This window comes from Emys orbicularis, chromosome 1 (genome assembly GCF_028017835.1).
Source record: "Emys orbicularis isolate rEmyOrb1 chromosome 1, rEmyOrb1.hap1, whole genome shotgun sequence".
Classification (NCBI taxonomy): Eukaryota; Metazoa; Chordata; order Testudines; family Emydidae; genus Emys; species Emys orbicularis.
In genome coordinates, this window is record NC_088683.1 from 92,112,027 (window position 1) to 92,175,206 (window position 63,180).

General features: G+C 43.5%; 9 protein-coding genes and 2 pseudogenes across 10 annotated transcripts; 4 read left to right on the forward strand and 7 right to left on the reverse strand.

Annotated features, from left to right (window-relative positions):
* Positions 1 to 11,242: 11,242 nt before the first annotated feature.
* On the reverse strand, positions 11,243 to 11,709 carry LOC135895636 (histone H2A.J). The gene has a single exon (XM_065423776.1). The coding sequence runs from the start codon at positions 11,630 to 11,632 to the stop codon at positions 11,243 to 11,245; it is 390 nt and encodes a 129-aa protein (XP_065279848.1). The 5' UTR covers positions 11,633 to 11,709.
* Positions 11,710 to 13,591: 1,882 nt separating this feature from the next.
* On the reverse strand, positions 13,592 to 16,556 carry LOC135874391 (histone H4). Of its 2 annotated transcripts, XM_065399235.1 has the most exons (2): positions 16,538 to 16,556; positions 13,592 to 13,905 (listed from the first exon to the last, which is right to left on the reverse strand). In XM_065399235.1, the coding sequence occupies exons 1-2, from the start codon at positions 16,554 to 16,556 to the stop codon at positions 13,592 to 13,594; spliced, it is 333 nt and encodes a 110-aa protein (XP_065255307.1). The 2 variants fall into 2 exon arrangements, with proteins under 2 accessions (XP_065255307.1, XP_065255387.1); XM_065399315.1 differs by lacking the exon at positions 16,538 to 16,556 and having other exon boundaries at positions 13,592 to 13,909.
* A 2,228-nt stretch (positions 16,557 to 18,784) lies between these two features.
* LOC135884426 (histone H1-like) lies at positions 18,785 to 20,182 on the forward strand. Its single transcript, XM_065411795.1, has one exon. It carries the CDS (start codon positions 18,816 to 18,818, stop codon positions 19,449 to 19,451), a length of 636 nt encoding a protein of 211 aa, XP_065267867.1. The 5' UTR covers positions 18,785 to 18,815; the 3' UTR covers positions 19,452 to 20,182.
* A 71-nt stretch (positions 20,183 to 20,253) lies between these two features.
* LOC135878885 (histone H2AX-like) lies at positions 20,254 to 20,493 on the reverse strand (annotated as a pseudogene).
* A 2,962-nt stretch (positions 20,494 to 23,455) lies between these two features.
* On the reverse strand, positions 23,456 to 23,948 carry LOC135883582 (histone H4). The gene has a single exon (XM_065410787.1). The coding sequence runs from the start codon at positions 23,925 to 23,927 to the stop codon at positions 23,616 to 23,618; it is 312 nt and encodes a 103-aa protein (XP_065266859.1). The 5' UTR covers positions 23,928 to 23,948; the 3' UTR covers positions 23,456 to 23,615.
* Positions 23,949 to 33,059: 9,111 nt separating this feature from the next.
* LOC135883467 (histone H3) lies at positions 33,060 to 33,470 on the reverse strand. The gene has a single exon (XM_065410595.1). It carries the CDS (start codon positions 33,468 to 33,470, stop codon positions 33,060 to 33,062), a length of 411 nt encoding a protein of 136 aa, XP_065266667.1.
* Positions 33,471 to 36,318: 2,848 nt separating this feature from the next.
* On the forward strand, positions 36,319 to 36,972 carry LOC135883442 (histone H1-like). Its single transcript, XM_065410558.1, has one exon. The coding sequence runs from the start codon at positions 36,319 to 36,321 to the stop codon at positions 36,970 to 36,972; it is 654 nt and encodes a 217-aa protein (XP_065266630.1).
* A 1,227-nt stretch (positions 36,973 to 38,199) lies between these two features.
* LOC135883521 (histone H2A type 2-C) lies at positions 38,200 to 38,627 on the reverse strand. The gene has a single exon (XM_065410702.1). It carries the CDS (start codon positions 38,587 to 38,589, stop codon positions 38,200 to 38,202), a length of 390 nt encoding a protein of 129 aa, XP_065266774.1. The 5' UTR covers positions 38,590 to 38,627.
* A 301-nt stretch (positions 38,628 to 38,928) lies between these two features.
* Positions 38,929 to 39,312, forward strand: LOC135883554 (histone H2B 8). The gene has a single exon (XM_065410750.1). It carries the CDS (start codon positions 38,929 to 38,931, stop codon positions 39,307 to 39,309), a length of 381 nt encoding a protein of 126 aa, XP_065266822.1. The 3' UTR covers positions 39,310 to 39,312.
* A 12,125-nt stretch (positions 39,313 to 51,437) lies between these two features.
* LOC135883529 (histone H2A.J) lies at positions 51,438 to 51,827 on the reverse strand. Its single transcript, XM_065410714.1, has one exon. The coding sequence runs from the start codon at positions 51,825 to 51,827 to the stop codon at positions 51,438 to 51,440; it is 390 nt and encodes a 129-aa protein (XP_065266786.1).
* Positions 51,828 to 52,218: 391 nt separating this feature from the next.
* On the forward strand, positions 52,219 to 52,736 carry LOC135878967 (histone H2B type 1-N-like; annotated as a pseudogene).
* The last annotated feature ends 10,444 nt before the right edge of the window (positions 52,737 to 63,180 follow it).

Here is a 63,180-nt window from a genome sequence, read left to right on the forward strand (position 1 = left end):
CCGCCATAAATGTCTCCCCCATACTCTCACAGATATTGTGGAGCACACAGCAAGCAGCAATAACAATGGGGATATTCTTTTCGCTAAGGTCTGAGCGAGTTAGTAAGCTGCATCAGCGCGCTTTTAAACGTCCAAATGCACATTCCACCACCATTCGGCACTTGCTCAGCCTGTAGTTGAACAGGTCCTGACTCCTGTCCAGGCTGCCTGTGTACGGCTTCATGAGCCATGGCATTAAGGGGTAGGCTGGGTCCCCAAGGATCATGATAGGCATTTCAACATCCCCAACGGTTATTTTCTGGTCCGGGAAGAAAGTCCCTTCCTCCAGCTTTCGAAACAGACCAGAGTGCCTGAAGACGCGAGCATCATGTACCTTTCCCGGCCATCCCACGTTGATGTTGGTGAAACGTCCCTTGTGATCCACCAGGGCTTGCAGCAGCATTGAAAAGTACCCCTTGCGGTTTATGTACTCGGTGGCTTGGTGCTCCGGTGACAAGATAGGGATATGGGTTCCGTCTATCGCCCCACCACAGTTTGGGAATCCCATTGCAGCAAAGCCATCCACTATGGCCTGCACGTTTCCCAGAGTCACTACCCTTGATATCACCAGGTCTTTCATTGCCCTGGCAACTTGGATCACAGCAGCCCCCGAGTAGATTTGCCCACTCCAAATTGATTCCCGACTGACCGGGAGCTGTCTGGCGTTGCAAGCTTCCACAGGGCTATCGCCACTCGCTTCTCAACTGTGAGGGCTGCTCTCATCCTGGTATTCTGGCGCTTCAGGGCAGGGGAAAGCAAGTCACAAAGTTCCCTGAAAGTGCCCTTACGCATGCGAAAGTTTCGCAGCCACTGGGAATCGTCCCACATCTGCAGCACGATGCGGTCCCACCAGTCTGTGCTTGTTTCCCGGGCCCAGAATCGGCGTTCCACGGCATGAACCTGCCCCAGTAACACCATGATTTCCACATTGCTGGGGCCTGTGCCTTGTGAGAGGTCTATGTCCATGTCAATTTCCTCATCACTCTCGTCGCCGCGCTGCAATCGCCTCCTCGGCTGGTCCTGGTTTTGCTTTGGCATGTTCTGGCTCTGCATATACTCCAGGACAATGCATGTGCTGTTCATAGTGCTCATAATTGCCGCGGTGATCTGAGCGGGCTCCATGATCCCAGTGCTAGCTATGGCGTCTGATCTGAAAAAAGGCGCGAAACTAGTATCTGACGGACCAGGGGAGGGAGGGAGGGAGGGGCGAGTGACGACATGGCGTACAGGTACAGGGAATTAAAATCAACAAAGGTGGCTGTGCATCAGGGAGAAACACAAACAACTGTCACACAGAATGCCCCCCTCCAAAGATTGAACTCAAAAGCCTGGGTTTAGCAGGCCGTTGATTTGACGGAGGAAGGGGGAAGCAAATGAATACAGAACAAATCTATTTTTTACATCTTAAGACGACGGTGCAGCATGACTGATAGCCCTCGGCATCTTCTGGGTGCTTGGCAGCAAATACTGGGCGCTTGGCAGTTAGTGTACTAAGACTGATAGCCATTTTTTCCTGTATGATGATGATGGCCTTCAGGCCTATTGCACAATCTGCTGCTCAGGGAAGACTCTGCTAATGTGCGATGATCCAACTTGTAATAGGAAAAGACTACGGTTACCAGTCGTAATACACCATCTACTGACAAAAGGCTGGTGCAATGCAGCCCTACGGCTGCCAGCCCCATGGCTGCCAGAACCCAGATCACCGATGAAGGCTACCAGTCATGCTGCACCATCTACCGCCAAAAGGCAGTTAGCTGCTGCTGCTGTGTAGCAATGCAGTCCCACGTCTGCCGGCACCCAGATGACATATGGTGACGGTGAGCTGAGCTGAGCGGGCTCCATGCTTGCCATGGTATGTTGTCAGCACAGGTAACCCAGGTAAAAAGGCGCGAATCTATTGTCTGCCGTTGCTCTGACGGAGGGGGAGGGGCCTGACGACATGTACCCAGAACCCCCCGCGACACTGTTTTGCATCATTCGGGCATTGGGATCTCAACCCAGAATTCCAATGGGCGGCGGAGACTGCGGGAACTGTGGGATAACTACCCATAGTGCAATGCTCCGGAAGTCGACGCTAGCCTCGGTACTGTGGACGCGGTCCGCCTACTAGAGCACTTAGAGCATTTTATGTGGGGACACACACAATCGGCTGTATACAACCGATTTCTATAAAACCGGCTTCTATTAATTCGACCTAATTTCGTAGTGTAGACATACCCTCTGTCAAAGAAAGTAACAAAAAACTTCTTCAGTGGAGTTTAGCTCTTCAGGACTTTGATTTTGAAATACAACACATTTCAGGAGCCTCTAACAAAATGGCTGATGCACTCTCCCGGGAAGGTTTCCCAGAATCAGATGGGTAAAAATCTCCCTGTATTCTAAGTTGTAGTAGTCCTTAAAATGTGGAAAATACTGTTTAGTTCTTCATGTAATTAGTAGTAAAATTAGAGGTGCATGTATCTTATTAACTCTGTTTCCTAAACCTCCAGGAAGAAATCCCAGGCGGTGTGGACCCGACCTAAACCAGGCCGGCCAGCACCGTCTGTGATTTGGGGGGCGTGTGATAAATGAAAGTGGGGGTAACTCCCTTTTATGGACATCCAGCCAGCCAGTTAACTATAAAATCCCTGTTAGTAGTTGTTCTCTACTTGCTTTTCCTGTAAAGGGTTAAAAAGTCTCCCTGCATAGATAAAAGGAAGGGAGTGAGTACGTGACCAAAAGAGCCAATGGGAAGGCAAGAACTTTTTAAAATTGGAAAACAACTTCCCCTTGGTCTGTTTGTTGTTGTTCTCGGGGAGAAGCAGAGACAGGGCTGGAACTATGCTGTAAGAAGCTTGGGACCAGTTATGAAAAATCATCTAAATCAGGGGTGGGCAAACTACAGCCCGGGGGCCACATCCGGCCCTCCAGATGTTTTAATCCAGTCCTCAAGGTCCAGCTGGGAGCAAGGTCCAGGGCTTGCCCCGCTCTGGTGCTCCAGCCGGGGAGCAGGGTTAGGGGCTTGCCTCGCTGCATGCGGCTCCCGGAAGCAGTGGCATGTCCCCCCTCCGGGTCCTACGCGTAGGGGCAGCCAAGGGGCTCTGCATGCTACCCCTGCCCCAAGCGCCACCCCTGCAGCTCCCATTGGCCGGGAACCATGAACAATGGGAGCTGCAGGGGTGGTGCCTGCAGACAGGGCAGTGCGCAGAGCCTCCTGGCTGCGCCACCACATAAGAGCCGGAGGGGGGACATGCCGCTGCGTCTGGGATCTGCTTGAGGTAAGTGCCACCCAGAGCCTGCACCCCTGACCCCCTCCTGCATCCCAACCCCCTGCCCCAGCCCTGATCCCCCTCCGGCCATTCGAACCCCTCGGTCACAGCCTGAAGCACCCTCCTGCACCCCCCAACCTCTCATCCCCAGCCCCACCCCAGAGCCCGCACCCGCAGCCAGAGCCCTCAAACCCCCCCTGCACCCCAACCCCTTGCCTCAGCCCGAAGCCCCCTCCTGCACCCTGGACTCCTCATTTCTGGTCCCACCCCAGAGCCCGCACCCCCAGCCAGAGCCTGCACCCCCTCCCACACTCCAACCCCCAATTTTGTGAGCATTCGTGGCCCGCCATGCAATTTCCATACCCAGATGTGGCCCTTGGGCCAAAAAGCTGTAACCCTGGGAATTTAATACACGCCTGGAATGGCCAGTGTTAATTTTTAGAATCCTTGTGGGTCCCCACCTTCTGCACACGAAGTGCCAGAGTGGAGAATCAGCCTTGACAGCTGGCTTCAAGACTGAGCTTGATAAGTTTGTGGAGGGTATGTTATGATGAGACTGCCTATAATGGCATGTAGCCGATCTGTAACTGGCAGCAGCAAATCTCCAGTGGCCAGTGATGGGACACTAGATGGGAATGGCTCTGAGTTTCTACAGAGAATTCTTTCCCAGGTATTTGCCTGGCGGGTCTTGCGCACCTGCTAAGGATGGGATCTAACTGATCACCAGATTTGGGTTGGGGAAGGAATTTTCCTGTAGACCAGATTGGCAGAAACCATGGGGATGTTTTGCCTTCCTTTGCAGCATGGGTATCTTGCCAGGTTAATCTAGTATAAATGGTGGATTCTCTGTAACCTGAAGTGTTTAAATCATGATCTGAGGCATGGGTGGTGAGTGGAGCCCCCCTTCCACCTGCTCCCCTCCCCCACCTGGAGGAAGCCCTGAGCTGCCCCCCTCCCCCCACACCTGCCTGGAGGTGTCCCAAGCCCCCATCTGCTCGGAGGAGCCCCAAGCCAGCCACGCCACACCTCCCTTCCCCAGACCCCAAACTGCTGCAGGGAAAAGCGTCTTGGACTCTTGTCTCCTCAGGAAGAAGTTTTTGCTATGCCCCATGCAGGTTCCGGGGCGGCTGAGGAGGTGGTATTTGCTACTTATCTTCCTGGGTTCATCATTAATCACTCTGGACTCCAAGATTACTGATGAACCTGGGAAGCTGAATATCACATACAATCTCCTCAGCCGCCCGAAACATGCATGGGGCATAATAAAACAAAAACTTCCCCCCGCTAAACCCCACAGCCGAGGGTCCAGCGGCTGCACCAGGGGAGGCTGAGCCTTCCCTGGCCTATTATACCCACCGCCCATGATCTGAGGACGTCAGTAACTCAGCCAGAGGTCAGGGGGTCTATTACAGGAGTGGGTGAGTCAGGTTCTGTGGCCTGCAGTGTTCATGAGGTCAGATAGTCCCTTCTGATGTTAATGTCTATGAGATCCTACACCAAAGACAACACTTGTAGCTGTGACTGTGACCGTATAGATCATTATTCATCTGAACTGTGACCGTATAGATCATTGTTGCAACCAAGGTCCTATAGAGGCACCGAATCTTGTACAAATGGGGTCACGTAAGGGGTCCATGAAAAGGTTATGATTTACTGGTTATGATTATGCTATCTGTATGCATGTATCATTTTTTAATTTAAAGTTATAAGTATTGACTCTATATTGTCTGTATTTCAAACTTGTGCTATGCTTCTGGGTGACACCCCAGACAATTTGGCATCAGCACTAGCCTGCTTGATGGCCCATTAGGGACCATCAGCTATACACCTTGTGACTCAGCAAAGCATGCAGGGACATGCCTATGGACAGAACTCTAAGGTTTTTCCATGCCATGTGCTGGGTAGCACATGGGTAGCTTGTGTTTGGAACAACGGAAGCACAAGCCACATGGCGAAAGGACTATAAAGAAAGCTGCAGCATCTCCATTTTGTCTTCAATCCTGCTTCTTAACTCTGGAGGAACTTTGCTACAAATTGAAACTCTGAACAAAGACTGAATAACCCATCCACGCTGTGGATGTACTCCAGAGATTTGATTTGAACCTGCAGTTTATTCCATCACCGCTACAAGCCAGAACCAAGAACTTTGCCATTATTGTATATAATTGATTCCATTTAACCAATTTTAACTCTCATCTATGTTTCTTTCTTTTTATGAATAAACCTTTAGATTTTAGATTCTAAAGAATTGGCAACAGTGTGATTTGTGGGTAAGATCTGATTTGTATATTGACCTGGGTCTGGGGCTTGGTTCTTTGGGATCAGGAGAACCTTTTTTTTTACTGTGGTATTGGTTTTCACAATCATTCATCCCCATAAGGCGCGGTGTTGGTGGTGATACTGGGAAACTGGAGTGTCTAAAGGAATTGCTTGTATGACTTCTGGTTAGCCAGTGGGGCAAAACTGATGTCCTCTCTGTTTGGCTGGTTTGATGTGCAAAGAACTCACAGCCTTGGGCTGTGACTGCCCTGCTCTAAGCAATTTGTCCTGAATTGATACTCTCAGTAGTGTCCCACCACCAAAGGCAGCATTGTTACAGTAGCCAATCCTACAATGAACTATCCAAAAATGTATTAACTAAGAAAGAAAAATAAGAGAGTGATTTATGGGGAAGGGGATGTGGGAAAGCACTGCTGCCCCTACACCCACCCCATCCTCATCACTCTCAATGACAGGGATTGAGGGTTAATTTTCCACCCCGCCTGATCCATCACTCCCATAAAAAAGGGCTGCGGTCCCCACCACCTGAATCCAGATCGCTCTGCTCTCAGCCCGGATAGGGGCACCTGCCCTGCTGGAATCCCCTGGGGGGGAAGAACACCCCATCCCCCTCGTGCAAGGGGGTACAGGATCGGGCTCAGCTCTGACCTCCTCCTATTGCAGGTCTCCTGCTGGGGGTGGACCAGGAAGTGCCTCCTGCTAAGCCTGGCTGCCGCTAGAGGCTGTGGCTGTCAAGATCAGGGGCACTATAGTGTCAGCCCCCCCCGGACATAGTGCAGAGCTGCCTCCCTGCCAGGTGCATCTTGCATACACTGCTCTGTCTGCTGCATGCGCCTGCTCCACCTTCCCTGTAAGGGCCCTGCCTGTGGCACCAGGGCCACTTCCCAGAGCCTCCCTCTTGCCCCAGTACCCAGTACCCTCTGCCCCGAACTGCCTCCTGGCTGCATGGTCACCTCCCCTCTCCCTTACACCTCACCTCTCTCCTTGCTGCCAGCACTGTGGGAGCCCCCCAGGAAGCCAAGGGGATGCTGGTGCAAGCGCTGCCAGGGGGTGACATCCCCAAAGGACTTTCAGCCCAGGATACAGGTGCTCAGCTTGCACCAAAGCACCTCCTCCACCCTGCCCTGGACTATCACGCAGGGCGTGGCTGTATATTTGGGGTGGTGTTTGTGATGGGGTGTAGGTTGGGGAGTGCATGGGGGAATAGGCAGGGCTGGGCAGGATGGGGGTGCATGGGGGATAGGTGGGGCTCAGGGTGCATATGCTATGTGTGGGATGGGGGGATAAATGGGGGAATAGGCAAGGTTGGGTCACTTGAGTGTATGGGGTATACAGTATAGGGTATGCATCAGTGCTTAATTTGTGCCGGGGCTTGCCAGAGCTCAGCCCCAGCACCTCTTTCATTAGAAATTAAGCACTTCTGGTCTGCCTTTTCACCTCGTTCGGGACCACAGAACAAATGTATATTTTCTTGGTGTGCGATGAAGCACATTCTCTTTCTTTTCCTAGCCTGTCCTTCCTGAACAAACTATACCCCTCTACCCAGAGCCATCCCTAGGGGACAGCGAATCAGGGCGACAGCTCCGGGCCCCGCGCTTTGGGTGGCCCCACAGGCTGGTGCAATTGGCCAGCGCCGCATGGGCAGTGGGTGAACCGCTGGCTGGGGTAGGCTACCCCCAAACCCGCCCCTTCCACCTGAGGGAGAGCGCGCCAGGAGGGAGAGCGCGCAGTGGTGCCATTGCGGCCTTCCCAGTCCCAAAGTGCTGGGAGGGAGAGCGTATGGTGCCGCTGTAGCCTCCCCAGCCTCAGGAAGGCGGGCGGTGTGGCCCCAGCCCCCTGGAGCCCAGCAGCGCCACTGAAGCAGGTCCCTGGGGGGGTGGAGTGTGGATGGGGACACGCCTGGCTGTTTGGGGAGGCACCGGCTCCCCATGCCTCCCTACCTGCTCCCAGTACGGTCGGGCCCAGAAGTGACGTCACTTCCGCCCCAGGCCCTGCACCCCCTTTGGGATGGCCCTGCCTCTACAAATATTCTAGTAATGAGATATATCCCACGCAGTCTCTGGGATGCCAGTGAAGTCAGAAATTTTCTTTGTGTACTAAGACTTCCAGTTCTTCCTGTTTATTCCCTATACTCCTAGCATTTGTACACAGACACCTAAGATGTAGAGCAGATTCCCCAACCATTTTTTTCTTTTGTTACTCTTATGATCCTATTGTAATTCTCCATTTTCCAGTCCTCTGGCAAGGTCACCTTTTTTTATACTTGTGAGCTTCTGTCACCTGCCCCCATTTGAACCTAATGTAAAGCCCACCTCACCAGGTAGGAGATTTTTGTATTCCAAGATGTCCTTCCCCTTCTTTGCCAGGTGGACCCCATCTCTTCCCAGCAATCCTTCTTCCTGGCACAACATCCCATGGTTGAGGAAGCCAAAGTCCTCCTGTCAACGCCATCTTCACAGCCATACATTCATACCAGGGATATTTTTTTCCCTTCCTGGGCACCTTCCCTCAACCACAGGCTGGACAAGAACACCACTTGAATCCCTGACTCCTTCACTTTAGCTCCCAGAGCCCTGTAAGCACTACTTATCTTCTCAGGGTCATACCTGGCAATACCATTAGTCCCCAGGTAAAGAAGCAGAATGGAGTAGGGGTCAGAGGGCTGGATGAGACTCAGCAACCTTTCCATAACACCTCAGTTGTGGGCTTCAGGCAAGCAGTACACCTCCCATGACATCACATCAGGCCACCAGATGGATAGCTTTTCCCTCTCAGAAGGGAGTCCTCAACCACCACCACCACTTGTCTCCTCCTCTTGGATATGGAAGCAGTGAGCATCCCAGGCTTGGGGGCAGTTGGCTTCTCCTCCTCAGATATTGGGGTCTGCTCCTCTCCTCCTGTTGCCAGTACAGCATAACAGTTCTTGACCTTGATGGACGGAGGACCAGAGTGGGGATGGAGCACATCCCACTGCCTGAAGAGCCAGCTGCCAGTCTCCTCCCTCCAGAGCAGCCCAAAACAATATCTAATCTTTCATTTGAAGACATCAAGACTCAGAGGATCCACCAGACTCCTTGGTATTTTGCTGAATGGTTAATCATCATCACTGTTAAAAATGTGTGCCTTATTTCTAATTATAATTTGACTAGTTTCAGTTTCCTACCATTGACGTTGGGCCCAGCTTGTCAGGATGTTCCCTGTAAAACTTTTTTTACTAGGTCGGGAACAAGGAAATGGGCAGCAGGTTCCCAGGAGCATTCGTCAGGGCCATAGCCCTCCCAGTGTATGAGGTAGTACATTTGGCCTTGCTGCAATTTGTAATCAAGAATAGCATGCACTATGTATTCCTCATGACCCTGTCTCTTGACTGGTGGCAGCAGCTGTTAGGCCTGGTCGAGGAACTGTTCCTATGTATAGGGCTTCAAAATGATACGTGGAACACTGACTATATTTTGAGGGGCTTGGAGAGTTGAAGTTTGAAGGCAACAGCGTTCATCTGCTGACATATCCAGAAGTAGATGAAGAATTGGTTGTCTAGCTTGTGGGAAGGTCTATTTGTATGGAAGTGTTTCACGGCAATTCAGTTGAATAACAAATAGTAGCAGTAGCAGGTTGTCCTCCTATATGAGGACCAGTCCCCTATAGACACACCACAGGTCGTCCTCATTTTGCTCATTAGTCAAATTTTCACTGGTTTGAAGATTGAGAGGCATGGAGAAGATGGCCTTGAAAATTCAAACTGATGTCTTGAGACACTGCAGTGATCTAGGACAGGAGGGTGCCTAGCTAGAAAGTAGCACTTGGGCTGAAACTTGTAACTTTTCATAAAGGTTATTTATAGCTGTCTCACAGTTCCCCCCCCCGCCCCCCTTTCTCTCTGTGTATCAGTGAATGTGGCAGTGTGTAGGAAATCAGCATATGAGAAAAGAGATAAGTGAGGAAGTCCACAAGAATGAACCCGTTAGAGCCAGAAATCATAATGGTATGAATATTTATCTTATGTTTCACATTTGAAATTTCTTGGGTGGAGAAGTGAAGGTTAATTAACACTGAAAGGGTGCACACTTATTAAAAATAAAATACAATTGTTTTTGTTTACTCCTCCCCTCTCCCCCACTTGTCAGGCTCCAAATTGTGTCAGGCTATATTTTAAACATGTTTACAATCTGACCTGTCACTTGCTATCCGTTTGTTCAGTACCTAGCATTATAGGGCCTTCGCCTTATTAAGGTATCTAGGGGTCACCTCAAGGTAAAAGGGGGGAAATTATATGAATAACTAATAATTCTGGCAAATATTTATAAAAGTTTCCCAATAATTAGACCTCAGATATAGCAAATGTACCGTGTATAACTGAGTTTCTACTGACAAGTTCCAGTCTACTGACAAGTTCTCCATGGGGAAAATCAAGTAGTATTCCAATATAAATTAAAATAAGCCTATTGTGAAACTGACAGAGGTGAACAACAGGGGATGTTTAAGTATTTATGATTAAATAGATATTTATTGTTCCTGCTGTTTGGTTGTATGATGGTCTTTATTTCTTGGCTGTTGTTAGTAAATATTGAACGGTAAAACAGGTTTTTATATCGTTTACAAGTTCTGCAACTTAAAAAAGAATGTCCATCAGATGGCAGTAAAGGATAAGAAATGAGAAAGTGAAATACATTTCACAGCTTAGCAGAACCCCTTCTAATTATTTTGATCTATAGTTTTCAAAAATCTGCAAATTCTTAAATAATTTGTAGTGTAGCCTTTGAGTTGACACCTGCACGTATAGTACTGTCTTCTAAATACTGCACCCTGTTTTTATATAAGCAATTCAGAAGCCCCTTCTCAACATTAAGTAAATAAAATCTTCCTATCGGTTTAGATGAATGAGTCTCTTTCCCTGGAATGGGAAAGGGGTCAGATTTTCTGAGCGATTAGCGATTTTCTCTGCAGGCTTTCAAACCAAGTTACACAACTTCCTGTATGTACTGCAAAAGGCATAGTAGTAATTAAATTATTTCCTGTGTTTGAAAAACCCGCGCAAGGATTGTCCAGTAACAACCCTCTTTTTTACCTCTTCAATGAGCTATATGGACGCAACCCTTTGCTCGGTCGGAGGAATGCGGGGTGGTTTTGACTACTCGTTCCGTACAAAACTACGTGCCCGGGATTTTCCAATAGACTGTCAGATTCGTTACCCACTTGGAGCCCTCTATTCTCGTACATCTGACAACAAATAACCTGTAAAGGAGAAGGTTGGATGTGAGGCTTGAGAGCTGTAAATACTGACTTCCTGTTGCAAGTTATGCAGTGGGAAAATGATCATTACGCATTAAATTTCAAATTTCCCATGTCATCTTCAGACAAAGTTATCCTCCCCCCCCGCAGTAAGGCACTTTTAGGTGCGTGTGTGAACGGAATGTAATTTACACATTTTGCCCAATTTAATCCACCGCTAGAAAAAAATGAGGGCGAAATCCTGTCCCCGCTGTCAGTTATTTTTGTTTGTTTGATTTTTTGTTACGTTGATTTTTGTAAGAGGGGGATTTCACTGTTTGGCGTACACACGATTCCTACCGGAACTTTTGGAGATAATCAAACCCTTTTTTGACTTTGTGGGTGGCTCTGAAAAGAGCCGTTAGGTTAGTTTTACATTCGAAGTGTTTATTTCTCAGTCAGCTTTACTTGCTCTTGGCCTTGTGGCTCTCAGTTTTCTTGGGCAGCAGCACGGCCTGGATGTTGGGCAGGACACCACCTTGAGCGATCGTGACTTTCCCCAGGAGCTTATTGAGTTCTTCGTCGTTACGGATGGCGAGCTGCAGGTGACGGGGGATGATCCTGGTTTTCTTGTTGTCCCGAGCAGCGTTGCCGGCTAATTCGAGAATCTCAGCGGTCAGATACTCTAGCACCGCGGCCATATAGACCGGAGCTCCAGCTCCTACCCGCTCAGCATAATTACCTTTGCGGAGCAGGCGGTGCACTCGACCCACCGGGAACTGCAGCCCAGCCCGCGAGGAGCGAGACTTCGCCTTAGCCCGCACCTTACCGCCCTGCTTTCCCCGGCCTGACATTTGCAATTCACGTTCTACCTAACACGGTTTGCTCGGGAAAAGAAATGCAAAGTAAGCCAAGGGACACCCAGCAGCCGCCCTTATATTTCTTCCGTTTTCAGACTCAAACTATTTGTGATAGGCTGAAGACTTGCATTCTCTGAACAGCCAATGGGGAAGCAGATCTAACTGACCATTGGTAAAGTGTAATATGCCGGTTGGGAATGTGGTGGGTTTTGCGTCTCCCCAAAAAAGACGCAATAAAATAGAATTAAAAAAAAGAAAAAAAGGGGGTCGGTACCATTTTTTCCCACACTGTTATTGCGGAGCTGCAAAGAATACGAGAGACTACCCTGATTTCAAGCTCATTGAATATCAAGGGAGTTTTCTTTGTGTTTACAGTTTAGAAATGTCTGCAACGGGTCCTCAGTGACATGGAACACTCATTGAAGGTGCTCTTGCTCCTAATTGACTTTATTTGAGGTAAATTTATCAATTAAATTAATTTAAACAAAACCCTAGTCCCCTATCTTCGAGACTATCTTGCGGAGGTAATTAAACCAGGACATTGATAAATGGACCAACTATTGATTTATTTAACAGTAAGGATAGATGTAGTCAAAAAGACTGGCTAAAGTGAGTATTCCATAGCAGCAGTGCATTCAGTTTACAGAAACACACAAGAGCATTTATGTAAATATCTAGTGGGTAGGAAATAATTTTGTCTGAAGACGACATGGGGGAATTGAGATGTAATGCATAACGATCATTCGCCCACAGGGTAACTTTTTACAGGAACAGTCAGTATTTATATATGCATGTCACGTCCCACACGCAACTTTCTTTTCCAGATAGTTATCAGATTTAGGAGAACAAAGGTTTCCAAATGACTAGTGCACCTGTTTGAAAGTCAAATAGAAAATGATTTTCTGAAAATCCCCGGGACCTAGTTTTGTACCGAACTAGTATTCAAAACCACCCCCTACTCCTCCGACCGAGCACAGGTGTGCGTTTAGGTAGCTCCTTGAAGGGGTTAAAAGGACGGTTTGTCATTGTGCAATCCTTGCAGAGCGCGGGCTTTTCAAACACACAAGTTTGTAATTGACTAATCCTTGCACAGCGCGGGCTTTTCAAACTCACGCAAAACTGGTAATTGACTAATCCTTGCACAGCGCGGGCTTTTCAAACGCAGGAACTTGTTTTTAATCCGCGCCAAGCAACCAGATAGAGAACGGATTTTTGCTTCTAAAACTGCCATTTTCTCCCGCTTCCCTCCATCACTCTCCTCGCCGACCTGGGCCAATGCGTGTTTACACGGTAATCTTATGGCTATTCTAGATCAGTCCCCTAACGGCAGCATTTATACGAAGGGAATGATTGGCTCCCTCACTAATCCCCTTTAACTACACTACAAAATGCATCTCCCAAATTGATTTAATACACTATCTAAAAATATTAGCATTATATTAATACCCCCGTAACGCTGCTTTCTAGAAAATGCGCTCGACATTCTTCCCTATAAACCCAACTTCCTGTGCCTCTGCGACTGATGGGGGAACTGGCCAGAGACTGCATCTAAGGACACCATCTACAGCAAAATGGTATTTTCCTGCAAGTGTTTGCTGCTAATCAAATAGCTTCAATACTTTACAACTATTACTTCGATATTCTAAACAAAATATGAACACAAACGGTAGGAGCCCAGTTAGAGTTTGCTGCGTGTTCCCTTGAGCAGTTTTACTTGCGGTTTTCAGACGTTCATGATTCAACCCCGCACCTCTACATAAATGAGCGCTGAAATAGAGATGCATCTGTAGTCTTTCTAATAGTGACAAACTTGTTGCTTAGATCAGAAGTTGTACAAAGTATTTTCCCTCGCCCAACGTCTTCCTTCCCGTGCTCATTATGATACAGCTCTTACTGTGAAAACGTGGGTGGCTCTGAGAAGAGCCGTTGTTAGATATGGAGAGACGAAAGACTTTAACCACCAAATCCGTACAGAGTTCGGCCCTGGCGTTTCAGAGCATACACCACATCCATGGCTGTAACCGTCTTACGCTTAGCATGCTCAGTGTAAGTAACAGCATCGCGGATCACGTTCTCCAAAAACACCTTCAACACGCCACGGGTCTCTTCATAAATCAACCCAGAAATACGCTTGACACCGCCACGACGAGCCAAACGACGAATAGCCGGCTTCGTAATACCTTGGATGTTATCCCGAAGCACCTTCCGATGGCGTTTAGCGCCTCCCTTTCCAAGTCCCTTACCACCTTTACCACGGCCAGACATGACTAACTGAATATTGCCCAAGTCAGAACTATAAACTTTTCTGTCTACGAACCATGTCACTGATTGTGAGCTCGTCTCCCTATATACAATTTGAACCGACCTAATTGAAAACCTTAAAGAGGCGGGTCTATTCTAGTTGTCTTCCCCTTCCTTCGCCCACTGGCCTCTGTACAATGCTCATTCAGAAGAAAAGGGCGGGAGAGCAATCCCCTCCCCCCGCTCACCATTGGCAGTAGACTGCTCCTTTTAAAATTCGGAAATCTTTTGATTACAGATATATACATTTAGTTCTGTAGTATTTCCTGAGATTTTGTATTTATATACATTACTAAATCCTAACTAATTATTGGAATCCCAGATTTTCCAGCAATACTGGTCACTTTAAACTCCTCAAAATAAGAGCCACATTCGAAGTGTGCTTTTTATTTGTCATTGTTGTATTTTCACTTCGGGAGGATCTTCCAGAAAAGTGCTTCACATCATGGCCTATTTCTTTTGAAAACGCTCCTTAGATTTTGGGAGCAGATTGGATTTTAGCTGGGGACTAAAATGGTGGATTTGGCTAACCTTTTCTCACAGGTCAATGAGAACTCACACACTGTATATAGTTAAGGGGGTCATTCTTTAAGTTGGAGGGAGCATGTGACAGACACTGAGGTTCTGGAACTGTGCATATTAGAGAGGCAGTGGACTTGATCTGTGTGGTTATTGACAGTCTTGGACAACAAAACACAGCTGTCCCTAAAGGGCTGTACAGCTGGAGTACAGCTTTGCAGATACCACTTCAAAATGTGTAAAGCTGGAAAATGAATATAAAAGACACAGATAAGCATAAAGCTTCCAAATGCATTGGCCAAAAAATCTGTTCCACACTGGGCAAAAAGGTGAAAAGTTTACAATCCCAGAATTTAGAAGCTAGTAAGGCATTTGGAAATGTCCTATTCCACAATGAAAAACTGAAGCTGAGTGATTTAAGGAAGGGGATGTGAAGTTAAAAGGAGTTTTGTACTGATTAAGAACACTGCAGAGAGAAGAAGTTAGACAGTCGGGAGGAGTGCAAGTATTACATTGTTAAAAATGTAAGTGTTAAAGGGAATGTTGATGACTTTTTTTAAAAAGGCATGTGGAGAGAAGAAATATCTACTAAGATCAATAGAAAAAAGAAAAAGTAACATAGCCGCTAATATTGCTGTCAGAAAAAGAACAGTTTAAGTGTAGCAGCAGCGGTACCTATATTGAAGCTGTCTGAAAAGAATAAGGAAATCAAAGCGGTATCAACATGGACTATTTCTAAAATACAGCAATTAACAGAGCCCCCAGCCCCAAAGTTATCTCACCTGTGAAAAATGTATTCAAAGTTGATATATAAAAATAAAAGTTATAAGTAAGTTTGTTTAACAAAGGAAGGTTAAAGCTGTATTGGCCTGTACTGGAGGTGACTGTGATGAGATCATCCTGATGAGCTTCCCACTTCTAAGAAACTGATCACCACTTGCTGAGTGTTTTGCCTTAAAGATTTGTTAGACCCATCTGCTGAGTAAGTGAACCTCAGTCCAACATACAGCTGTTCAAGTTTAGGTGCATTTGACATTTAGAGATGATAGGAGGCACTGCCAATCAACATAAACTCTGTATTAACCAAGATTTTGGGTAGTGAGTTTTCCTTGATTTTTGAGGAAGTGGTGGTAGAGAGGGGGAAATGACAGAGACAACTATGGGAGGGCATGAAGGATCTTTGTGGGTATACTTTAGCCTCCCCCTGCACCAGCTCTGGGCTCCTCTGCATCTTGCCCCCTGCCCCCAGTAAAAGTGCGGAGGCCAAGGCGAAGAGGGAAGCTGGTAACTGAAGGGTTATGAGGAACAAATCAAGCAGCTGAAGACAAGGTAAACCCCAGATTCTTTATTCCTCTTTGGAGGCTGGTGAAGGGGAGAAGGACTCTGCACAGCCCTGTGAACAATCCATGGAAATAAATGTATTCTGATACATCAGCTCTGAAAAGGGTGAACTGCTCTGTTCTTCTCCAGCCTTGTTTTCATCCACCCCTCAACGTAATCCATACCCCCACCGCTTTTGTGGAATACCAAATTTCAAGACAAATGTCATATGTACATGGATATTAGAACACTATGAATATTGAAATCAGGTCCATATTGGAGGAATAGAATAAAAGAATGCCTTACACAAATTATCCCACAATTATGAAACAAACCTGCCATAGCCCCTGATGCATCAAACTTATTTCCAAGACAATTCTCCATGTCTCTGGATTTTAGAGGAATTTGAATATTAAAATCACCTTCTTAGTGGAAGGGCTGTATATGAGGAACTTTTTGAATCAATGACCCCCAACATTTGTATAACAGAGTGCACCTCTACTCCTCTTTTGATATACCTATATTCAAGATAATATTACTATGCATGTGGACTTTGAACATTTTTAACATCAAAAGTTAATTGGGGGGGTATATTATCACCCACTGATCAAATAACCCCAACTTTGCCACACAATTTTTACCTGCATCTGTAACTTTCACACTATGCATCCGAAGAAGTGAGGTTTTTACCCATGAAAGCTTATGCCCAAATAAATCTGTTAGTCTTTAAGGTGCCACCAGACTCCTTGTAATTTTTACCTGAGGATTGTTGCATCATACCAATTTCTAAGGCAATTTACCTATACATTTGGATTTTATAGAATTTTGAAATATGCAAACAAATCATTGGGATATGTTATATCTCAGGAATCCCTTGACTAACTGAATCTGAATTTGCTTTATATATGTTACCCAAATCCTGCTGCATGCCTGTGCACAACCCTTCATCATTCAGCTACCAGGTCTCCCGGCCTCCTGGCCACTCCATGCATACACCTGGGTCTACTGCATACTGATGGGGCTTTGCACCCCAATAGGTAACATGGGAGCCTGTACAGCAGTCACAGGTGAAAGAACACCTGATGAGAATGAATGAAAACTGAAACAATAGCTCTGATGTGTGAATTTCTCCATTAATCACCGTGAATGTTCTTATATCTCTTCCCTTGTCCCAGTGCCTGGGTGTTTGTGTCATATACTGCATCATATACAGTATTTGAGAGAGAGAGTCATTTTAAGGGACAGACTAAAATAAACTTGGGGATTCATTAGGATACAGCTATTGTTATTTCCAACAAGTCTCTTTGAGCCTTGCTCACATCATAATGTGTGTGGGGTGGAAAACAAAACACAAAGAAACAAACAAATAAAAAAAACCTCTGACATTATTACCAGAATCTTCCCTGGATATTTAAGTAGACACTTGCTTATTACCTGTTAAAGGCTAATCAAATAGTATATGCTGCCTTAATTTTATCTTTCACATTATATTATCTTCTGTCACAGAATCAGCTTCTTTAGGGAATGATTTGTGGACTAGTTTTCACCAGCTTAAACCCCAGATCATCACAAGAAGTGAGAACTGTTACTGTGGAATACAAAGAGAACATAAAGTTTCATTACTTTGGTTAACAAATTTATTAGAGCATAAGCTTTCGTGGGCTACAACCCACTTCTTCGGATGCATCCGAAGAAGTGGGTTGTAGCCCACGAAAGCTTATGCTCTAATAAATTTGTTAGTCTCTAAGGTGCCACAAGTACTCCTGTTATTTTTGCGGATACAGACTAACACGGCTGCTACTCTGAAACCTGTCATTACTTTGGTTGTGAGTGCAAAGTAGGTTATAGATAATTCAGTCCTTTTCTGAAGTGATTGGCTCTGAGAAAAGAAAGAGAGAGACACTCTCTCTCTCAACAATCCCTTTAGCTGTTAAAAAGGCGTCAAAATGAGTCATATTATATTAGTGCTACAGAACATATACAACAGTCTCCTGCAATTCAGATGACTAAATAAAGTGTTATCATTAATTATACCCTTTAAAGAAGCCAGCTTTACATAAGATTAAATTAAGTAGAAGAAAATAATTTATTAACAGAATTTTCCCCTCTAGATAATGTTATCCCTATAGTTTGTTTATACTACAAAATTGTACCTTAATTGTTGTTTTAATCAATAATGCTGTTACCCTCTCCTGTAAAAAGAGAATAAAATACAAAATACTAATTAGCAAATTATTTGCCTGAAACTTTTTTAAAAGGTACTTTTAAAGGGAAAATACAAATAACATTAAAATTACTTTGAAACTGTAAAATGGGCTAGTGTGCTTACCTTCAGATATTTCAGAATAACTGGAAAGGCAAAATATAACAATTATTCGCATAAATGTTCAGAGCATAAACATCCTTTTATAAGTATTTTAAAAGCCCTGCATGATTTTGTATGCGGCACTATTTCAGGAGAATTAAATGATTTTAGGAGGTAAAAGACATTGTTAAGGGAGCCAATTCTTATTCTGTTTTCAAAACTCAGGGACAAGTTTGTGTTACTTCCTTCTCTTCAAAATTAATTTACACTGAGGAAATCCATTCATATAACTAGTTTTATACTCTGACTTGGAGAAAACGCCCTAAAGAATAATATTTCATGGTGAATGTAATTCTATTGACAACTGTACCATTTTCATTTGTAAGTTTAAACAAGTTACCCTGTCCGGAGCTGTCTAGCGCTTCAGGATCCAGAGTTTATGGGCTCTTCTTTAACTCATCTTTATATTCTACAACTGAAAACTCTGTAGGCTTAAAATACCTTGTTTCCCCTTTACCCAGCTAAGAAACTGAGCGATTTGGTAGCAGATATTACGTAAAAATTTAACTTTTTGATTACAAAGAAACACAGTGAACTGCGAGGCCTTTTGCAATGAAATTGGGCGGGCTCTTTACCTCACCAATCAGACCTCAGTTCGTCTCTAAAAATACCAGGCATCTGATCTGCTGCAGTTGTTTCTTTCTGTCCCAGACCGTCAGATACTCTGCCAGTATGTTGGAAACGGCACCTATTGCCTCTCCCCCTGTCACTGCTCCTGGGGAGAAATCCCTCGCCAAAAAACCGAAGAAGGCAGAAGGAGGCTCCAAAGCTCACAAACCCTCGGGTCCCAGCGTGACCGAGCTGATCACCAAGGCGGTGTCCGCTTCCAAGGAGCGCAAAGGGGTCTCGCTGGCAGCTGTTAAGAAGGCTCTGGCTGCCGGAGGGTACGATGTGGAGAAAAGCAACAGCCGCATCAAGCTGGGGCTCAAGAGCCTGGTGAGCAAGGGCACCTTGGTGCAGACCAAAGGCACCGGCGCCTCGGGCTCTTTTAAACTCAATAAGAAGCCTGGCGAGGCCAAGGAGAAGGCGCCGAAGAAAAAGCCAGCGGCAAAGCCTAAGAAATCAGCTGCTAAGAAACCCGCCAGCGCCGCCAAGAAACCCAAAAAGGCTGCGGCCGTGAAAAAGAGCCCGAAAAAAGCCAAGAAAGCAGCAGCTGCCACAGCCAAGAAAGCGGCCAAGAGTCCCCAAAAGCTTACAGCCGTTAAACCCACGAAAGTACCTAAGAGCCCGGGTAAAGCCAAAGCAGTGAAGGCCAAGTCTGTGAAGCCAACTAAACTTAAAGCAGCAAAGGCGGCGCCCAAGAAGTGAAACTGATTAAAGAGGAAAGGAATCTTCTCAGCCAAACAAACCCAATGGCTCTTTTAAGAGCCACCCATCCCTTCCCCAAAGGAGCTGAAACACTGGGATCACTTACTTAATAACCTAACCGTGTCTCCCTTGAAGGGCAGAAACTCCCTTCTCACTTGGTAACAGAAGAGGACAGATACACGGCTCTGGGAAAGGGTATTTCTTAGTACGTTTCTTATCCTACCTCCTCCATATCAGCTTTAGTCCCGCGCTCTCGGAGAAAAACAGTGTGAAATGCTAAAATGTTAGTGATCTATAGACAAAGGTCCCTTTTCTGACCTGGAAGGAGCGGGAATAGGGATCAGAGCCGTAGTTAGTTTGAAAAAACCGCACTTTGCCGGGATTGGCCAGTGAGAACTCACACTGCCCCCCCTTTATAAACGAGATTAAGCGTCTCGCCCAGGCTTCTCTATCTATTTTGGCAAGAACATTTGAGAAGATCAGTGGCTACAAATTATTCCCCCCAGGAAATTTATTTGTTTTCCAATCAGATTTGTGGGCTATTTGGAACTCTACGTTCTTTTCAATCGGTATCCAAGCAGTGGAGAGGGGAACGCTGGTCATTGTTATTACCCTTTGGCTATAATTTACTTTTCATATAGATTCTAATCCATTTCCCACTCTTATGATACTTCTAAATTAATGTTTCCAAAGATGAATCGGGAATAAATAAAAATTCTTTTGTAGTTGTTTCACTCGTCTCAAAAAGTCAGATAATTTCAGCTCTTGCTTGTTAAACTCCTCGTCATTACGGTATGGCAAGCTACAAATGGCGAGGAATGAGTCTGGCTCTCTTGTCTCGAGCAGCATTCCCAGCCAACTGGAGAATCTCAGGGGTCAGATACTCCAGCACCGCAGCCATATAGACCCGGGCTCCGGCATCTACTCGCTCAGCATAATGACATTTCCGAAGCAGACAGTATACACGGCCAACTGGAAACTGCAGCCCAAGAGCGAGACTTTTAGCCCGCCCTTTACCTGACTACTTTCCTCGGCCCGACATTATGACGCAAAAACTATTAAATGCGCCTCACTCAAAAAAAAGGGGGGGGGAGGAATGACACTTTCACACATTGCTTTTATATCTCTTCTCTTTTTACAATAAAACGGTTTATGATAGGCTAAAAAGGTCACAGATCTGTCAACATCCCGTGGGGATGAGGATCTAACTTTAACCAATGATGAGGTACGATGTGAAAGCTTATACGTCTAACAGCCAATAGTTAACCAAAAAAAGCAGGCCGCTAATTTGCATTAATAGTGGGGCGGGCGCCAGTATTCTCTTGTTTTTGCGGTTCAACTAGAAAGAGAGGGTACTTTTAGGACACTCCGTCTCTAACGCAGGAACATAACTCATTTTAAACGTTCCATTTAAAGTGGGAGACACTCATAAAATTTCAAAGCACCCTGCCTAAAAGACATTTTGATATGAATAATTACCTTATATAAAATATCGAAACTATGTTGATTGCGTGCTTAACCACCGGTATTTAACGTTTGCCTCAGCAAGTTTCTCACGGGAAGATTGATTAAAGGTGTTCTTCCTCCTTTATTTGGTTTATGAACTATGCTTATAAACAAAAGCGCGCACACCCAAATGGATGGCGAATCTGTTTGTAAATCAAACAGGAAACCCTAGGGAATAGTTTGGTACCGAATGCGTATTCAAAACCACTCCCCGCGACAGACTGCAGGGGCGTTTAGATATAGCTCCTTTAACTGGTAAAATAGGACAGGTTGGGATTGGGCAATCTTTGCACAGCGCGATGTTTTCAAACGTACAAAAGGGTTTATCACCGCCCAATCCTTGCAGAGCGCGGGCTTTTCAAATTTACGAAAGGGTTTAGTTTAATCACCTCCCAGATGCAGAAGGAGGTGTTGCTTATAACTCACCAACAATTTTGCTTCTCTGACTGTCCTGGCTTTTGTCACTTGGAGACTGAAGCCGATGTGCCACGGCCACAGACATCTTCCATCCATTACACTACTAAACTGTGCCTTTTCCCACGTACTCCCCTAAATGTGGATTATATAAAGAGACTATGCTTGGCTCCCGCACTAATCCCAGTTACCTAATTTGGAAAATGCAACTTCCAAATTAATTTCTGTAATTCAGTCTCAAAAGAATATTAGCCACTGTTATGAGGATTAAAGGTACCTCGACAATACGAATTTGTAGCTAGAGCAGCAAAGCCCTCAGTTACGATTATCTTTTTTCGGGGAGTGGATGGCTGGTGCTGGGGTCGGGGAAACTGGCTAAAGAGACTGTGTCTGATGCTCCCAGTCTGCCTCCAACTAAATGCTTTCTTACTCCAGAAAGTGTTTTGAGTCGCCCAACTCAGTAACAAAGATGTAATCCATTAAAATTTATCTGAACACGTTTCAAATTAAGAATTAAATACCATAACAAACGAGCCAAATTAGGTTTTTGTGTATTTTAAATTTCAGCATTTCAGGTTTTCCCAAGTGTGTAAAGGGAGCTGGTGAACACAACCACAGCTGCTTTTAGATATATTTATAGTAGGCAGATTAATAGGAGCTTTTTGCTTCAAATATAGACTACAGCACCAGCAAACAAATGTAGTTTTCTTTTGAGAATGTAAAATAATTTAGGGTCTGGAGTAAAAGGTTTTTCCTTATGTTTAAGGAATTTTTAGAGCAACTCAATTTATACTGAAAGCCTAACTGAGGGATACTGGCTCCTACCATGAGAATGCCGAAAGAAAGTGGGTGGCAGCCATTAACGCAGTTATGAGCTGAAACGTCAGGGCTGCACTCTTCACAGTTTTGGAGGCCAAACATGATGTAAGATATTGTATTGTGACTTTCAAATCTATAAAAGACATAGTAGCTTGCGTTCTCAGTCACTAACGGAACAGGACAATGGAAATGACCAATGATCGGTGATTTAATGTAACAGCTTGCCTCTGCTCATGCCAGGTACCTGTTTTAGATCAAGCTGAAGATAAATCTAAAGGGTTTGATGAAGATTATATATAGTTTCAGGCTAAGTGGACAGAGCATTTTGATATGAAGGACAGACTGGTTTTGAGCCAGTGAAATGGCTTGATGTAAGAAATACTTTTATCCAACTCAACTCACCGACATAGATTCAGAAGTCAGTAATACAGACAGGGGAAAGGGGAGACATTAGGAGCACCAGGACTACGATTTTTTTAAAATTAAACTGAAAAAAGAGTGAAGATTTTTCAATAGACTGATTTTTTGACGTTTTCATCATTTGACCAGATCCTTGCTACTTTGAAATGTTTATTTCTCAGATTGTATTTTGGAGTATCCTGAAAGGGCATTAGAGAAGGACCACCCTCTCCCTTCCAGATTTTGTTGTCTCGTTAGTCTAGGGGAAAAGGAGGGAGAGGGAATTCCTAATATACACGAGTAAATGTCACTCAGAGGCATCGGCAAGGACATATTCTACACTTCTAAATGCCTTCATCCCTCAGCCCCGATAGGAAAAGGAATTTTATTTTGTCTTTAAATCGCCTACAATTTCTACGCGTCCCTCCCTCTGTTCTCCCTTTGTCCCCTTGGACACGAAGCCACCATCGGGGTGGGGGTGGGGTGGGGTGGGTGGGAGGGAAATGGACCAAAACATCCCGTTTACACGTTATAGCTATTCTCCCTTGGTGCCCCTAACGGGAGAATTCATAATGCTTACCTCCTACAATAACTTATATCTTAAAATATTAGCCGCTGTTTTGAGTTTTAAGAATCTAAATAATAGATTTCTAGACAGGTTGGAAGAGGATTCAGCTATCCTCTACCGAGAAACCCATGATGTTCTGCTTGTTAGTCAGAAAGTTGGCTATCAGACTTATGCCTAAGGAAACAAAGGTTGTCTAGCTAACAAATGGTCTCTTAATACAAGTGCTTAATCACCAACGCGGCAGTGAAATTATTCACATGATTTTCTATTTCATTTCCAATACATGCTTTAGCGAGCAGGAACACTAAGACAAATAGTGTACCTAGCTAAAATATAAAGACATACTTTCAGAAAACTCTATTTAGCAACACAACTCTTATTATGAAAATATGGGTGGCTCTTAAAAGAGCCTTTGTGTTTCTTGTCATTTGGTTCTAAAGGTAAGTCAGAAGAAAGGCTTAGCCCCCGAATCCGTACAGAGTACGACCCTGGCGTTTTAGAGCATAAACCACGTCCATGGCTGTTACAGTCTTGCGCTTCGCATGTTCAGTGTAAGTAACAGCATCGCGGATCACATTTTCAAGAAAAACTTTGAGCACGCCACGGGTTTCTTCATAAATCAACCCAGAAATACGCTTGACACCGCCACGACGAGCTAACCGACGAATAGCTGGTTTGGTGATACCTTGAATGTTATCGCGAAGTACCTTCCGATGGCGCTTAGCGCCCCCCTTTCCGAGTCCTTTGCCGCCTTTGCCCCGACCAGACATGTTGCTACCAGTCACAAAACACACTGCGCTTAGGGAACCTGCACTCTCTTTATATGGTCGGTTGACCGACCTGACTGAAAACTGGTACTGAAAAGGGGCGAGGTCTAGTGTTTCTTGTCCTTTTTCCTTCCTTCCTCCGCTCGCCGCTCTCTTGATGCTGGTCGATTGAGAGACAGGTTATTGACCCTCTTTTCTTTCTTTTTCCTCTTTTCCCGCACTCGCCATTTTCTGTATACTGCTCCGTTTAGACTCCACACATTTTCGATTTATATTTCAATTATATTTTATACCGAGACACCTTATAATTCCTACCTCTACTGAATCCCACATTTGTGGCAATGTCGGTCGCTCTCTGAATTGCTTGAAAGCAGAGTCTATTTCAAACTGCATTTTTCTTTTATCTTCTGTTATTGTCGTTTTTTCTATCTGGAGGGTATTCAGATAATAGTGCTTCATATTTGTGGCTATTTTCTTTAGAAAATACTCCTCTGATTTTGAGTGATTTGAAATCTGCGGCAAAATCTGACCAATCAGGATTTCTGACAAATCATCTTTCGCGGCCATTTTCCAAAGAGTACACTGAATTAATATGCTAAGTAGAGCCATGCCCTCATACGCTATATCCGTATTTCGGGTTTTGTTGTTTTTGCGTTTTGTTTTTAATTTCATTTGGAGGTATTTTTATTGTTGATATTCTTTTTGCAGTACATGCAAAAGGATGACTTCATTTGAATGACTGCAGAAATAATCACTCAGAAAACCAGACTCCTTTCCCGTTCCAGAGAAAGGACTCACTCCTCTTCTTCATAGGCATAAATAATTGTTTTATGCTGGGAAGAGTTGAGTTTCTGAAGTGCAAATCTAAAAACTGAGAAAAATACTTTGAAATTGCTACTGTCTATACACATGACAACACACATTGAATAAAATACAATTTAGCTATGAGTCTGCAGCTCTTCAGAAAGCATGGAAATGATCAGAAGGGGTTCTCAAAAACAGAAATATGTCACCTTTCCCCCTTTCTTATCCTCTATTGCCCTCTGATGGGAATTCTTTTTCAATCTGCACAAGTAGCAAAAGATATAAAAAAAATGGGTTTGTTGTTCAGTGCTTACTACTAATAAACAAACATCTATCATACAAGAAAATAATGGTAATAATTAATAATAATAAATACCAGAGAGACAAGGTGGATGATGTAATATCTTTTCTTTGACCAGCTTCTGTTGGTGAAAGAGACAAGCTTTCTCTGTGTAAGCTTGAAAGGTTGGCTCTTTCACCAATATAAGCTGGTACAATAAAAGACATTAAATCTTTTGTCTCTCTAGTATTTATTATTATTAAGTGAGGCGGCAAGGGAGGAATAATAGAATGCAAAGAGCCTCTGGGAGATATAGGGGAGATATGCTATGAGAGAATGTCAAGGGGGAAATGGGGCAAACAGAACCCCTGGTGATAGAGGAGATTGGGGTCCTGGTAGGGGATAGGGGCAAAGGGGAACACATAGAGCCCCTAGCATGAGGGAATGGTGGGGAAGAGTAAATGGGAAGGAGGTAATAATTGTTCACATCATGGCCCCTCCCACGTGTGGAAAATGGGGGAGGGGAAATGATAGGCACAGAAAACTCTTTCAGTGGAGTGGAAGGGACTGGGGGACCTTGGTATGAATGGAGTGGGAAACAGGGAAATAAGGACACACACACAGAGCTTCTGCCATCGGGGTGGGGATGGGAGACCCTGGAATGGGGTGGAAATGGGGTTGGGAGAAGGGGCACACAGAATCTGTGGCAGGAGGGAGATTGGGGAAACCTGTTATGAGGAAAGGAGAGTGTGTGTGTGTGTGGGGAGGAAATGGGGGTGCACACAGAGTACCTTCCATTGTGGGGAAGAAATGGGAAATCCTGGAGTGGAGGGAGGAGGAAATGGGGGGAGGACACACAGAACCCCTGGTTAGGGAGAGATTGAGGGAACCTGTAGTTGCAGGGCTCCCTTAAAAAGAGGGGGATAGGAGGGAAGTGATGAAATGTGTGACCCTCTAGTTCACTTCTGTCAGTCTCATTGTAGGATTACCTGTATTTGGAATATTAGTTTATTTCTACCACCACCTGACAGAAAGGAATATATATTGCCAGTAGAATCTCAGTTACACAAGATATGTTTGCTATATATGAGGTCTAACTATTGGGAAACCTTTTTATTATCCATCATTTTGTTAGTTATTGTCATCTCCCCTCCCCCCCTTCTCAATATATTGAGCTAACATGTAGGGACCTTAATGAAATAAAGGCCTCATAATGCTAGGCACCGTTAAAACAGATGGCAAGTGACAGACTAGGTTGTAAACATGTCTAAAATATAACCTGATACAACTTGGAGACTGAACAAGGAAAAAACAAAACAAAACAAAAGGAACATAAATTCAGTGCAACCATTCAGTGTAATTAAACTTAATTTTTCCACTCAGGAAGTTACAAGTGTGAAACATGAGATAAATGTTTATACTGTATGAGCAGGGTGAAACCTTGTAATGGGTTCAATTAAGATCCCATTGAGATTGGTAGATGTGAACTCATCCTTCAATTAACATAATTGTAAACATAAAATACCAAATGAACAAAGAGAGGAAGACCTGTGGTGTGTCTGTATGTGGCTCATCCACATACAGGATGAGAACCTACTTCTACTGTTTCTCATTACTCAATTCAGAGGTTTGTACTGTAGATCTAAAGTTCCCAACCCAGCTAATAACCCACACTAACTTGTTAGTCTGAGGCTACATCTACACTACAGGGGGAGGTCGATTTAAGATACGCAAATTCAGCTACGCGAATAGCGTAGCTGAATTCGGCGTATCGCAGCCGACTTACCCCGCTGTGAGGACGGCGGCAAAATCGACCTCCGCGGCTTCCCGTCGACGGCTCTTACTACCACCTTCGCTGGTGGAGTAAGAGCGTCGATTTGGGGATCGATTGTCGCGTCCTGACGGGACGCGATAAATCGATCCCCGAGAGGTCGATTTCTACCCGCCGATTCCGGCGGGTAGTGTAGACCAGGCCTTAAAGGTGCCACAGGACCCTCTGTTGCTTTTTACAGATTCAGAATAACACGGCTACCCCTCTGATACAGTGGTCATAGTTCCACATGATGAATTTCTGTCTGCCTTTTTAAAACCATAAGGCTAGATAGATAGATAGATAGATAGATAGATAGATAGATAGATAGATAGATAGATAGATAGATCAGATTAAAATTAAAAGAGTGTTAAGGCTGCATTTTAGTTAGGTTTTTAACCCTGGTGTGCTAATATATCTGTTTCTGTCTGTAGCTAGAGCGGATAGATTGCTAATACTAATTAAGAATCAAAACAGGAATGCCATCTCCAAAGCCAGCTATATTTGCATGGTTACATTCAACTCCGATACTGCCTCTACTAGATTATATCCTTAAGGAAACATAGGTCTCCATGAAGGCCTTGGATCCCAGTCATTAAAAGAACAGAATGTATCTGATCATTACTTTGGAAGAATGTATAATACCATCTGGAGGAATACAAGCACGTATATATTTGTATATATTTATTATATAGCTATATTATATACAATGGCATGCATATATACATCATATATTAATTGCACATTACACAGGAGGGAAAAATCTATGTTAAAGGAAGTTAAGGTTACAAAGTCAAGCACTCAAAATTAGTAAATGACAGTATTGTTTGCCCATGAAACCCTAATTTGTTCCTTTTGTGTGTATAATTTACGATACTGTGATGCTCTAGGATTGAAATATGACCATGTATATCATTGTTGCTACCAGTTAGACAATTGCAACAAAACTTGCATAAATTATATCATGTAAGGTGTCAATGGAAAGTTATGGTTAGCTAAATAAGATTATCATGTTTAAATCCATGTATCATCACTGCATCTGAAGTTATGAATATTGACTATGTATCTATATCTTAAATGTGTTGTTCCTGGGGTAACACCCACAAGGTCGTTTACATCCAGCCTAGCCAGCACACTGTGAATGGACTATTCAAGTTTACATCCAGCCCCAGCCAGAATATGGGTAATTGCTGCCCTGTGAGTCAGCAAGCCATGTAAAGGCATGTTACTTGCTTATGTGACCCTGGACTCCATCTTGTGCCTATATCTTCCCACAAACTGAGACTGTGAGCTCTTTTTGAAAGAAAAAATCTCCAGGTGCATGGCAAAGGATATAAAAGACCCTGGAAACACCTCCATCTTGCCTCTTTCCTGCTCTGGTTCTCTGGACTATGGATTTACAACTAAAAGAGACATTCTAATCTATGGACGTTCTTTTGTAGTTACCAGAGTCTGTAACGTCACTGCTACAAACCTGATATAAGAATATTGAAATTATTGTATGTATATTATCTATTAACCATTTAAAGTTTAAACCTTTGGTCTGACCCGGTACGGCCTTTCTTATGTTCTTATGTTCTTAAAGTCTCTTCTTCTTTTATTTATAAATAAACCTTTAGATTTTAATTACTAAATGATTGGCAACAATGTGATTATTGGGTAAGATCTGAGTTATATACTGACCTGATTATGTGTCTGATCTCTTGAGATCAGAAGAACCCTTTGTTTGATGAAGTTGGTTTTTAACAACCACTCATCATAAAGTCTAGTGTCTTCATGGTGAAATAAAGTCTGGAATGCCTAAGGAGACTGCATTTTTGACTTCTTGGTACCCAATGTGGAGAGACAGAAGATTACTTTTGTTACTGGCTTGGTAAATCTAATGATAGAATAAGTACAAATTTGGGGTGAATCTGCCCTATTTCTCAGCAGTTTGTCCTGAAACTAGTACTCTCAGCTGTGACCCACTGAGGCACAGTGACAGATACAGTATTCAATTCCCATCCACCTCCCCACTCCCCCACTACATACAGGACCCCAACATCTTTCAGTGCACTTATGGTTGGTGTTCATGAATTAGAAGCTATTTCCCCTCTTCTTATTGTTAATTGTATGGCCTTAGCCCTTATATACTACACCCTATTCAAGGCTTGCTCTGAATAGAAAATTATTAATTTCCTCATAGGCTTTTCTATGGAGCTCATCAGTATATTATTTGATTGCTTCACCAAAAAAATAATGAATTTATTTTAACAACACCCTTCTAACATGAGGAATGGTATCATACGTATTTAATAGATGCGGGAAAAGTCACAAAGAAATTAAGATCAAACATGTCCGCTAATTTTGGGTACACAATTTGAGACTCCTGATTTTTCAGATTGTTTAGCATTCTATATCACTTTATCTGTTCAAAGCACAGCTCTCAGGGACTTCAGTTGAAGCTGTGAGCTCTGCACTTCTGCAAATCACAACCCTGGTGTGACAAGTTGGACAATTAGAATATAAGGAGCATATAATAAATGTGGGGAGAAAAAAACAAAAATTCTTTAAGTGATGTGCTAAGCATCCCATAGAAACTCTGTGGCAGAATCAGGCATATAAGCTAGTTCTTCTGGGCAGCCTTCAACTGCATTATGGGCCTGCAGGAAGTCAGTGAAGCCTACCTGATGGTACTCTTTGAAGTCACCAAACTCTGTGCTATTAGCGCCAAGAGTGTTACCATATTCACAAGGACAGCCAATTAACCTGACTCCATCACCATATTCTGGTAACTAGAAAACTACTCCAAATGACACAATGGCTCATTTAAAAGCCAGTGCATTCACATTGAAAGGAGCTGTAGGAAGACCATAACTTGTGCTCCTCTAATCACAAGATTTGTGTATGAGGTTTATTTAAAATTGAAAATTCTTTTGACAAAACAATAGCATCTAGAAAGTATTGTTTCTGAAAGCAGAGTGCTGAGTAGGCACATATTTTTGTGTTCTCATCTAATATTCACCATTTCTTGTCTTATGATGGATGAAGCAATCTGAATACTCCTCACTTGTGGTGAAAACAACGCCAACGAGTCCTTGTGGCACCTTAGAGACTAACAAATTTATTTGATCTTAAGCTTTTGTGGTCTAGAACCCACTTTATCAGATGCATGGAGTGAAAAATACAGGAGCAGGTATAAATACATGAAAGGATGGGGGTTGCTTTGCCAAGTGTGAGGTCAGTCTAATGAGATTAAATCAATAAACAGCAGGATACCAAGGGAGGAAAAAACAACTTTTTAAGTGGTAAGAGAGTGGTCCATTACAGACAGTTGACAAGAAGGTGTGAGTAACAGTAGGGAGAAAATAGTATTGGGGAAATTAAGTTTAGGTTTTGTAATGACCCAATCACTCCCAGTCTTTATTCAGGCCTAGTCTGATTGTATCCAGTTTGCAAATTAATTCCAGTTCTTCAGCTTCATGTTGGAGTCTGTTTTTGAAGTTTTTTTGTTGAAGAATTGCCACTTTGAGGTCTGTTATTGAGTGATCAGAGAGATTGAAGTGTTCTCCTACTGGTTTTTGAATGTTATGATTCCTGATGTCAGATTTGTGTCCATTTGTGTAGATACTGTCCTGTTTGGCCAATGTACATGGCAGAGGGGCATTGCTGGCACATGATGGCATATATCACATTGGTAGGTGAACGAGCCCCAGATGGTGTGGCTGATGTGGTGAGGTCCTATGATGGTGTCCCTTGAATAGATATGTGGACAGAGTTGGTACCGGGGTTTGTAGCAGGGTTTGGTTCCTGGGTTGGTATTTTTGTTGTATGGTGTGGTGTTGCTGGTGAGTATTTGTTTCAGGTTGGGGGGCTGTCTGTAGGCGAGGACTGGCCTGTCTCCCAAGGTCTGTGAGAGTGAGGGATCGTCCTTCAGGAGAGGTTTTAGTTGGGGGCTGTAGGTGCCGGCTAGTGGCGTTCTGTTACTTTCTTTGTTGGGCCTGTCTTATAGTAGCTGACTTCTCGGTACCCTTCTGGCTCTGTCAATCTGTTTCTTCACTTCATCAGGTGGGTATTGCAGTTTTAAGAACACTTGATAGAGCTTCTGTAAGTATTTGTCTCTGTCTGAGGGATTGGAGCAAATGCGGTTGTATGTTAGAGCTTGGCTGTAGACAGTGGATCATGTGATGTGGTCTGGATGAAAGCTGGAGGCAAGTAGGTTACCTGAAGCAAATAACAGACCTAAATGTGGCATTTTGTAAAGCAACCCCCATCCTTTCATGTATTTATACCTGCTCCTGTATTTTTCACTTCATGCATCTGATGAAGTGGGTTCTAGCCCACGAAAACTTAAGCCCAAATAAATTTGTTAGTCTCTAAGGTGCCACAAGGACTCCTCGTTGTTTTTGCTGATACAGACTAACATGGCTACCACTCTGAAACCTTACTTGTTGTGCTGTATCTGAGGAGCACCCTGTGCAAAACTCTCTAAAATTTCACTACAAAGTCTACCTCATGCCTTTTACAATTCATTACTTTTAAAAGCATTTTTGTATGCACGTGCATTTCAGAATACTTTGAAAATAATAATCAGCTCATTTTGGGGGAAGAAGTATTTTAAGAACCCCTTGAACAAATATCCCTGAATTTGTATCACAAATACTACATAAATCTCTGTTTTACATCTGGGCACATCTCTTCATTACTCAGCTACCTGGTCCCACCTTATCTTAGTTCATCCAAGCCCATGGTAAGCTTGGAGGTACCACAAGAAGAAGGGAAGGCAGTGGGTCTGTGAAGAGACAATGAGACAATTGGACGCAGGAGAGTAGATATGCAGAGTCCGTTCATCTCTAACTAACATTATTACACTGGTAAAAGTTTCTAGTGTAGACCTGGCCAGTGTCTAGAAACATCTCTCTTCTTCTGTGTTCTAGAGTCTATTGGATTTTGCTTTCTCTTTGATTGGTCCTTACTTTGTACTCTCTCTCTCTCTCTCTGTCTTTTCCCCCCTTACCTTGTTCCGAAGGCCAGTACTACAGCTCATCTAATATATTTATATTTTTTCAGCTTGTGATTTCTATCCATAGAGATTCATCTATATAGTCTTCTCCACTCAGAAAATTCATCTTGATGAATTCTTTGGTATGCTTTACTGAGCTTCTCCACAACCTCTTTGGCCTAATCTCTTTCTTGTATAGTTTTTAACTAGTAATTACAGTATCTCATTGTTTTTAGCCATTCCACCCAGTTTATGTAATGCATATTTTATCAAGGTCCTTGAACTTTTCAAGGCGTGATAGTTCACATTTTTATTTGTAAACTTCTAGCATTAGTATATATAAATGTACAATTTTAATGGTTAATTATGAATTATTTATTATTATTTATTATTGGCCAGGAGCCTATTTTTAACCCCTCCATTAGACAGTCTGAAAATTTTACCTCTGGGTTTTATCCTAGACTTCTTCACAGTTCATCTGTAATTTGCATTATAAATTGTATTGGATACAAAGACACTGTTGTATTACTAGTGTCTTTAAACAGATGCCTGTCTAATTTGTGTGTTCCTCAGCTTCCCAGATAAGTGTGCTCCTCCCAGGCCATCCTTACCATTTTTACCCCCACATGCCCTTTCCTGTATAATATTCTGATTTCAAGAGGAACACCGCTAGATAATCCACTAAGTGAAATACACACTTAAATTCGAGCTCTGAATATCATCCTTCTTTATTTGCTTATTTACAATTTGAGTATTATCTACAAGACATACCAGTGATTTTACCTAATTGATTAAACCAATTTTTAAAGCTAAATGCTGAATAGGGAATAGGGCAATATTTATTTGGCTATATAAAATATACTTTTACATGAAATACAGACTTCTGCAAATGTGAAACGTATTGCATCTTGAAAGGGGATATTAATAAACACAGAGAGATAAAAGACAAAAGCACTGCCTTTGTCATCACACAAAAGTACCCATTAATTTGGCTAGAAAAAATTAAGAATTTAATTAAGGCAGCCTAATTGGAAGTTGTGTGCTACCTCAAGCACATACTTTGAAAATCTAGAGTCATCCTAGATGGTTTCTTACTGTCAGAATTTTAAATTTAGGTAAGCAGCAACAGTGACGTTTTGTGATTAAAGGATACACGTTATGGGCGTGTTACAGCTCTTTTCAATGCTCATGTAGTGGCTCTTAAAAGAGCCTTGAAGTATTTTGGAGTATTCAAGTAGTCAGAATGCAGCGGTGCAGCCTTTAAGCCCGCTCACCCCGGATACGCCGGGCTAACTGGATGTCTTTAGGCATGATAGTGACTCTTTTAGCGTGAATAGCACACAGGTTGGTGTCCTCAAAAAGCCCCACCAAGTAGGCTTCGCTCGCCTCCTGTAGAGCCATAACAGCCGAGCTCTGGAAGCGCAAATCAGTTTTGAAGTCCTGGGCGATTTCACGCACCAGGCGCTGGAAGGGCAGCTTACGAATGAGCAGCTCAGTAGATTTTTGGTAGCGGCGGATCTCCCGCAGGGCAACAGTGCCGGGCCGATAACGATGAGGCTTTTTCACTCCCCCGGTGGCAGGCGCGCTCTTCCGAGCAGCTTTGGTAGCCAGCTGCTTACGGGGGGCTTTGCCACCAGTAGATTTACGGGCGGTCTGCTTGGTCCTGGCCATTTCAGAAAATGCACTCTCTCTCAACTTCAAATAAAAGATTGTTGTGCTCTAGAGGTATTTATAGAAAAAAATCTTCTCTCTGATTGGCTTATGAGAAGAAGCCAAGCTCCATTGGCTAATTTGAAAATTTGTAAATCCCGCGCTTCGCTATGCAAAGAAATGCGATACTGCTAGTCTACTCTTACTGTTTCCCGGATCTATTCTCGCCACCACTATCCCATTCCCTGAAATTTACGATTCTTGGACCACACCAGCGTCCCGTTTTCCTGCGGTTTCCTTTCTTGCTGAAACCCCTTCGCCATACAGAATCCTTCCCTTCCCTGCCTCCCACGTTTATCTGTTTTTTATTTATATATTTTATTTTTAAATTGAACAATTTGTTAATCTGTATACCATTCCCTCATCCTCCTCTTAACGTTGAACAATCGTCACCAGCACCAATCTCAGGAGACAGGGGAGTTAAACCACATGGGCAGCAAATCTCTCTGTGCCTGTTCTAGTTAGTGTTTTAATTAGCAGGCTTTCAGAAGATGAAAGCGCTACCCCACACTTCTTCCCTCTCATACTGAAGGGCACCCCCTTTTTTATGAAGAATCTCTTTACTGTCCTTCCACACTGCCTTAAACCTCAAACAGATTACAGACCAGGGGCAGTCTTAAATAGTAATCCCTTGCAATATTTAAGTAGTAAAAGGATAACTTTTCTTTATCTGCATTTTCATCCTGACCTATCTTGTTTTACAAGAAACCACCTGGTTTAGCAGATGGCCTTCAGGAGCAGAAAAATAATGCACAGCTCGGTAGACATAAATCTCTTTCCTTCTCTCCCCTTTCTTCGCTCCTAAAACAAAGAAAAAATCACACCTTTGCTCACTTTTCAATTAGATCAGACATCATTACATAAAAACTGTTCAAGCCACCTGCTTATCTTTTACATACCTCACCCCAAACTACACACAATAATTGCTCTCTTTTAAATGTTATTTTTCTTCAGATTCATGGGAATAAAGGTCTTTAAAAGACTGCAGAAGGTTTTCTTTTGTTTTGGAAAGTCAGAGAGAACATTCTGAATGAGTACTTAAGGCATCCTCCAACTGCTATAGATTATTTCTGCTTAAAAGAGAATATTAGAATGATATAAACACAGAGGATTTTCACTGACTAATCATTGTAGAAGAATTTTCAAATTCACCCATGGGTTTCATCCCATTCCCAGTAGCCAGATAGAAATCACAAAGAATCTGAACCCTTTCCCTCACTCAGTTCAAAGAATGGCCAAAAACATCCAACCCCATTATACAATTACATTGTGGCTATTTTCCTATAGGGCAGAGTTTGCAGAAATAGAATGGCTGGATCCCACACTCAGACTCTTAACTTGTTGGAAGCTGTATCTTCCAAACCTATTTCTTAAAAAATTATTACAACCAAAAATTCTTTTTAATATTTCAATAATGCTGCTTTCTAGCTGGAGCGGGAATCTAGTTGATGAGTGTCTGCTGTCACTCAGCTTGCCAAAGAATGTTTTGGAAGGCCCTACAAAACCATCCCCAGTCATAGGATCATTTACTGCAGAAAGTATTTAGAACAATCTTCTTCTCCTCAATAAAAGCTTTAATATTTTAAATCCACCACATGAATGTATTTTATGAGTTTCAACTCTTCAAGGATCCACCCTTTTTCCGCATATGTGATATAGAGCTGGAGAAAAAAAATACAACTGCTATGAAACAACCTATTTTTAATAGGCCCACGGAGGATAATTTCTTGCTTAGAATACAGGTAGAAATATTAAATGTAGTTTTACTGAAAGTTATGTATTTAGTAGTTTAGCATTTCCCCCCCCCCCCCTGGAGTTAAAGAAGAAGCTACTAAAATATCAGTTCTTATTGTGAAAGCTTGAAAGATCTGATTTGTTTTTAATGGGGTGGAGGGATGGACAGCCACCAATTCTGTAGAGAGTGTGGCCCTCGCCTTTCTCAGCATAGACCACATACATAATGACCATCTTTCCGTCTATCATGTTCATCAGATGATAGTATTGTGGACTATAATCCCCAAGAAAATTTTCAACACATTCCAAGTCTATTTGTAAATCAGCTCCCAAGGATAAGCTAAGAATGATAATTTATCTTATATGGGAACACTTAGAAAGATGCAACTTAAAAATTATTCCCATAAAGATTTCCAGTGCATAAACATATCTCTATAAGCCTCTAATTAGTTATTGGTGTTGTGGAAATAGGAAATATTTAAAAAGATTTAATGGAAGTGAAAGATTTAGTTCAGGGAGCTAGATATCAATCTATGTTCAAAGCCTGGAAGAAGTTTGTCTTACTTTCTTCACTTTGAAATCATTTTACAGAGGAAATTGATTCAAATCAAGGGTTTTCTACCCTGATATATAGAAAACGCCTTAAAGAATAATATTTAATTGTAACTGTGGTTTTATGAACAACTATTACCTTTTATTTCACAAGGAAAAACTAACAGGAGTACTTGTGGCACCTTAAATCTCTACAATTCCAAGATTTAATGTTTATTGACTCTTCTTTAAACCCACCTTTATTCAACTTGAAATTCTGCTGAACAAAATACCCAGTTTCCTCTTCACTCAGATAAGAAATTGGGTTATTGTGAGGCATATATTGGACAAAAAAATACACTTTTTTTTTAAACCGTGAAAAACACAAATCGAGCGGGAAGAAGACTCCGATCTGCCTTGCTGGGCGGGTTCCTTAACGCACCAATCACAGGACTGCTCCTGTATATAAATACCAGGCAACTGAACTAGTCCACCCCAAGTGGTTTTGTTTTGTTTTGCTAGTGTGTAAGAAATAATAGTCACTATGTCCGAAACGGCGCCTGTTGCAGCTCCTGCTGTCTCTACTCCTGAGGCAAAAGCCGCCGCTAAAAAACCGAAGAAGACGACAGGCGGCTCTAAAGCCCGCAAGCCTCCAGGTCCCAGCGTTACCGAGCTGATCACCAAGGCGGTGTCCGCTTCCAAGGAGCGTAAAGGGGTCTCGCTGGCAGCTGTTAAGAAGGCTCTGGCCGCCGGAGGGTACGATGTGGAGAAAAGCAACAGCCGCATCAAAGTAGGACTCAAGAGCCTGGTGAGCAAAGGTACGTTGGTGCAGACCAAAGGCACCGGCGCCTCGGGCTCTTTTAAACTCAGCAAGAAACCGGCTGAGACCAAGGAAAAGGCGCCGAAGAAAAAGCCAGCGGCAAAGCCTAAGAAACCAGCTGCCAAGAAGCCCGCCAGCGCCGCCAAGAAACCCAAAAAGGCTGCGGTCGCTAAAAAAAGCCCGAAAAAAGTCAAGAAGCCAGCAGCTGCTGCTCCCAAGAAAGCGGCCAAGAGCCCGAAAAAGGTTAAAGCGGCTAAGCCCAAGAAGGCAGCTAAGAGCCCGGCTAAGGCCAAAGCGGTGAAACCCAAGGCGGCCAAGCCCAAGCCAACCAAACCTAAAGTAGCAAAGGCTAAGAAGGCAGCGCCCAAGAAGAAGTAAAGAGTCACTTTCTTTTTAGATGAACCCAACGGCTCTTTTAAGAGCCACCCATCCCTTTCAAAAACAGAGCTGGTTCACTTACTGTAACGTCATGCTGCTTTCTAGGACCAGTTCCCTTCCTCCCTTACCATTATACACACAGTGAGGGGTAAAGGAGAACTCCGGGTTAAAGAGAAGCGACTCCGGTCAAAAGTATGTACAGTGTGTGCAATTTACTGTATTAGCTCATTCTCCCCGAGTAAAGAGATTATAGTAACTTCGGCTTTAATTTCCTCCCTTCGCCCCCCGCATTCATGGTTATTTTAGTTTTTCTTTTGAGGCGGATATATTAAAAAAAACTACCTACAGCGTGCAGCTTTCAAGCAGTTGGAGGAAACAGGCATCACCATACATTCTCAAAGGGATGAGTCAGAATATATGTGCCCTGTCCTTTGTTCACAGGGGCGAGTTACAGGGCTCGATGATTGTATATGGACAAAATCCTTTTCTGGTTTGCTGGTGGGAGGGAATGAAGCAGTTGGTAAATTTGAAAAGCCCCGCTCTGTGCAAGGATTGGCCAGACAACCCGGAACGTTATTCCCGTCCAGAGGAAATCCGTCTACTTTCATTGACGCTCTAACTGTTGAAGAGGAGAGTCTTGATAAATGTTTTAGTTCAAATTTATTCCTCGCCCTTCCCGCCAAAGTCAATTCATAGGCCTTTTGGAAAACTTTGAGATCTAGAACAAATAACCGATAAAGGGTACCGTATTTCCCATTTTATTTTATTGCATTGTCTCTGGAAACCACATCTAGTAATAAGTTACCGTCATATTAGGAATTCCCGCCTTTTCACACCGACCAGCCAAACTGGCCAAACAATTACACGAAAAGGAAATGGTGCCAATTTAATCCGGCTTTCAACAGTGAACTCACTGTCCGGGAGGTTTCTGTCTTCTACAAACATTCTACAAAACTAACGAATACGTATTTCAAACTAGGGGAGTTTCAGTGTCTTGTTTGTAGGAAAACAGACTTCTGCAGAATTGTTAAAAGTTTTCTTTCAGATACCGATATTCCAGCTACTGTAACTCCAATTCAATCATTTATTCCCAGGAAGGAAAAAGTTACTGTTTTAAAAGTGTGATGGTTACAGATAATTAAGCCCTTTTTTGATTTCGTGGGTGGCTCTGAAAAGAGCCTTTGGGTTGGTTTTGGACTGAAGATTTTTGCTGCTTTCTGATCAGCTTCACTTGCTCTTGGCCTTGTGGCTCTCAGTTTTCTTGGGGAGTAGTACAGCCTGGATGTTGGGCAGGACACCCCCCTGAGCGATCGTCACTTTCCCAAGCAGTTTGTTGAGCTCTTCGTCGTTACGGATAGCGAGCTGCAGGTGACGGGGGATGATCCTGGTTTTCTTGTTGTCCCGAGCAGCGTTGCCAGCTAACTCGAGAATCTCAGCGGTCAGATACTCGAGCACCGCAGCCATATAGACCGGGGCTCCGGCCCCCACCCGCTCAGCATAGTTACCTTTGCGGAGCAAGCGGTGCACTCGACCCACTGGGAACTGCAGTCCAGCCCGTGAGGAGCGAGACTTCGCCTTAGCCCTCGCTTTGCCTCCCTGCTTTCCTCTGCCTGACATTGTAAGTCACGAAACAAAAACTGCTATGATAGTTGGCAAAAGTCAGAAAAAATGAGTTTTGCGCTGCCTTTATATATTTTCTATTTGGCGTTGTAAAACATTGTGATAGGCTGAAAAGTACTAATTGTCTGACCAGCCAATGGCGATGGAGATGTAACTCTGACCAATGAGAAGGTTAATGGAAGATTCGGAACGCGTCTATTGTCTCAGAACCAATAGAAAATCAGTAAAGTGAGACTTTAGTGTGCATAAGTTCTCTATAAATAGAGCTACCGTCAGCTTCTTTCGCCATTGCAATTTTTTTTATTTAAATAGTGTGTGAGAGAACACAGAACAAAAATGCCGGAGCCAGCAAAATCTGCTCCCGCTCCCAAGAAGGGCTCTAAAAAAGCTGTGACTAAGACTCAGAAGAAGGGCGATAAGAAGCGCAGAAAGACTAGGAAGGAGAGTTATTCCATCTACGTGTACAAAGTGCTGAAACAAGTTCACCCGGACACCGGTATCTCCTCTAAGGCCATGGGGATCATGAACTCCTTTGTGAACGACATTTTCGAGCGCATTGCAGGGGAAGCGTCTCGCCTGGCTCATTACAACAAGCGTTCAACCATCACTTCTCGGGAGATCCAGACCGCTGTGCGCCTGCTTCTGCCGGGGGAGCTGGCCAAACATGCTGTGTCTGAGGGCACCAAGGCCGTCACCAAGTACACCAGCTCCAAGTAAATAGTTTGCTATAAGACTATAAACACCTATAACCCAAAGGCTCTTTTAAGAGCCATCCACTTTCTCATCCAAAGAGCTCTGCTATCACTAACTGCTGGTGCTTGTGTTCTTCAAACTACAACAAAATGTATTTTTTGAAACAATCTGTATTTGTGCGTTAGTTTCAGGCGACTTGTTAAAGCATTTTTAAAAATTGCATATGCCTCCTATATCGAGGGGGGACTGATTTCGCTTTAGTAAATGGCATTGTCAGTTTGAACTATATCGGGTTTCAAATTTTAAGGAAAAATGTAGGTGTCCCTCGTCCTTCTCGTTTCTCCCCCTTCCAACCAATACTTCGGTGAGGTGTCCCGCCCCCCACCCCCCAAGAAATATAAAATATGGCTAAACGGTTTGTCCAGTAAATAAAGTATTTGAAATTTTACCAGATGACACGGTTCAGTACTCTATTTTACTGAAGAATAATCCTAGAGGTTCGCCTAAAAAGTTTTGGCTCCATGAATATCCTTATCTGCTTATTCAAAATTTATAAATCCTATCTGCCTGAAGGATCGTTGGTTTGCTTCATTGTTTCTATCGTTCTTTAAATTCCTGTAGCTAAAACTCAAATGCTTTCCCCCTCTCTCTCTATTTTATCTGAATAATCTTGCTATTTGGGACTGTTAATATAAGAACATAAATATAAAAATTAACAAATGTTACAAGTTGTGGGGGTGTTACAGCTCCTTTCAGCGTGAATGTAGTGGGTTTTAAAAGAGCCTTTGGGTCGTTTGGAAGTTGCAGAAGAGAGCTGAGCTGAGCAGCCTGTAAACCCTTTCACCACGGTTACGCCGGCGTAACTGGATGTCCTTGGGCAGGAGGTGACTCTCTTTGGCGTGAATAGCACACAGGTTAAAGTTAGTATCTTCAAAGAGCCCCGCCAAGTAGGCTTCGCTGGCTTCCTATCAGGCCATAACGGCCGAGTTCTGGAAGCACAGATAGAAAGCGGTCGCCACAAGCTGGCTGGTTCCCTGAAATTCAGGATCCTAGAACCAGCGCAGTACCGCGTTCTTCTGCTGCCCCTCCACTCCCCCCCCCCCCCCGACACTCGGTCTACAAAACCGCCTTCCCTTTTCTGCCACCTCGGTGCATATTTATTTCTTCCATTATATCAGAGGCTCCACGTCTCGCTATTTTTCTTTCAGAACGACCAGTCCATTAATCAATGTCATCCCTGCTCTCGGTCTCTTACTGCTGAACAACCATCATGCACACAAATCCCCGGAGATAAGGAAGGGGCGGGGATAATGGAAATAGTTAACCCACAGAATGGGCTGAAACCTCTCTCGATCCTCGTTGTAGTTTGTGTTTTAATCTGTGGTGTGGTTATTTAGAGGGTGGCACAACTACCCTTCAATAATTATTCAAGGTTCCTTCTTATCATTCATATACCCCACCTCAAACTAACCCATTAGCGACTTGTTTACAGGTTACTTCTAGCCAGATTGAGAATAAAGGTTTCCACGTGATCAATCTGTTTAAAAGCAAAATAGAAAATACTTTGATTACCCCCACCCCTAGCCCTTTGTTACACGATGGTGTTTCAAAATCCAATAGAAAACCCCGCAGAAGATAATTTTATACTCAGTGAATATTCAAAACGCCACCTACAGAAGTCTATGTAGTTCTAAGTATTTTCAAAGAGGAAATACAGCGGAAGGTTATCATTAACCAATCCTTTAGCAGCGCGGGCTTTTCAAACTAACCAATGGGTAAATCTCGCTTTCAATAGCCAAACAGAAAAGATATTTTGGTCCCTAAATCACCCCGTTGCTCCCTTCTCTGTTCCCTCATTTTCTATCCTCATCTTCACCCCTTGGAGACCAGAGCTGATGTGCGACTCCAGGAACAGCCCCCCCCCCCCCCAAAAAAAAAAAAAAAGCTTTCTAGCAGGGACTGGAAAGAGCTCTTCTGTCCTTCCCCGGGAGATTCCGCCCCCTGTGAGACTGCTGCCGGAGGAAATGGCTAAACAGACTGCTCCAAAGGCCACCTCCAATTAACGGGTGTCTTAAGAAGAGTTTTTAGAACCACCCAATCCTCGTTAAAGCGTTTTAATACTTTTCTTTAAATATATGACTTGAATATGTAGCAAATGAAATAAAGTACATAACTAAACAGTAATCAAGCCTGTGCTTTCCTGAGCCCTCTTACAATTAATGACTTGTTCTCCAAGTATCCCCACCCCAATATGTGCCAGGGAGCTAGAGAACATAAACACAGCTGTTTTCATACAATGTTGCTTACTGGTCAACATACTAATTTACTGCCTACTAAAATAACATGATTAAATAGTAAGTGTAGTTTTCTTTGGTAGGACAATATGTATTTACAATTTAGCATGTAGAATACAAGCCTAGAACAGTTCTTATCGTGAAAGCATAGATGGCTCTGAGAAGACCTTTTGATTTAAATTTTTGGTCATTCCTGGGGGAAAGAAAAGAACCTTTATTTGCTGAATCAGTAGAATGTAGCTTAGAGCATAGACCACATCCATGGCAGTCACAGTCTTCCACTTGGCACATTCAGTGTAAGTAACAGCATCACGCATCACATTCTCCAAGAAAACCTTTAGTACCTGTAAAGATATTTCAGGATCACCAACCAGGCCCACAGGTTACCTTATGAACCTAGGTAATCAGACTGCCACTACTTGCTGTAGCAGATGACCACAGCTAATTCCAAGTTCAGAACCAAGGAACAGGTTTATTTCAGCAGATGTACAGAATGCCACACCCCAGTGATCAATTGCGGGTGAGTAGCCAATGCATTTGCTACATCTACACATATACAAAATGCTGTATAGAAACAAAGGCAAAGACTTAAGTCGCAGCACACTCTTTTTATACCCCAAATGATACGTTTTTATAAATTACTCCCCCCAATTTGTTGTATTATAATAATTAATATTTATGACCATCTACAAAATTCCACAGTACAGAATAGAGTATATATCATGTTTATCTACTTACCAGCAACAACAAAGCTATTAATCTCATTTAAGACATGAACTTACCTTTTCTTTTTTTTTTCCTGGTCATGTTTGGGAGGTGTCTTCTTTGTCCTGTACCCAAGTTAGAGACATTCAGGAACATTCAAAAAACTGAATAACAGGATATTTAGTAAGCCAAGAAGGCTTTCTTTGTGCTCCTTCCCAAAAGGTTTATCCAAAGGTGTTATTAACCAAACTAAACTAGGCCAACATTTATATGACATATGAATCTGCTTATATATTAGCCAAGATATGATTCATTACATATACTTAGGCCCTTACCATCTTATATAAGGTAGTTCCCCTTCCCTTCCTTACAGTACCCAAAAGTCTTCTCATAGATCAGTCCTGAAATATGCTTCATGTCCCAGGGCATGCCAGGCAATGAATAGCCAGCTTCATAATATCCTAGAAGTTACTGCAACACTCCTACTGCTCCAGTGGCATTTAGTACCACCTTCCTCAAGTCCCTTACCATCTTTGCCATGAAAACATCTTCAAATTACTTACTAGCTCCATAGTACAATGTGTACAAAGAGATGACAAACTGTGAGTGGAGGAAGTCTGTGTGTAGTCACTGGGAGATGGCCTGAATGGAGACTGGAAAACGGCAAGTTAGTCATTTTCATCCTCCTTTTGCCTCCACTACTTGCTGCTGTCTGTATGATGCTGCTGCTCAATTTAAAGGAAAAGAAGTGGGATATTGGATCTTCTCATTTTGCCCACTCTCCCATCCGCTCTATTTAGAGTCCCCAAGACTTGATTTTTAAAATAATTTCTATAATAATTCCTCATTTTTTTTATACTGAGTCATGTTATTAAGTCCTGCCTAACTATAAAGACAATGAAATTCTACATTTTTGGACAATACCAGTTGCTTCTGTGAGTTGCTGAAAATAAGAGCCCCTTTCAAAGTGAATTTTATTGTATTTTCCATATTCCGTTGTGGTATTTTCATTTCTGGAGGGTCTTACGATAAAAGTGATTTCCATCTGTTGCTTTTTGTTTGTTTCTTTGTTTCAAAATGTTCGTCTGATTTTGTAGGATTTGCAGGATGCAGCAAAATCTGACCAATCAGATTTCCTGATCTATCATCTTTTTCCTGCCTTGTCCCTAACTTTGCTGACATTTTTCCAAAGTGGACACATGAAGGACACATTTATTTCATTCAAAGATAGAATTGGGGTCATCTTAGAGTGCTGGTCGCTACCTATCTTATCTATATTTGTTTAATAAAGTATTACATTTATTTATTTGGTGATATAAAGTAATATTCCTTTTGCAGTACATGCAATACTGTGAGTGTTGATTTGAATGAGTGCAGAAATTATCACTCAGAAAACTAGACTCCTTACCTATTCCAAAATAAGGAACTCATTCCTCTAACTGATAGCCAGAAATAACTCTTTTATGTTAAGAAATGGTGAACTTCTGAATTGTTTATATAAACATTGGGAACAATACTTAGAAATTGATGCTATATACACTCACATCACACACAAAATCAATACAATGCAATTTTACTTTAAGTCTGCAGATCTTTAGAAATTATGGGTAAAAATGATCAGAAGGGGTTTTCAGAAATTGTGAAGAAATCCACCACCCTTTCCCATTTCTTATCTCCTTCTGCCTTTTGATGGATATTGTTTTTCAAGATGAAGAATTTTTAAATGATATAACATTTCAATATTTACTACTAATGACACACAAACAACATAACAAATAAAAAAAATATAACTGTTGATCATTGCTGTCAGTTTTACTTCAGGATTACTTATAGCTTGAAGAGCAAATTATTTTTTCCAGCACAGGGAAAGCTGTAGAACTTGCCAGTAGACACTCAGCTTTCTCCATTCAGTACTGGACAAAGAGATCTCAAGTAACAAGCCCACCTGTAAACATGTCTAAAATATTACCTCTGTATTAACACAATAAATGGGAACTGAATGTTAAACATTGTCAAAGTTCAGTCAGATACCCCTGGTGTATTAATATACCTGTTTCTGTCTGTAGCTAGAGCAGACAGCATGCTAGTACTAATTACCAACTGAAGCAGGATAATCCATCCATTGGTGCAGCCTCAGCTTCTCAACCTCCTCCTGCAACCTCTTGAAATTCAGTTTTGTGTGCTCAACCTATCACATTTTACCAATATCAACGGGATCTCTGACAGCATCTCCAGTTTCCACTGCAAATTTAAGATCACCTCCTTTAATAGCATTTGCATCTTCTTCAAGTTCATGGTTTTTTTTCTGCTTCTCTACTTTTCCATTCTGATATGTTTCTGTAGGCAGCTATTTTGGCTGGGCCTTATTGAGACATGTGCTAGCTGATCATATTTAGCTTGGCCTGAAGGACTTTTTTATTTCCTTATTTTTATGTCTTCAGGAAGAGATAAGAATGTGTTACAAAAAGTAACGGTGTGATTTATAAAGTGTGGAATAATAATGATACTATTACTATACTAGCATGAATAGTACTACACAGAGTTCATTCCCAGTGTTGTGACTGGATAATTGAATTTAAAATTCAAGTAGTATTTGGCCAAGCTTGTGAGGACTTACATTCAGCTCAATTGCCTTTCACTATTTTTCTTTTCCCATCCGTCATGGGACCTTTCCCATGATAACTTCAGAATGTCATCATATCCAATTAATTCCAGAATTTCAGGGAATGTTGAAGTCACCAATGGACGGAATCCAATTAACTTTGGGAGGGAATGAAATACTGAAAGAGGGGAAATGGGGGACACATATAGATGCTGTCATCTATTAATGGCACTTATTAACACCTTGCAGAATAACAATATTCCTGCACACCTTCCAATAAATTTTAACATATTGATATCCTGAATGACAGATGAGAAATAATTGTTCACTTTACTAGGAGCTGTGGGGGAGATACTCAGCCAGAGGGAGAGAGGAGGCTTCATTCTTTCCCTCCTCCTTAAAGACTGTTCCAAGTAGGAAATAGAGAGTACTAGGGGGTAGGATCCACAAAAGGATCTAGCTATTGCAAGGCTGAGTGTCACATCACCTGACTTTTAGGAACCTAGACAATCACAGGAATGACACTATGATCCAGAAAGACAAGTAAGGATCCTAGGCGCCCTATAAACTGAATGGGGAGAGAGAGAGGCCCCTAAAAATAAAATGCATAAAAGCCAGCACACTTGGAGGTAAACCATCTAAGATATCAAAGAGAACTGCCAACAAGATGGAGGAGTTAAGCCCCTCCCATCTCTTAAAGTTAGGCATCTAGGTCCAGGCTGCAAGAATGTACCTAGCTCTGCTAGTGATCCACAAAGGGGAACTAGCATCTTGGAGTCAGGTGGCTTAGGCACCTAATGTGTTTCTTGAGGCCATGAATTAGATGCCAGCCTTGCTCCATGAGAAATGGCCAGAGGATGAGACACTGCCCAGGCTATAGATTTTATCCCAGTGGTTAGCACCCTCACCCAGGATGTGGGAGACCTAGACTCAATTTCCCCTCTCTGTCAGAAAGGATTTAAAGAAGGGTCTCCCAACTCTCAAAAGGGTTCACTAACCACTTAGCTATAGGATACACTAATATGGAACTCCTTCAGTCTCTCCTATGGAAGTTGCTCCCCTGTGGATAAACAAAAGAGAGATTAGAGGTGGGGGTCTAGACCCAGACTTTCCATCTTTTAGGGGGGTGCCCTAACCACTGAAGTACAGAGTCATTCAGTCTTTTGCTCTCTGTCTTGCTTACCCAGAGACTATTTAAGTATTTCTCCATAGTGCATGGTCATTGGGCCAGGGAGAGCGAGAGCATGACTTGTAGTCCGGTGGTTAGGGCACCCTCCTTAGAGGTAGAAATCCTAGGTCTAGTCCCCTACCTTAATCACTTTTTCATTATTTATGCACAGTAGAACACCTTCCACAGGAGAGACTGAGGGAGCCCCACTTCAGAATGGGTTATTTTGTAGGTTTTTTTTCTTTATTATATAAACCACAGTTTGTGGCCAGGAGAACGAGGTGATAAATTAATGAACCATGTGATAACTTAATTTACTCTGGTCCTTTGTCTCACCAGCTGTCCACAAACAGCCGATTCTCAACCACTTCACCTACTCTGTGCAAACCAGAGCTGCAAGATGTTACCATCTCTTGACCCTTTTCCTAAGGACTCCCTTTAAAACATCACCTACACTTAACCCCACCCTATAGTGCAGTCACATATGCTACCAGACTGCTGCAAATCCTCATGGAGAGAATCAGGCCTTGTCTACACTGGCAAGTTTCTGCTCAGTAAAGCAGCTTTCTGCATTGTAACTCCCAAGGTGTACACACTGCCAAGCCATTTAGTGCGCAGAAACTGCGCAGTTGCAGCGCTGTGAAAAAAACACCCCGACAAGAGGTGTACAGCTTTCTGCACCAAGGCTACAGCGCCGCGGTGCCAGTGTAGACACCCTGGTAGATTACAGCACTGTGATTTGCCTCTGGGAGGTGTCCCACAATACCTGTTCTCACCTCTCTGGTCATCCGTTTGAACTCTAATGCCCTGCCCTCAGGTGACCAACCATGAGTCCCACCCCTTAAATTCCTTGGGAATTTTGAAAGTCCCCTTTCTGTTTGCTCAGTGACACATGCAGTGGTCTCAGCGCATCTTTCCAGGTGACCATGCCTGCTAAATACACCAGGCTATCCCCTGCTTGGAGCAATGCCAAACTACTGGACCTCATCACCATTTGGGGAAAGGAGGATGTCCAGGCCCAGCTCTGCTCCATCTGTAGGAATTATGATATCTACAGACAGATTTCACAATGCATGACAGAAAGGGGACATGACCAGGACACACTGCAGTGCAGGCACAAAGTGAAGGAGCTGAGGAATGCCTACCACAAGGCGCTAGAGGCAAGCCGCCGCTCTGGTGCTGCACCCACGAGCTGCCAGTTCTACAAAGAGCTAGACGCGATACTCGGTGGCTACCCCACCTCCACTGCGAAGGCAACTGTGGATACTTCGGTGGCTCACGTGTCAGTCAAGAGTGGACCGAGTCAGAAGGAGGATATCTTGGACGAGGATGTGGAGGGGGACCCAGAGGCAGAGGACGACTCGGAGGTCAGAGATTCATGCAGCCAGGAGCTCTTTTCTACTCTGAAGAAGGCTAGCTAGTCACAGCTGTCGGATCTTGGTGAAGCGCAAACAGGAGAGGAGGCCCCTGGCAAAATTCACACCCCTGAGCGATGCAGTTAAACTGACCTAACCCCTGGTGTAGCCCAGCTACCTATGGAGAGGCGGAGTACCTATGCCGATGGGAGTAGACCCTCCCTCTCGTCAGCAAAAGTAGCTTCTTGACTGAAGTGTTACAGTGGCACAACTGCACCAATGCAGCTGTGCTGCTGCAGTGTGTAATAAGAGTAGGCAAGCCCACAGAGAATGCAGCTGCTACTTGTGCCTGCTTACTGCAGTGGTGCCAGCCAAAGTCATTGCAGAGTGGCATGGGGAAAATGTCCTACTGCAGAGGAAGAAATAGAAGGCAGCCATCCCTAGAAACCTTCAGGAGAGGATTGCAGAGTATCTCCATGAAAGTTCCATTGAGATCTCTCAGATGGATAAAGAGACATCCCTGTGTACATAGACAAAGTGTGCCACATACCCACCCACCTCCTGCCTAACTCAGTAAGGGGAATGAAAAGCAGATGCCAACTCTACTTCTGTTTCTTATCCTGCTACCTCTTCTCATACAAGCAAAACAATGAAAAGTTCGTATGTTTGTCTTATTAACTTGGGAATGGGCCAAGTGCCATCTTTTAAATTAAGCATAGTAAGGGAAAATGCACAGGCACACTTACCTGAGGTCTCTTCCCCTTCATCGGGTTCATCTGTGGCAGACTGTTGGTTCTGGGTAGATTATGGTAGAGTTGTGAACAGGTTCTGGATCGTGGCATGGCTGGAGCCCCCTACCATGTCTCTCCCCTCCTCCTTGCTGTTCACAGTATGACATACAGCTCATTGTAAAAGCAGCAGGTCAACGGCTCAACACCAGATCAATTGTTGTGCTCCCTGGCCTTGTGGTATACATGGCAGAATTCCTTTGCTTTCATGCAGCACTGCTGCTGAACCTTGTCATGTCCCTTAGCCTGCATCTTCATGTTCAGAGATATCCATGTTTCTAGGGCTGACCCATAGCTGTGCTTACATAGCCTCTTCTCCCCACAGGCATAGAAAATCCAATACTTCTTGTCTATACCAGGCAGAAGCACATCTAGTAAGTGGAGCAGGCATCGTTGGTTGGGCAGTTGCACTCAACAAATTAGAGCTGTTAGGTGTCATGGTCAAGGTGTGCAATCAGGAAAAGTCATTTCAAAAATACATGGCAGGTGGGTTTATGTGGTTGGGGATGGGGATTTCCCATTTCTGACCCCTGGGCAGTGGAGTTCAAAATAGTGACCAGAGAACCATCACTGTCTCAGGGAATTGGGCACTGTGGGACAGCTGCTGGAGGATTGTTAGGGTCAACACACATCATGCAGTGTCTACACTTGGGAACTGGTCAACTTCAATAGGTCAACCAGGATTCATGCTGTTAGGGGAAGTGGTTGACTGTGTTGCCATACCACAGTGTTTATATTGCCCAGAGACAAATTTGAGTGTAGACACATGCACAAATAGGTTGACTCAAGGTGATTTATGGTGAGCTAAATTTGTAGAGTAGATCAGGCCTGCATTGCAAGCATAAGATTAAAATTCTGCTTTCCCTTAAATGCTGTTATTTTTTTGTCTGTCTTTTTGCTGATTTGCATCTTGAAATAAAGGGATCTGAAAAGCTAGAAAACATATTTCCACGAACCATCACCACTGGACCACCCCTCCCAAAAATGTATAAAAGAAAGTGATTTAATAAAAAAAAAAGTCCTATGTTTAATTTGAAAACTCTTCCTCCCTTGTCCAATACAAGAGGGTATTCGAGATGGGTGCATGAAGGTTGATTGCTTTGTGTAAGTGGTAGGAGGAGGCCTGGAAAACTTGAAGGTGAGTGACCTAGTGGGTCCAAATTGAAGTATCTGTCTATGATAAAGATGGGGACACAGTCTCTGCACCAAGCAGTCAATATTTGAAGGATTCCCCAACCCTGGTGCCTTGACTCACAGGGATACTTACGCAGCAATATCATGGGGAGCCTCAGAAAAAACATACTCTAATGCAAAGGCATTCTTCATTTCTCATCATTGCTCCAGCCCTAATCCTCCAAAAAGTTTTTGTTGTTTGTTGATAACTATTTTTCTGTCCTGTCTTTTTAGAGTGTAGGTTCTGGGGCAGAGATAATCTCCTATTCTATGTTGGTACAGTACCTAGAACAATGAGGGTCTAATGCTGGTTGGGGCCTTCTACACCTTCAGCGTTTTAGCGGAGGCTTTTGCTCCAGGAGCAGAGACAGCAGAAGCAACAACAGGTGCAGTTTCCGACATATTAGCAGAAGTTTTCTATAATTAATTCTTCTCCCATATTCAAAGCTGAGGAACAGGGCTTGTGTTGTTGCTTCTTTTGTACATCAATTTGCACCGTACAGATTAATTCGAATCCCTGCCTTGCTACACAGATCTGGAGAAAGCTCTTTAAAGGAAAAGATTCCATTGTAGTTGTAATTTTATTTCTAACGGTTCAGATTTCATTTCCACGGAAAAAACACAAGTTTCTTCTGTCTCTGGTCCATCTTTAAGTGTATCCAACGGGAAGCTGCACTGAATAAAAATACCCTGTTTCCCCTTCACTCGGCTGTGTGGTGAGATGATTCTGTGGCAGATATTGTACAAAAGTACACGCTTTTTAACTAAAAAAAGAAACTGAGCTAGGAGAAAAGTTCTTTCTAGTTCGCAGCGAACCAATCACAGAGCAGCTCTAGCTGTATAACAAACAGGTACCAGCTGTACTTTCCCTTCATTCTTCTTGCTCCACCTTAGTATGTAGGAAACTGCGCTAAAAAGCCGAAGAAAGCAACAGGAGGCAGCGAACCCCGTAAGTTCTCGCACCGAGCTCATCACCAAAGCAATGGCTCTTCAAAAGGCTCAGGCAGCTGGAGGGTACGATGTGGTGAAAAGCAACAACCGCATCAAGCTGAAACTCAATAGCCTGGTGACCCAGGGCATCTTGGTCCAGATCAAAGGCTCTTGTGCCTCTTGCTCTTTTAAACTCATCAAGACGACGAGGGAAACCAAAGAAAAGGCGCCGAAGAAAAAGCCAGTGGCAAAGCCTTAGAAACCAATTGCCAAGAAGCTGTAGCCCTGGAAAGGACGGGGGGGGGGGGGGCAAGAACACAGAAGCTGCAGCTGTCAAGATAGCAGCCAGGAGCCCCCTCCAAAAAGCCGCCAAGCTCAACGAGGCAGCTACGAGCCCGACTGCCGAGTCTACGCCAAGGAAACCTAAAGCAGGAAAGCTAAGGCGGCGGCACCCAAGCAGTGAAATTACTGAGAAGGCTCTTCTCAAGCAAATAAACCCAACGACTATTTTAAGAGCCACCCATCCGACCGTTCCCCAAAGGAGCTGAAATACCAGGTTAATCTAACAATGTCCTGATGCTTTCCATAAAACAAAAATGTCCTTCTTTACTTAATTTGGGGGAGAAATAATAAAATACTTATTTACGTGTACCACTCTGGATGAATGAATGTGAACCGCTCTCGGAAAGTGTTTTGTTCCTTTCTTACCATAATTGTTCAACCTATGCTATAAATCTGTATTATGAAAACTTTTTAACGTGCCAACAAGCGAAAACAGACTAGTCTTGGAGTCCAATGTCCCCTGTATGGCGTTGTGCTCTCAATTTGAAAAACCCGCCTTGTGAAAGGATTGGCTAATGACAACTACCACTTGTAATTCCCTTAAAGAGACAATTAGACACTCCCTTTACCATTTTCGTTATTAGTTTAATACAGCTCCGTTAATATCCTAATCCACGCCCCATGTTACAAGTATTAATTATTTCAAACAAAGATTTATTTTATGTTAGCCGGTTCTTTCCTAGATTGAGAGAAAGCGAAAGATAACAGAGCTCTTTTTTGATTTTGTGGGTGGCTCTGAAAAGAGCCTTTGCAATGGTTTTTGGAGTAATATTTTCCGTTTCTTCTTGGTCGTTTTTACTTACTCTTCGCCTTGTGACTCTCTGTTTTCTTAGGCAGCAGCACGGCCTGGATGTTGGGCAAGACACCGCCTTGAGCGATCGTGACTTTCCCCAGCAACTTATTGAGCTCCTCATCGTTACGGATGGCGAGCTGCAGATGGCGAGGAATGATCCGCGTTTTCTTGTTATCCCGAGCAGCGTTGCCAGCCAACTCAAGAATTTCGGCGGTCAGATACTCCAACACCGCGGCCATATAGACCGGGGCTCCGGCGCCCACCCGCTCAGCGTAATTGCCTTTGCGAAGCAGGCGATGCACACGGCCCACCGGGAACTGCAGCCCAGCCCTAGAAGAGCGAGATTTTGCCTTAGCCCGCACCTTACCGCCCTGCTTTCCTCGACCAGACATGATCAGCACTTTCTAGAAATCAACTACAGTAATATACTTTCTCCAGAAAAAAAAATATAACACGATTTCATTCCCAGCCCGCCCTTATATCCTTTCTGTTTGCAGAGCTAAACGCTTTGTGATAGGCTGAAAGGAAGCTATTGTTTGAATAGCCAATAGTGATGCGAATCTAATTCTGACCAATGATAAGGTTCCATTTGACATTAATGAAGGATCATGTGTCTCATATGCAATATGAAATTAGGAAAGAGAATAGTCATTTCCACAAGATGTCTATAAACAGGCACCCTCCGGAGTTTGTATGCATGTTTTTGAGCTGACTGGAGACAGAAACGTACACACAAAAAGGTAGAAGGCATTGAGAAGTAAAAATAAACTAGGTGCTATCAACATGCCTAAGCCATCGAAATCTGCTCCTGCTCCTAAGAAAAGTTCTAAGAAAGCTTACCAGACACACTAAATCGACCTTATAAAAACGTTAATGTATTACTGACACGTGAAACCTTAAATTAGAGTGAATAAATGAAGACTCGACACACCAGTTCTGAAAGGTTGCCAACCCCAGACTTAGAAGAAGGGCGATAAGTGGAAAAAAACGAGGAAAGAAAGTTCCTCTGTTTACATGTATAAAGTATTCAAGCAGGTTCACCCACACACCAGCATCTCCTCCAATGCTATGGGTATTATGAACTCTTTTATAAATGACATCTTTGAGCGTATCGCAGGAGAAGCATTTCGTCTGGTGCATTACAACAAGCGCTCAACCATCACTTCCAGGGAGATCCAGACTGCTGTAAGAGTCTGCTGCTGCGAGGCGAGCTGGCCAAACATACTGTTTCTGAGGGCACACTTGCCTCCACTTACCGGGGGATCAATGCATGGAGATCCATCCACCTCAGGTCGATTTAGCGGGTCTAGTGAAATCAACAGCAGATCGCTCTCCAGTCAACCCCTGTACTCTAAGCCCCCCAACCCCCCCCCCCCCAAGAAGAGTAAGGTAAGTCGATGGGAGAGTTTCTCCCGTCGACCCCCTGCAGTGTAGACCCCGCAGTAACTGGACCAAAGGTATGTCGACTCCAGCTACGTTATTCACGTACCTGGAGTTGCGTAGCATAAGCATAAGGTAAGTTGACAGGAGAGTTTCTCCCGTCGACCCAGCGGGGTGTAGACACCGCAAAAGGTCAACCTAAGCTATGTCAACTCCAGCTATGTTATTCACATAGCTTGTGTTGCATCAACTGAGCCCGGTAGTGTAGACCTGCGGTCACCAAGTACACCAGTTCTAAGTAAATAGTTTCTGAGTAGGCTGTCTAAATCTGTAACCCAAAGGCTTTTTTAAGGGCTGGTCTACACTACGGGGAGAGGGGGTTGATCTAAATTATGCAACTTCAGCTATGTGAATAACATAGTTGAAGTCAATGTACTTAGATCTACTTACCGTGGTGTCTTCACTGCGGTATGTCGACGCTCTCCTGTCGATTCCCCTTGCGCTTCTCATTGAGGTGGAGTACTGGAGTTGACACTAGAGCGATCGGTGGTTGATTTGTCGCGTCTCTACTAAACATGATAAATCGACCCCTGCTGGATCGATTGCTGCCCATCGATCTGGCCGATTGTGTAGACAAGCCCTAAAAGCCATCCACATTCTCATTCAACGAGCTGAACATCACTTACTACTATCGACTGTGTTTTTCAAACTGCATGTAGTGGCTTGCAAATAAATAATTCATTATCATAATTAATAATACACAGTGAGGAAGCTTTACAAAACTCTAGTCTCAGGCAAGTTGTCTGTAAATTTCTTTATTCCCACACCATATCTAGAGAGAGCGAGAGCCTGATTTCTCTTTGCTACAAGTAAATAAGCACTTGAAGTGTCATAATATTCTAGACGATATAGGTTTCTTATCTATTGTATAAAATGATTAATAGCCCCACACTGCTGAAATGAAGGTGTGATTAAACTGGTATTCACCTAACATTAATTCAACATATCAGAATCACACTTATAGAAAGCAAATTTAAACTGTTGCAATCTCACTGGGTTTACTAACTAAAAATCTTAGATACTATAACCCAAATCTCTTGTTTCTCCCCATCCTCCCTCTGTCCCTGAAGAGAGTCCTTAGAGAGTGCGGCTGCATAAAATCAACTCATTTCTTACATCAAGTAATTTCCCTATTCTCTTCTGTATTTTCAAAACAGTTTTTTTCACTTAGCCATAAACTTATTTAATTTGTGAACATGTTTGTGAAATCGGGGGGGGGGGGGGGATCTGTTCTGAGGAACTTTCAATAAAGTGGAATTTAAAACAAAACATGCACAGGAACCAGGATTAAATCTGATTATGGAATCACCTTGACACAATTATTCTATTAGTTTATAGTATGAAACCCTTTAAATTACTAAATCTCCAGGATGCTAACCTATTTATCTGCCATGTGCAGAGAAGTTTTGTTACCTCTAAGTATCTATGTTGGTCAATTTCTTTTACCCTTTTACTTTAGTGGCTGAGAAGAGAAGCTCATAAGCCTTTTATAGTGTTATAAAAGCCACAGTATAACTAAATGTGTCCACTGAAGTTTTAGTTCATTGGCTGGAGTTGGAGTTCTCCCTTAAAAGAACTTTTGTATATTTAGATATATAGATATGGATAATCCTGGATGAACTTTAACCTCCAAAACTGTAAAGAGTGTAGCCCTGATCTTTTAGGATATAAATCACGTCCATAGCTGTTCAGTTCTTTCTTTTTACTGGCTCAGGAGAATCACCTTCTCTGGATACATTTTCTGCACTCAGCGGGTCTCACATAGAGGATAGAAGCAGTACATTTCATGGCTCATCAAACGAGGCAATGGGTGGCCTGTATACTGATTCCTGGATCGTCTTTCAGAGCCTTTTTCTGTGGTGTTGAGGGCCACGTTTACTAAGATCCTTTCCTCCTTTACCACATCCAAACATTTTCTAGGATGACTTCAATAATAAATAATAACAATTAATATTTATTAATAAAGGGCTGTGAACTGCTGGCTTGAATGGCTCTTTTATACACTGATCTGCCTGATTGAGAACTGACCAGGGATACTAGGAAAGCGGGGGGGTAGAAGAAGAGAATTTATTTAATGATTCTCCAGCTCCTTAAAGCTACATATTAAATACAGTGTGGTTCTTTTGAGAAAGGAGAGATTCACAATAGAAATAAAATCCCTTTTTTTTGTTATTTTAGTAATTAAATATTGCAACTTGTGATAAGCAAGTAAAGAACTGCTACCAAGAGGGATTTTACAGCTAACTGGCTGGCTGCGTGTCCATCAAACGGAGCTACCTCCCCCCCTTTATTTATCACACAACTAATTACTATAACGTCCTTCCCTCTGTCTCTCAGATTTTAGATTTTAAGGAGGGAGGGAAAGAGAGTACTGTAAACAGATCTCCCAGGAGGTGTGTGTGCCACTCAGTCCAAGGGGAAGAACTGTAGGATATAACTATCTTAAAATATGCAAATTAAAACACAAAATTAAATGAGAAGGAAGGGATTTGTCTATGCATTCGAATCCTGTACTTGATTACCCTCCCATTCGCCGGGCATTGGGGTTCATGATTAGGGTGACCAGATACTCAACTGTGAAAAAATGGGACAGTGGAGGGGGGGGAAGAGGGGAGGTAATAGGCCCCTATATAAGAAAAAGTCCCCCAAAACGGTACCGTCCCTTTAAAAACCAGGACATCTGATCACCCTATTCATGATGATTGCCAGTACCAAAGAAGAGGAAGCTGAATAACGTTCATGTTCACAGATTTGGTCAGTTTGAAAGTCATAATTAAATCCCTGACCAGCTATATGTATAACAGAAGAAACGAAAAAGAAATACGGGAGAGTGCATTGTCGGAGAAAAACTGAGTTCTCACTCTTTTGTTTGGGTGCAGCAAGTCAGAAGCTTTATTCACTCTCACAGTGTGCAGAGGGAGAGAGCCAAGCAGGTCTCTCCCTGGTACCTAATTACAACAAGCATTTATACCTTTCATTACAAAAATAATGAGGGACAGCTGTATCTTGTTATACATATGTCATCTTGGTATTTTACTTCCTTAATTGTTTTGACTCCTACTAGCATGCAATATTTTCTATACCTTATCTACACAAGGTCTTCTACACCTTATCTATACAAGGTCACAGGTCACAATAACTCCTCACACAGTACTTTCTCACCCGCCTCTCACAATCCTCGCTTCTACTAATCTCGCGTTATCAGGCCTACAGTTAGCCTGACTCTTGCTAACAAACTGTCATGCATTGCAGTTCTTTTCTGACAGTTCCTTTTTCTGCTTCCACAACCCCCCCTTTTGTACTTCTAGTACAACAAACATTCTCAAACCTCTATTTGCATTAAGTCCTGGACTTCAGATTCTATATCAGGTGTTTCAATTTTAGCGGTTCTGATTGGATGTAATGACAATGCATGATTAGCATGAACATGAAAGGTATTACTATTATTACGTATTTTACAACAACAATAACACAATCCTAAGCTAACTAATAACAATACAAGCAATAACATTCCCATAGCAAAACTATAATGGGGTTGTTGTACAGCCTTAGTTACAAAGCACAGTACATCATACTTAGTACATAAAGTGGATACTCTATAAGCAGTCTGAAAGGCATACTTTTCAACTTGATATATATTTTGAAGCATGTGAATTCGCCCTTGTATTTCAGAGATTTTCTGAATCTCTGGTAACAGTGAGAACAAATTCTGAAATCTATCAGGTACTAAACTAGTCCAATTAAAGGGTATCTGGAACCTAAGGGCTACTTGGAAAGCTCTATCTGCAGGCCAGTAAATAATATGATTGCCTGCAGTGGTAGTGAGATTAAAATGTATGTCTTGTAATGTGGTGTCATTAACATACACACAGCTATCATTAGCTTGAAAAAGTAAGTGTCCTGTCAGTGTAGTTCCTTGTCCACTACCCTCCCAGCAAATGTAGTCATAAACAGTGACAACTTCTCCTGGCTTCAGTTTACGTATACACTGAAGCTGTGGGGGTTCTAATGGCCAAAATGTCCATAGACTACCTAACCCCATCCAAATGTCCGGTGTAATCCCAGGAGCACTGACTAAAAATCGATTGGGCATACCAGGTGGTCTAATTTCCCAGATGTCTCGGTGAATTACCCAATCCCACATGCATCCTCCCCATGGACCCGGCAGGATACGGTATGTGGGAGCCCACACCCCCCTTACCGGTCCATATGCTTGGAAGGAGCACTGAGAACGTCCGCACTTCCATCCAGAAAGTTTCCAAGTAAGTCTCCATGGCCACAGGTCAGATGGTACTCCTGATGTGTCTGTAAGGGCAGTGGGCCAAGCCTGATGTTCTAGATCATTCTGAATGGACATCAGCTGGTCATTCAGGAAATCCTGAGTCTCTGAACATGCTAGATCCCACTGCAATGCCTTCCCAGCCTCAGTGATATTCAGTACCATCTCTCTTAGCAACTTCTGGGTCATAGAACTAAGGGCGGAAATAACATGTAACTCACCAACTCCAGCCTGTACCTGGGTTAGTTGTGCTCCAGAAACAAGGCCCATGGCCTTCTCTCGTTGGCCCAATTTCTCATCATGTTCCTGGTTCTTAAAAATATTCCAAACTGCTGCTGCACTATTGGCCCCATCCCACAGGGATCCGGTCAAGTCTCTCTTCTTTCTAGAGGAAATAACCCAAGCCCTCTGTTGTGCTAATCTAATGGCAGCCCCCTGTGAACAATTCGGGTATGTAGAGATAATCTGGAAACTGGATAAGGGTAATGAAAATTTAACAGTCCCTAGTGTAGTGTTAATCACAGTCCACCGATATCCTACTACATCTCTCTTTGGTGTAGTACTATACCACATCTGTTGGTCAAATACCTTTATGTATTTCCGGGAGGCATTAACATTAATGGTATAAGAGGGGGTGTATTGCAATAAGGTACAGGTCACATTATTAGTCACTGGAATAATTTCTATGCAGGTAAAATTTCCAGTGGCAGAACAAACTCTTTGGGTATTTGTCTGATTATTCACTAATTGGGTGACCAAACAACAATAAGGGCCTCTTTCATTTAACACAGTACAAGTTCCAGGAATAACCATCATATCTACTTCATTATAGAACCCATCAATTGCAATTATTAATTCTTGGGGTTTGCTGGTAGTGATATCATGTATTTCTATCTCTACTGATCCATTTGTTTTCCATTCAATTATTCGCTCATATACCTTATCCTGAACTTTAAAGAATAATTTCTCTGAACAAAATTTCAGTAAATCACTAAGATGTGAAAGCCTTGGCCATTGGGTTTCATTGGAATATACAGTACGGTTTGTATCTGGGTAAGTTACAGTGGTGGTGGCAGGGGTCAAGGGACTAGTGGGTGTAGTCCTAGTGGTGGCAAGGCGGTTTTGATATTCATCTTCTGAAAGCCAATTAGAAAGGGCAGTGCATCCTGAAGGTACCTGTCCATAAGCACAAAGTCCTGCCCCTGGAAAGAATCCACCCCACCACTGGACCCCGCATTCCCAGGAACGGTCCCCACAGTTCCCTCCTTGCCAATAAACGATGTTCCGTCTCTTCCACCAGGGCCAGTTCTTAATGTCTCTGGTAGTCAGGAATCCCTGGACTTTGGTGGTTTCAGCAGAGCGGGTGTTTCTTCTTTTCTTCTTCAAAAGCAGTTGTGATTCACCATAGTGCAGGGGAGAGGTTACTAGCACTTCACCCTGTACTGGTGTGATTCCTGTAACAGAATTCAAAGGTATTGTAGATCTGTCAGTGGACAAGGGAGAGGTTACTAGCACTTCACCTTGTCCTCTTTCCCTGCTGTCCAGGAGGCACAGCAGAGCTAGCAGGAGAAATAGGCTGATCAGCAGCTGGAGAATTCTCTCCAGGTGGAGGAGTCTTTTTGCAGTGAGAAGCATGGGTCCAGGTGGGCAGTCCTTGGCACTTCACAGCGGTGTTGGTGGTTAGCAGGACTTGGAAAGGGCCCTTCCAGCGTGGAGCCAGGGCAGTCTTTCGCTGATGGACCTTTATGTAGACCCAGTCTCCTGGTTCCAGCGAGTGGCAGGGTTGCACAGGATCCTTGGGTAGTGCTTCTTTCACCTGTGTATAAAAAGACTTAACACATTTCATTAGTGCCTGACAATACTTAAGCATTGTGTTATCCATTAAATGAATGTCCATCTGAGCTAGGGTCAGTGGGGGCGCAGTTGGCAGTCGCATTGGGCGCCCTGTCAGAATCTCATGAGGGCTGAGTCCAGTCTTTCGATTGGGAGTGGCTCTCATACTCATTAGTGCCAGAGGAAGGGCATCTGGCCACTTCAAGTTTGTTTCAGCACAAATCTTGGCCAGTTTATTTTTCAGAATTCCATTCTGGCGTTCCACTGCCCCGGCAGACTGCGGATGGTGGGGGCAGTGAAGGTTGTGTTGGATCTGCAAAGCTGCACATAACTCTTTTACAATCTGTCCAGTAAAATGAGTTCCACGGTCACTGTTGATACTCACAGGGATGCCAAATCGTGGTACAAAATCTTTAAGCAGAAGTTTCACAACAGTCCTGGCATCTGCTTTCCTGCAGGGAAAAGCTTCAACCCAATTTGAAAATACATCCACTAAAACCAATACATATTCATAACCACAACATTTAGACAGTTGAATAAAATCAATCTGAATATTTACAAAAGGTCCCCAAGGGGGAGGGTGAGCTGCCTGCCTAACTTTAACAGCTTTACCAATGTTATGCTGCTGACAAATCACACATTGTTGACAGTAGTGATGTGCAATGACTGGGAACCCGAATGCACACCAATCTCGGTTAACTGCAGCAACCATCCCCCCTTTGCTCACGTGTGCCATTCCGTGGTATACACGAGCAAGATAGGGCATTAGCATCTTCGGTGCAACCAGGCGACCAGCTGGGGCACGCCAAAGATGATCAGGGTGTAGAATACAGCCATTAGCACTCCAAAAACGTTTCTCAGCTGCAGGTGCTGCTTCCTGGATCTTGGCCAGATCCTCAAGGGAGGCTACTGGAGGCTGTTCAATCAAAGCACAAGTATATTCAGCCTGAGGTGCAGAAAGGGCCGCTGCTTTGGCTGCAGAATCTGCCAAAGCATTTCCACGGGTAACTTCATCATGAGGGGTCTGGTGAGCTATACATTTAACAACAGCTATAGCCTTGGGCAATAAAAGGGCATCCAAAAGAGCAGATACATACAGACTGTTCTTAATAGGAGAACCAGTGGATGTAAGGAAACCTCTATACTTCCAGAGCAAACCATAATCATGTACCACTCCAAAAGCATAACGAGAGTCTGTATAAATTGTAACGGCTTGATCTTGAGCTAGAATTCAGGCTCGAGTTAAAGCCACAAGTTCAGCTACTTGAGATGAAAACACAGAAGGAAGAAAAGCACTTTCAATAACAGCGTGTGCAGAGCACACAGCATAACCAGCAACCAATTTACCCTTAGAATCTCGCAAGCATGAACCATCCACAAAGTAAATAAGATCAGGATTTTGCAAGGGCACATCTAGTAAATCATCTCTCGGATGGGAGAGAACCGATGTTACAGACACACAGTCATGTGGTTCTCCGTCTTCTGGCCCAGGCAACAAGGAAGCAGGATTTAGAACAGGGCAACGAGCCAAAGTAATATGAGACGAAGATAACAAGACAAGCTCATATTTTGTGAGACGAGAAGTGGATAAATGCTGTGTCTTAGATTTTAACAAGAGTGCAGCCACAGCATGAGGAACAGCAACAATCAAAGGAGATCCTAAAACAATAGATTCAGATACTTGAACAGCAAGGGCCGCTGCAGCCACAGCACGCAGGCAAGGGGGAAATCCAGCTGCCACAGCGTCTAGGGCAGTGCTGTAATAAGCAATGGGACGGTGTTTATCTCCGTGCTTTTGTGTTAATACGGCCAAAGCAAACCCATTACGCTCATGACAGAAAAGAGTGAATGGTTTAGCATAGTCAGGAAGTCCCAGGGCCGGTGCACTGGACAGGCTTTGCTTGATAGTAACAAAAGCTTGTTCAGCCTCTGGAGACCAAGGAAGAGGCTCAGGAGTATCTGACTTAGTCAGATCCTGTAAGGGTTTAATCACTGTTGCATAGCCTAAAATCCATTGTCTGCAGTACCCAGTCATGCCAAGGAAAGTACGCATTTGAGAAATAGTACCAGGCCTAGGCATATTTAGAATAGCTGAAATCCGAGAATCTGATAAATGACGAGTACCAGGGGAAATATCATGACCAAGGTAATGAACCCTGGGCTGACACAGCTGTAGTTTTTCCTGGGATGCCTTATGACCCTTAGCAGCTAAAGCAGTCAATAAAACCAAAGTATCAACTTTACAAGATTCAAAGGAAAGGGATGCCAACAAAAGATCATCCACATACTGTATAAGCACTGATTTACCTGGAAAAACCACATCATCCAGATCCTTCTTCAGGATCTGGGAAAACAAGGATGGGGACTCAGTATACCCTTGGGGTAACTGAGTCCAGGTGTACTGGCGTCCTTTATAGGTAAAGGCAAACAGATACTGACTATCAGGGTGAATGGGGATAGAAAAGAAAGCTGAACAAAGGTCCACAACAGTAAAGTGGGTAGCTGAAGGTGGAATGCAAGAAAGAATTGTAGCTGGATTTGGAACCACAGGAAATGAAGGCAAAACAACAGCATTAATCGCGCGGAGATCTTGAACAAACCGATAGGTGTTCTTTCCTGGCTTCTTTACAGGAAAGATAGGAGTATTACAAGAACTGGTGGTAGCAACAATAATACCCTGCTGTAATAAAGACTCCATTACTGGGGCTATACCTTCCTCTGCCTCAGGACGCAGAGGGTACTGTGGAACCCTTGGCAAAGCTTTAGAAGGATCAACAAAAATCTTAACCGGCTCTGCAGTCCGGATCTGACCCACTTCATTGGCATGCCGAGACCAGAGATGGGGGGGAACTTGTGATAGCAAATGCACAAGGTCAGGGCTAAGAGTTGTTGGTAATTTAGCTGGCTCCTCTATGTGGAGTGTAGCCAACACTAGATTAGTATTCTCATCAGGAACCTGTAAGAATACGCCATCTGGTGTGCAATAGATAGTACAGCCTAATTTACACAAAAGATCCCTTCCCAGCAGATTTACAGGAGAGGAGGGGCTGAGCAAGAATGCATGCTTGTTAGCAAGGGGCCCTAGTGAAATCGCAAGGGGTTTTGTGACGGGATGCGAAACAGGTTGATTTGAAATGCCAACGGCATTTACAGACAAAGTTGACAAAGGAACAGAAGGAAACTCCGAGGATCTTAGAGCAGATCTACTAGCTCCAGTATCCACAAGACAAGTAACAGATTGTCCTGCAATTTCACAATTTACATAGGGACCCTCTTGATTAATGGGAATTAAAGGATTCATGATGCAGTTACGTTCCCTCAGGCTGTCCTAGTAAGAGGTAGTTTGTGGGGTAAAAGTAGACGCTTCAGGATTTGGGAAAGGAGGTAGAGGGTTCTGAGATAATCGGACTGGGCACGCATCTTTCCAGTGTCCCTCTTGGCCACAAATGTAACATGCATTGTGCCTGGACTGGGCAGGATACGAGGGACCTTTCCCTCTTCCTCGCCCACGACCTCGTCCTCGTCCTCCTCTTATTCCCCCACGGCCCTTGTTTTGATAAGTTTCTAACTGCAACGTTAACAGTTTAGTTTCAGTATTCTCTTTCTTCTGCTCTATGCAAGCTGTACAATGATTGGCGACTGTCACCAATTCAGAAAGGGGCTTAGTTTGCCAGCCTATGCAGATAGTTCTTAACTGCTGCTGAATCTTTGGTAAGAGCCCCTGAACAAAAGCAGCCCCTACTGCTTCTCTAGCATTTTCAGCTGGCTGAGCAATTCCTGAATGTTGTTCAAAAACCTTAGTCAGTCTATCCAGATAATCAGCAGGGGACTCCCCTTTATTCTGTTTACAGTAGGTAATCTTTGTCCAATCTGTCTTCTTGGGGCAGACCTCCGTAATAGAATTTAAGAGACAGTCCCTAGCCTCTGTCAAACCACGATCGATTCCAGGGTCGGCACCTGGCCAAGCTGCCTGTCTAGTAAGCCGTTGCCGAACTTCGGCTGGCATAATCAGCCGTAAGAGTTGATTCATGTCTGCCCAAGATGGATTATAACACTGAACCACCATGTGGAGCTCCTCTCTAAATTTTTCTGGCTCCTCTCTGATATTAGGAAATTCCTTCACCAAGTTTCTCAGGTCTCCGGGTGACCACGGGGCATGCACTGTAACCAACTGTCCCGTAGTTCCGGGCAGT

Excerpts from the sequence above, each read along its gene's own strand:
- LOC135895636 (XM_065423776.1), bottom strand. The coding sequence starts at position 11,632 with ATGTCAGGCCGGGGAAAGCAGGGCGGTAAGGTGCGGGCTAAGGCGAAG.
- LOC135884426 (XM_065411795.1), top strand. The coding sequence starts at position 18,816 with ATGTTGGAAACGGCACCTATTGCCTCTCCCCCTGTCACTGCTCCTGGG.
- LOC135883582 (XM_065410787.1), bottom strand. The coding sequence starts at position 23,927 with ATGTCTGGTCGGGGCAAAGGCGGCAAAGGACTCGGAAAGGGGGGCGCT.
- LOC135883467 (XM_065410595.1), bottom strand. The coding sequence starts at position 33,470 with ATGGCCAGGACCAAGCAGACCGCCCGTAAATCTACTGGTGGCAAAGCC.
- LOC135883442 (XM_065410558.1), top strand. The coding sequence starts at position 36,319 with ATGTCCGAAACGGCGCCTGTTGCAGCTCCTGCTGTCTCTACTCCTGAG.
- LOC135883521 (XM_065410702.1), bottom strand. The coding sequence starts at position 38,589 with ATGTCAGGCAGAGGAAAGCAGGGAGGCAAAGCGAGGGCTAAGGCGAAG.
- LOC135883554 (XM_065410750.1), top strand. The coding sequence starts at position 38,929 with ATGCCGGAGCCAGCAAAATCTGCTCCCGCTCCCAAGAAGGGCTCTAAA.
- LOC135883529 (XM_065410714.1), bottom strand. The coding sequence starts at position 51,827 with ATGTCTGGTCGAGGAAAGCAGGGCGGTAAGGTGCGGGCTAAGGCAAAA.